We start from the raw sequence: 72,089 nt of genomic DNA, 5'->3' as shown, positions 1-72,089 counted from the left end.
ATGCAGGAAAGTATAAGAGTGTAATAGGTGGGAACTTCATATATAATGATGTCCAATATTCACATCTACTAGGGGGTAAATAACATCTGCTTTCAAAGGATTAATATACAGTACAATAAGTATCTGTCAGGCATGTATGTTCAACTGTCACTACAGTCTTTGTTGACACTCCACTTAGATTACAAGGTCTAACCAAGTGAGTATTAGGCAAAAATCAGTCAAGCAAGAGACAGCGGTTCCCCAGTAAATCAGTGTGCTGAGAAATAAATCTGCTGTTCAGTTTTGCACACATAGTCCACAGTTTGAATCCAGAGAGTGGTACTAAGATGTGTGAATATTTACATATAAGTAATCCTGACTATGTGTGCAAATAGTCAGGCAGTATTAACAGATAACTTCTCCACAGGTTTTACAGGTAAAGAAATGATTGTAGTAGCTGTATGATGGGTATACTAATAAACTTTGTGTCCAAATGTTCCAGTGTCTAACCCCATGCCTTCAAAAGACAGCAGGATAGATGCATAGACCATGCACTCTACCCAATACATGCCTCTCAAGTGTCATGCTCTCACAGCTAGTGATCACTGTTGTCAATAACCTTGGACACAGATATAAATCCAGTTGAAGTATGCCAGTAGCACATTCACACATCAGTACAGGCTACACCTTGTTAGTCGTATATGTAACTCTGACATGTACAAGTTCCCTCCAGTCATGTACCCAAAGTTCTCACACTTTGCCCCATACCATTCCAGCCTGACAGTTTGACAGTTATGCATGTGCTACAGAAGCTATGGGCTACAGTTAGATGTAAAGTGATGGCAGACCTGTAGGGTATTGAGAAGTACTGTAGTGAAAAATAGAAGCCTATACAGTTGTCAATGGACTTTTTTTCTGTACCCCCACCCCTTATGTGCATCAATAATCATTATCCATGTACTACAGGTATGTTGTTCTCAAAATCTAATGTTGGACTTGTATTCTATTATTGTTCAAATATTTAATTGTCTACATATTAACATACCTTGTTCAAATACTATTGTTGGTGGCCTGTTGCCACACATTTAACTGGCATGCTGTTAAAATTCTGACTGTTATTCCATTTATGCATGTGTTCTGTTTGCTACACAATTGTGTGAATTCCACTCTTCTGGGTTAATTGGAACACCCAAGCATTCTGTTATAACTAATCTTGAAATGTTTTGTTCATGACTAACCAATACATTCTGTAAAATTTCACCACCCTAGCATGTTTGGGAAGGCTGATCCTGACAGAACCACCTGTGCTGTCTCATCTGGCAATAACACTGGGCTCCAGCACATCTGGGACCCAACCTGAAACTGCCCTCTCTACTGGTTCTGCACCACCCTCAGGTGGAACTGCCTCAGGGGATGGGCCCAGTCACCTGCAGAAGGTTCCAGGGTATGGTGTGCCGTGTCATCCTCTCAGAGTTGGATGTACACTTGTGCCAAATCAAGGACAGACTGCTCCTTTTGTCCAGTCCCCAGCACAGCCAACTTCAGGGCCATGAAGAACTGATGGTGGCTGCCCATGGGTGGGGATCTCAGTCCCACTGTATCCATTTGGGGGTTCATGGGCCTCTGATTCCCAATCACCCTCCCTATCCAAGGTGTTTACCCCCCTCATGTGTCATATACCATGACTGTCTGCTGTCTTGTGTGTCTTGTCTGTCTGCAAATGCAACCTATCCTACCCGACCTACCTCTCCAAACATACCTACAGTCCTTCCCCTACATCTCACTTTCACCTTAAATAAAAGGGCATCTGTCCCACAAAAAAATCATTGCCCCATATATTTCGTCCCTGTGTACAGTGATGTAAATCAATCTACTCTTAAATTACTCTACAAATATATGTTGCCAACACCTCTCCCTGTAGGGTGTGAGGCTGTAAATTTCAAATTGTCCACATCATTCACAGCTGTTTCTGCAGAAGAAATGTAGAGCTATGGTCCTTTTTTTACACCCATCCTGCACATCTGTAGCTGCTTTTCCTAGTGTTTTACCTGCTGCTTGCCCCCATTTCACCACTTTCCTATTACCTCTTTTCTTTGCTTTTTTTTAAAAATTATCACAGATTTAAGTGGGAATAAGCAGTGCTAAGCAAAGGCAGGCATGACTAAGTTATTTTGTCATTGGTTAGTGTCATGCAAATCTACTTACAATTGTTTAAAACTGCTTAAATCACTATATTTCAATCAGCCTTTGTTCTGCCCAGCAGCAACATCATCAGCACTGGCAGGTCTCAAATCCAGGACCCTGTGTACTACAGTCAGAGAAACATATCACTATGCCATATGAGCTATGGGAATTTGTAATGCTTTTACAAACATATCATGCATTAAAGTCATTTAACATAAGCGAAAAAATACATATATTTGGCAAGTCTTAAACCCAGGACCATGTGCACTCCCGTTAAAATAGCTACCACTACTCCTCATGAGCTGAGAGAATTAGTAATGCTTCAGTAAGTATATCATGTAGGTTGGTCACCCAACATTAGGGAAAAATCTGTGGAATTAATAATGTCATAGGTATATGTATATATATATATATATATATATATATATATATATATATATATATATATATATATGTAATCTGGACAAAGCCTGATAAAGTGGGGGGCAAAGGCCAACAATTAGAGACATATTTTAAATATAGATTTTATGAGCTTAGAAAGTTGGTATAGTATCACGGTTTGTTTTAACATATATTTTCTGATAGATTTCAAGTTTGAAACACAACTGATTGTCATTATTTAGTGACGTCAGTGCTCACATCATCCCAGTGATTTGTTAGGAATCCACAACAGTTATGGGGAACAGAACAAAAATATGGGCCACACATCTGGACAGTTTATGAAAATCTGGACAGTTGAAAGGTATGAGTGCAGTCATGTAACATAAGGGAGAAAACACTGAGAGCTGCCAACCACTTCACCCAGCAACTTCTGAACTACAGTCAGACCAATACAACACTACAGCAAATCAGCTCTGTGGAACTGCTCATACATTTGTACATATATCATGGACTACAGGGATAACTGTATGGGAAAACAGACATTGGTGAGAAATTGTCTACCCACAACCATTTGCACCACAGTCACAGCAACATACCAGTATGCCATCTGACCTCTAGAGTATAACAAGTGATTGAACAAACATATCCTGATTGCCAGTCACACACTACTTCTATATATACTGCCCCAAGTCACAGTGTACTTGGAATCCTGAGGTGTTAAGGGACATGTCTCAGCCTGCCCCTACAAAAATATACAGCTGATAGACCACCAGCAACTGTAGCAGCATGCACAGTCAGATAGAAAAAGATCTATGACACTCATATTTGCCTCTCTCCCTACTCAGCCCAACAAACATTTACATATTACACTGCTATACAAACTTGACAGTCTGTTAAAAATGGCCAGACATACATAACTCTCAACTGTACACATTTCCAAGGAATGTCCTGGGTTTGGGACCGTAGTTATGGCCTTTTCCTCATAAAATTTCTGGGAATCTGCTAGATCCCTGGGTTGATATCAGGAATGAAGTCACTAAATAATAATATAACATATCTCTGAACCTTTTAGTGCAAGACATCTGGACAAAGCTTGACATACTTCGGGAAGAGAGGGCCAGAAATAGGGACATATTTTAAATAATGGTGTTATAAACTGAAAGAGTTACTGAAGTGACAGGGTTTGTTTTAACATAAATTTTCTGAAGAATATGAAGTCTGAAACACAAATGGATGTCATTATTTAGTGACTTCAATCCTCAGATTATCCTAGTGATTTACCAAAAAACAATGATTGTCTGAGGAACAGACCAAACATAACAGGCAAACCTCTGGACATTCTGCAGGAATCTGTACAGTTGAGAGGTATGATATATATATATATATATATATATATATATATATATATATATATATATATATATATATATATAGATAGATAGATATTTATCAGTGTCCCACTTCAAATCATGCAGAAAATGCATGTCCAGACAAACGCTGTTAATCTAGCAATTTTCTAACTGTACAACAGCAATACTTACAATCTGTCCCTAATTCTGGAACTTTCTCCCCCAATTTGTTGGGCTTTCTCCACATTTCTTGTTCTAAGAGGTATTTCCACCTACCCTCTGTGATGGTGTAGCTCCCACAGCTGCATAATGTCCTCCTCACAGGCAAGGAAAAGGGGTAAGGCCCACATGACATACTTACTTATAGCACTGTGTTGCCATGCTATTGGCTAATGGAAAGACAACCAGCTGTTTTGAATGCAATTAGCAAGTGGGAGACACCAGATGGTGCACAGGCCATCACCTGCTCATGAGCATTATCTACAAATGGCAAGGTACTGCCTATGCAAAACAAATCTGATCCTTTCTATACAAAGTCAGAGTGGGACTACAGAAACCTACATGTCTGCATTACTCAGAAACAGAAAACTGCAGCACCATAACAGGAATGTCAAACAAGCATGCAATGGAATGCAGAAGGGGGAGGCAATCATGGGAAATAGGAAGTCAAACAATAGTTCTCAACAAGACTTGCTGGACTGACATTTTGCTGTCCAGCACCTACGGCCATCCCAGCTGGCTCTCTCTACAGTGACATGGAGCATATCCTGGACCCCTGAGTCACCCCAGCAAAGGTCAGCTCACATATGCCTACTACTGGAGTGTCTGTTGGACAATACTGACACTGCCAGACCAGCTACCTGGGATGTTGTAAATATTCATATGTCACTTGTGAATGCTACTATGATACATATGCTTGTCTTACAGATGAAAGAGACATATATAGGGTATGTGCATAGTAAACAACTGGTGCAGACGGGTGTGTTAAACTGTATGTTATATACTGAGCTCATACCTTTCAACTCTTTGGAGTTTTGCAGACTGACCACAGTTGCCTCATATTTGTAGTAATTTTCTCATACAGTTGTGTTTTGTCTGCCAAATCACTGGCAAATCAGTAAAGACTGAAGTCATAACATAATAGGATACATTTGAATGTCAGATGTCATATCCTTCAGAGTATTCCTCTGAATGCAAAACCTACTTTGCTAACAACTGTCTAAGTGTATTACAGCAATATTTATAAAGTGCCACTATTTTTGGGCCTTTGCCTCCCCATTTATGTGTGACTCTGTCCAGATATCTTGCTCTAACAGGTTGAGAGGAATGACTGAGCTGCAAGAGTGTAAACACAGTGTGCCATACTGACAACGAACAGAAATGTATATCAAGTATTACCTGTGCACATGTATGTAGTAACAGTAGTAGCTGGAAACCTCAAACATACAGACATGAGTTAAAAAATGTCAGGTAAATATGCTGTACTTGCTTTACAAAAGTGTAATCTGAGTTTCAGTGCATGAAGCAGACATGACTGTCTACAGCTACAGGTTTTTGTATTGCCTTGAAACAGAAATAATTACTAGTTTGATTATAATTACTAGGTTGAAATTGGAAAAGTGTTTAACTGTGTCATGACATTGTGTCCACACCTACACCAAACATCTGTATGGGCACCTTCATAGATGTATGGACTCAGCAATATCTGACTGGACAAAATCATCTCCCCCAAGGTAGATTAACCCTCTGTAGTGGACAGCAGCAATACACAAACCCCATAATGGATGGAAATATTGGCTGTATGGGGCCAAGAAGGAGCAGGTGCCAAATTGGAAGCAATCTCACCTTTGTCTGAATAAGCAAATAATGTCACAGGTGAATTACTCTAAGTCTAACTTTGAGTTCAGACTGGACACATCCACCAAGGCCTTATACACAATCTCAGAGGCAACATCTAAGTCTGCTCTGTACTGGTGGTCAATAACACCACATACACATACACCATAGATATAGCCAACCTGCTGCAGACAGGTTAAGTGAAACCTCATCCCCTGTCCTCCAATCAGTAAAGGAGGACATGCACAGCACCTGCTTCCCTCCCCTCATCATCAGGGAGTAGATCCATAATGCCCTCTCAAGGGCAACAAACTGAAGTCTCCATGGGACCTGATAACATCCCTGGCTATATCCTACATGAACTCAGGAATGAGTTCTCAACTCCATCACACACTGTAGTCAACCAAAGCCTGAGCACTAGTGTTATTCCATCTGCACAGAGGACAGCCACTGTCACCCTCTACACAAAGGTGGGGCATCCACTGACCCAGCCAATCATATGCACATCAGCCTAACTATCTTTGTCTGCAAGACCATGGAAGGCATGATCAAGGACTTTATAAACAGGGACATCAGCAATCTCAAAATGCCTGAGCCAACACAGTTTGGTATTGTCAAAGGGAGATCAGGCCTGTTAAACCTGGTCGACTGCTTTGAAGTGGTTAGCAAACACATGGAAGAGGGGAAGATGGTGCACACTGCCTACCTTCACCTAGCCAAAGCCTCTGACAATAATCCCCAGTCGGACATAATACATACGCCTACACAGCTAGGCATGGACCTGTATGTTACCAGATGGGTAGCTAACTGGCTCAATGATTACACCCACTCAGTCAAAGTAGTGCAAGCCACCCCTAGTAGTAGATGCTTAAAGAGGGGTGTACCCCAAGGATCTGTTTGGGGGCCTCTACTGTTTGGGATATACTGTTCAGAGGTACAAGACAAAACCAGTGGTTTATGGCTGGCCAGGTTTACAGATGACTGCAAGCTGGCCACTGTCTTACATCCCCCTAGTGATGTGAGCATCCTCCAGGAGCTCTTACCCAAATTAATGACTGGTGCCAGAAGCATTGCCTCAAACTGAATGTCAGGAAATGCATCATTATCCCTGTTGTGGTAGATGTCATCTACACTAGTTATGAAAGTTATAACAATATACTGAGCATGCAATTTGGTGTGAGGCAACTTGTGCACCAAGGTTGATAGCAACGTGACAGTTCCCCACCGTATTGGCACCATTGTACAGAAGTCTGTCTACATGCCCCCACTTCAAAAATAAGGGTATGTCATCCAGGAACCAGGAGGCCATAACATCCCTGTACACCCCCCTTAGCAGACCCATTACTGAGTACAATGGCAAATTTGGCATGTACCTTGCCAACCACATGCAGTAGTTGCAGATACCACAGATGTTCCTGACCAGCAAAATCCAGGGTCTGCAACACATACCCTATACAGATAGGCTGAAAGCCCTGTTGGTCTACTCAGTGTCATACAAACTGATCATAGGTGACGTGTGTCTGGCTAACAAGGCCATTCCCAAATTAGCCTTGCTGGAGTGTATGCATATCTGTAAGACAAACCTTGCTCTTGCAACCTGCATGCAAGGCCCTCACATGTTCTGTGACATGAATAGTACTTGTTGGCAGGATAGACTTGTGTCTCAAACAATACACTGTCTGTAAAATACACTCCATCTCCATGTCTAGCAGAGAGCTTCTCTAGCCTACTTTCAGAAGAAGCTGGATGACTGCATGGAAAATACAAAAGACACCCCTGGGATCCCACCTATGTCCCAGCTGGACAGGGGAAACAGATGCTGACTTTGAAGGGCCATGGGCAAACATCTGGGCTAGGCTTATGAGGACATCTGGGCCAATAGCCTAATATCATCCTATGAACCTATGCACCTAGTACTTTACACATTTCCTGCATGTATTGCAGACTGTCCTGCAATATTGTCATACGCGAATCCCTGTTAGTCTGAACTGTGTAGTTACTCCATTGATAGAGTATTTTCTTGTTCCTTTATTAGTTATTGTCACATAACTTAACACCTTATCATTGTGTCAGGTCTGTATGGTAGTAACTCAGCTCTTAGAGTACTTGTATATTCACATGGTGACACTGTATAGCTCACTCCAATAGCCTTGGTCTTGGTCACACTTACCATTTTACTAATAAACTCATCACACAGTAGGATTTTCACCCTTTGTTGAGGACCTTACAGTAGCTGTTTAAGAGATGGATTGTGGCAGTCAGAACTACCTTAAAGTATAGGCTGAAGGGCTCATAGGTAGCAAAGTTGTGCCAGACTTTAACAGGAGTGTGTGTGTGTGTGTGTGTGTGTGTGTGTGTGTGTGTGTGTGTGTGTGTGTGTGTGTGTGTGTGTGTGTGTGTGTGTATGTGTCTGTGTGTGTGTGATTCAAATTTCCAGTAGCAAAGTGTGTGTGTCAGCTACTTAGCAAAGGACCCAAAGTACTGGTTGGACAAAGAGGGAGAAGATGCTTTGGCTTGACCACTCTGCTGTGATGTTAACCTCATAGGTGTGCCAGAGTGGAGTGTTATTGGGGCTGTGGAAGGAGAGACCGAGAAATGAACCCCACACTGACCATGACCTCTGTGTGCTCTGAAGGGTAATTGTACTTTAATGTGTGTGTACTTGTCATCCTGCCATTGTGTACATCCTTCACTGGTGGTAGTTGTGAGTATTTACTCTGATTGGGCCAGTGCATTAGTGACACACTGACAGTATGTACCGGTGGATACAGATGGCATATCACATCATGTACTGTCACTTGAGACCCTCACAGTCTGACAATGTCATACAGGGCTACTTCACAGATTGTCCAGGTCTCCTTGACCATTCCTGACATACTCTGCCTAGTTAAGTGTGCACTCCACACTTGTATCTGATTGCCTCACACCTATGGCTAGCATACCTGGTGACCCCTGCAGCAGGACAGCAAGTTATAGGTAGTAGTGGTGGGTTGATGCTGGCACTCGGTCAGCAGCAGTGTATACATGCTGAGCATACAATGTAAGGGAATGGATACAATACCGGATACCCAGTTACCATCACTGTGCCCCCAGGGGTGTGGCATGCCACATGCATATTCCCCAAACTATGTGTAAAAATGTCATGTATTGTTCAACTGGTGTGCAGAAATACACATTTGTCTGGTTGGGGGGGTCTACATCTCTCAGGCACATGTACGCATTCCACAAACATCTGGCTGCTGAAGATGTCAGACACCTATGAGGAGGTCACCCTTCAACACACATGCACTGATCTCAGTTATTGTGTAGCTCAGATGTTCCTGGAATGTCCATGTGCACTTGTAGGAGCACTGACCTATTTGTGGTATGTAGGCTTGAATACATGGTACTGTAACACTGCCCATAGGGGACAACCAGCAGTCAATGGCACTGATGTGTGTGGACACATAACAACACAGTCTGTCACAGCAGACAGGCCACTTATAGCATTCCACGTACCATACCAGGTTACTAGGCTGTGGGCTCCAAGCAGCCATATCCCTAGGCTACATGTTAGCCTATGTGTATGCAAGGCAGCAGCTAATGTCCCCATCCAACAGGGACACAGGAGGTATCGCAAGGGTGTATGTAATGTTAACCATCTAGTTGACCATGTTATGCCTGAAAAGGTGTAGGTAGCTAATTTGCCTGATGTGGACAGGGTGCCCATTCCCCACAGGGTGAATGTGTGTGACACACATCCAAGCTGCCAACAAGGCCAGTCCATGTCACTCAATAGGTGGAGGCTGTGTGTGTGTGCGTGTGTGTGCGTGCGTGTGTGTGTGTGTGTGTGTGTGTGTGTGTGTGTGTGTGTGTGTGTGTGTGTGTGTGTGTGTGTGTGTGTGTGTGTGTGTGTTAACAGAGTGAAGCATGACCTGCACTCATGCAGCACTCCCAGCAATGTGGAGTATGTGATTTTCTGGCATGCCAGAGTGAGGTAACTCTTGAGGGGTATGTATGACACTAGGGAGAGGGTTGGCCTCATAGCCTATAGGTGTATGGTAGATGTCAGATGGGCTAGAATGACCTGGTAGGAAACTTTTATGTTGTCCCCAGCTGCTGCATGTGCCATCTGATATGAATTATGAATGGAGGATTATGCACACTAATGGTCCTCGGTGGGAAAATGAAACATGAGGATCAGGAGTGCAATGCATGCTTTAATGCCAGTATGGTGGGACTGCCCACACACATACTGTGTTGATAGATGGCAAGGGGTATGATGTGGGTGTTAGCGGTGTATATAGTGCTAGCAAATATGGATGTTCAGGATCTGTACATAATGGTGTCTAATGTATGACATCCTGTGATGTCCCGAAAGCGGCAGAACCATTTTCAGATGCCGAGACTGCAGCAATCATAGATGTCATAATATTGCACCACACAGTCATGTTTGGGAGGTGGAGACAGAAGCTGCAACAGTGGTCTGCCTGTGGTGAGACCTAGTGGCCACTGTGAACAATCTGGGCCAGCATGGCCAAACCTATACACAGGTCAGGCACTGGACAACTGACTTAATCCACCAAGCCCAGCAAAGAGCTGCAGCTGTGGCCAGGGACTGGATAGCCATAGGTGGAGGTCTTGCTTCGTAACCCCCACTTACACCAACAGTGGAGTTCCTCACCAACTTTGGGGCAGCTACCACACCCCAGGAAACCATACAATCCTATGCCATGGATGTGGGTGGCACACAGTCAACAGGTGAGGAACGTCCTGGTAAGGCCCCAGTGGACATCACTTCAATACTGTATCATTCATACTGGCATCCTTGGAGTATCTGGATGCATATGTCAGGTCAAACTTCATTTGTGGGTGGGGTTTTGTAATGCACACAAGTGCACATCTATTGTGAATGACAGCAAATTGTGCCGTATCAGACCTTATGCTGAACATGTTTAGAAATGCATCATGTATCCAGTGCCGATGCCACATGTGAGTGTGCTGACAACACCTCTCCCCCACAACTACAGAGGTCCCTCTGGTCTGGCTGGAGAACAGCTGCCTGAAGCTAGTAAGTATGGAAATGTCTTGTTTTGGCTCACCAATACCCTAGGCATGTTAAGGGCATGCATTGTTCCATGCACACAACTGCTACTGTTAACCATATTGCAAAATGTGCATGTTCACTAGGGGAGGGGTTAACTGCAGTGCATCATAGTGGTCATCACAAGAGCCTCTTTGCAGGAGCTGTAAAATATTGGCACGTACGTTTCTGTAGGTGTTGCCACTGTGCTATACAGGGGTACATCAATATTGTGTACATGGGTGCAGTGTATGTTAGGTGAAGTTCCATCAAATACTACCACTCCTCACATATCAAAGAAGCAACATTAAGTGGACATAGTTGCACTGCATGTTGTTGAGGAATTGTACAGAGTGTGTGTGTGTTATGGTTTGATTGTGTGTTGTGCATGTCATCATTCAGAAGTTGTGTGGTCTGTATAATGCCTTTATGCCACTGCAACCTTACCGGTGTGTGTGCATATGCTTGTGTGTGTATGTGTGTGTGTGTGTGTGTGTGTGTGTGTGTGTGTGTGTGTGTGTGTGTGTGTGTGTGTGTGTGTGTTTGTGTATCAGCAAACATTCTAGTTCAGGTATTAATTTACGTATGTTGTCTTCCCCTCACAGGTTAACATGGGGGTTGGGGTCTCTCGCCCTCACAACCTGTTGGTGTCTTAACAGGCTCTGATGATGTTGGTGATAATAGTGAGGCACAGGTGGGGTTGTCAGGGGCTGAATCTGTGGCATTGGTTGGCATCCCACTTTCACCCACAATGTCCCCACACACAGTCAGTATGCCCCACATACCCAGTCCCCAGTAGCCACAGATAATGGACAGTTGGAGGATGGTGGCATGGAACAGGCTAGTGTGGTGACTATGGCATGTGTGAGTGTAGACACTAGCCATAGCCAGAGAACAGGTGAGGTCCCACACAGTCAGATGGATAAGGGTGCTCGAAGGAGGACTGCTGGCCATCAAGCCCCTGTCACAACAGGTGTCATCAGATGCATGTTTCAGTCTGTCATGGAGGCACAGGAATGTTCTGAATGCAACATCAGGCAGTTGCTGAGGGTCACGAATGCAACACTTCCTGCCATGCATGACAACCTCCACGGCCTTGGTGATGACGCAAGGTATTATGCTGATGTCATGGATAGATAGTGGGGTGAGACATTGTCTTTATTCGACTGTGCAATGTCTGTTCTAGAGCATGTGGTGGGAGTAGGGCTTCAGCCATGTTGATGTAGGTCAGCAACAAGATAAGCTTATAGTCCATGTCGCCATGCACTTTCCCACTCCCGTAGTGGCAGTACCACCAGTGCTACCAAAGGGAGGGTGCTGTCCACACCACAATGAAGCAGGCCATGGGCACATGGTCCTGGCTGGTCTCATCAGGGACACAGACAGCAGGCAGCATCGGGGAGTAGTACTGCAGCTGGCCTTGGAAATGGTGGTGCCAGTGAGCCTCCTGACAGAACCAGTTCCCGTGTCCATGGCCGGAGATGGTGAACTCTACATCCTACCATGTATCGTTCACGGCTCTGCAACATACTCCTATGTAGGGCAACCACATGGCTTTATTGTGTGCATACAAACAATCACACATCTCTATCACATGCAAGTCACCACCAGACACAACCAGCTCCGCTGCACAGCCCAGTTGAACACCATTCTTCCAGATACACACACACACATGATGTCAACTGTATGGCCCAGACTAGGCCTTTGGCAAACCCACACCACACTCTGTGTATGTGATGATACCTCTGCCACATCCTTGTTATCCATGCCATCGATGCAGGGACATGCTAATATGGGTCTGATGCACAGGGTGAATATACTACAGTGTAGTAATGTAATGCTGTGTAAGGTGCTGTCTGCTGGCAATTGTTATGGGTACACGTCGAAGTGTATGTACCTTTTTAGCCATGATGCAATATTGCTGTTAGTACTGCTGACTGACTGTAGTCTCACATACTGTATTCTGTTTGTGTTTCAGGTGTCTGTGTATCTGCAGGCTGTGGGCCTGCTGACATTACCAACGTTGAGTCTGGAGGAGTGGAAACACAGTGACCTTTTAATAGCTAAGGTACAGCTGTATATGTACATGTTTACTAGGTGTGTATGCATGCAACAGTGTATGAGGGACAATGGGGCAGACAGTGTGACCTTGCATTCATACCCCTTGACACTGCCAGCTAACCTTCATACATGTCAGCTGGGTCTTCTGTAGTACCACAAGCTCATACATACAGAGGAGGTTACTTGAGTACTGGCACTAGGTCCCTCACAAGCCTAGCCATTACTTTAACCCCAACAGGTTCACCTATCAGTACCTGTTGCCCCTGCCATTTCTTTCCCATCCACTCAACCTTGATGTAGTTGAGGAGGATATGCATGGTACTGTGTTTGACGGGTTTGGGGAGTGCATTCCTGACACAGGTCAGCCTGTGTTAGCCTAACCTGATAATCACCAGTATGTGTGTCTGCTATCTCATATGCGAGTCTGGCCTCTTGTGCTGGTAGTGCAAAGAGATTCATAGTCTTGCACATGGGGTGGCTATTGAAGGCCTGAGCACAACCTCTACCTGCCCAGTTTTACAAACTATAGTGTTAGATTCATAACACAAACACCACAGTGGTGATGTAGTGTTGCAGTGTCTGGCACTACTATTCAAGTGGGTGACAATTGCAGGGGCTGTAAGGATTGCCAGTAGTGGGTTCAGGGGCCCTTAACATGGCAGAGCCATCTGAAACACACACACACACTGCTGCATGTTGACATGCATTGAAACACACATGCACAGAGAGTTGACACTTCTCATATTAGATGACCTATCTATTTATGTACAATACACAGTGATATGACTATTCATAGGTTCATAGGTGTGTACTAAGCTAATGGCCCTGGGGCCTTTACAAGAATAGCCCATAGATGTGCCCTGGTATTGTGCCGCCCATCATTAGTTCCCAGTGCCTCTATCAAGTACAGCCACTCGAGTGATCCCTGGGGTGAACTTTCTATTTCCCATTCACTCATCAAGATTTCTCTTGAAGTGGGCTAGTGAGGTGCTCTGCTTGACATGTATAGGCAGTCTATTCCAGAGCATGGGCAATCTCTAGGGTTATGAACCTGTCCGTCCAGCATGTTATGTTGATTGTGGTAATGAGGTTGAGGTCTCTGAAGCATGTGGGGTTGAGGGATTGGGGTTTCTTTAGATGTTTTCTAACAGAGCTGGGGCAGACATGGCTTTGTAAGTCAAGCAGAGATCACCTCTTAGTAGACAATATGAGACAGAGAATAGCTGGATATTTTGAGTCTGTCCATGTAAGACATGTTTTTAAGGTCTAGGATCCTCTTTGTGAGGTACCCCTGTGGCCTCTTCAGCTGTAGCAGGTGTCTAGTGAGGTACATGCCAAATGGGGCACTATACTCTATGGTTGGTCTAATGAGGGAAGAGTAGAAAGAAATGATGACCTCCTTCATCCTGGATGCAACACCCCTGGTAATAAGATGTGGCACACAGAAGGACTTTCTGACCATAGTGGCAATATAATGGCCAAAGGAGAGGTTGCTGTCAACCTGTGTTCCCAGATCTCTTATAACACCTTCAGTGTTCAGTGGGCTCCCATCAACATGGTAATTAGTAGGAACTGAGTTTCTCCCAAAGGGGATAACAACGCATTTTTGGCATTAAGCTTAAGGACATGGTTTTGACACCAGTCATTGGTCTCAGTGAGGCCTTTCTGTAAGATATCTGCATCACTTTGTGAGTTAATAATGGCTCTGAGTTTGCAGTCATCTACATATCTGGTCAGCCAAAGTCCTTCCATGTTGGCCTGGAATTCTGAGAAGTAGATGCCAAACAGGACAGGACCCAGGACCAATCCCTGTGGGACTCCACTCATGACTAGTCAGAAGTCTTACTTGGAGTCCGCTACATTCACACTGTGTGTTCTATCTGTGAGCCAATTTGCAACCCGCCTAACGATATAGAGGTTGATGCCTAGTTTGGTGAGTTTATCAATAATTCCTCAGTGAGGAATGGTATCAAAAGCCTTGGTCAGATGGAAGTAGGCTGTATGAACTGCCTTACCTCCTTCCACCGCTCTGGTGACTGACTCAAAGAAGTCAACCAGGTTGATCAGGCATGATCTACCTTTCACAAAAGCAAACTGCACAGGATCTAGAGCTTGGAGATTCCCTATATACTTGTTAATTAGGTCCATGATGATGCGCTCCATAGCCTTACATAACAGAATAGTCAGGCTAATGGGGAGATAATTTCCAGGGTCTGTAGTCACTCCTCCTTTATGGAGAGGTATGACTGTAGCAGTGCACCATTTGGTAGGGACAAAGCATGCAGTGAGGCTGTAAGTGAACAGAGCACACAGATGTGGTGCCAGTTCACTTTGCAATTCATGTAAAACACAGCCAGGGATGATGTAGACCACAGTGCCTTTGTGTTAGAAACTGTGAAACTGTGCTTGTAAGTTTTATGACATTTGCAGGGGCTGAAACTAGGTTGGCAATGGGGGACTTAACAGGGTGGAAGAGGCACACAAAATGGTATAACCATTGCATACACACAGTAAAGACAGCCACAGGGGATATGCATACAGAAACACATACACAGTTTCCAACAGACAGATTAGTAATTATATGTATCCACTTGTATGTACTATTGTGCTACTGACACATTACATGCACCACAGAGATTATATGCCTGGGACATAACTTACTACCTCTTACAACAAGTAATCTTGGGAATGCCTTCATGGATGGTGTGATAAACCACCCCAAATAGTGACTGGTCTCATATATTGTTCTTACAAACCTGGACAAGTGATAGAAGTAACAGACTTTGTATCAGCATGATGTTCCATACAGGTACACATGTGATGCTAACATGTCTGTCACTACAGTAACTGTGACATATTTGGCAATAATTTGTCATAAATGACCATTGTTAGGGGACACAGACAGCATATAGGTTGGAAACATCTGGAAATTCCATATACACCTGTACAGATGACTGGTATGGGCTGTATAGTTCAACATGGTACATGTAAGGCAGATACAATTCACTGGTTCTTTAAAGTAATGCCATGGGGAGTGGGTCAGCAAGCCTTAAAATGGCATAACCAACACACACAGGATATATTATTTACCTAGAAACACACACACAGGAGCATAGTTGTTAGTATGGAGATTAGAACCCCCTACCTATTAAATTATTTGTATTATAGTATTACACAGTTATTGCACATGCCACAGAGCTTATATATATATATATATATATATATATATATATATATATATATATATATATATATATATATATATATATATATATATATAGGGCTGAAGAGTTTATACAGGTACTTCTAAGCTGAATGACATTAGCAGCCCTTGTGAAGTAGGACAATGGGAAGTGTACTGGGTAGAACGCACCTCAAAATGGTATAACCCACAACCCCACAGAGGATATGGTTCACACACACACACACACACACACACACACACACACACACACACACACACACACACACACACACACATACACACAGTATTACAGTTGTCCGTATTGAGTTTAGAGCCCCTACCTATTTAGTTATTTGTACTACAATGTTATGCAGTTATCACATATGCCACAGAGTTAATAGGGCTGAGGGTTGTCCAAAGGTACTTCTAAGGTGAATGACATCAGCAGCTCTTGTAAAGTAGGGCAATAAGAAGTGTACCAGGTGGGAAACACATCAAAATACTCTAAGCTACAAACAAACACATTTACAAACACTTATATACACATACATTAGCCAGAACTGAAATTAGAACCTCTAACTACTTAGTTATTTGTACTACACTGTTACACAATTATTGTATGCACCATGGAGCTGAAAGGGTGAAGGTATGTCCAAAGGTTCTTCTAAGGTGAATGACATCAGCAACCCTTGTAAAGTAGGCCAATGGGAAGTGTACTTGGTGGGAAAGGCCACAAAACACTTTAACCTACAGACACATTAGCCAGAACTGAGATTAGAATCCCTACCTATCTAGTTATTTGTACTAGAGTGTTATGCAGTTATTGCACATGCCATGGAGCTTACAGGGCAGAGGGCTATCCAAAGGTACTTCTAAGGTGAATGACATCAGCAGCTCTTGCAATGTAGGGCATTGGGAAATGTACTTGGTGGGAAGGCCTCAAAGTACTTTAACCTGCAAACAGACATACTTACAAACACATATACAACCACACACATTTGCTGGAACTGAGATCAGAACCCCTGCCTATTTAGTTATTTGTATTATAATGTTATGTAGTTATTGCACATCCCACAGATCTTAGAGAGCTGAGGGCTGTACTGTGAATAACATCTGTAGCCCCTGTTAAGTAGGGCAATGGGAAGTGTACTGGGTGGGAATGACCTAAAAATCTTTAACCTACAAACACACACTTACATTTGCCAGGACTGAGATTAGAACCACTTACCTATCTAATTATTTGTACTATAGTACATGCGCCACAGAACTTATATGGCTGAAAATTGTCCAAAGCTACTTCTAAGGTAAATAACATCAACAGATCTTGTACAGTAGGACCTTTGGATGTGTATTGAGGGGGAGAGGCCTCATAATACTTTAACCTACAAACACACATGCACACAAAGGCGGGTGATGTGATATCACAACCCCCCCACCTTAGTACTATTACACAATGGGGCTCACCTTCATGCTGGTACATGCAATCGGTTACAACTGGTATGCAACTGTCTGCAGCAGGACATCACTCTATGCCTTTCAGGGTATCGCTGTCTATGACTTACTCTCTGAGTGTGTCTCCCTGTGTCTCTCTCTCTCTCTCTCTCTTTCACTGTCTCTTCTCCATGTCTGTGTGTGTGTGTATGCTTAAAATATTGTTATATGTTGCCCATATATACGTCTGTGTATCACAAGAAACAGATACAGATATCACATATGGGCTACCTACAGCTAGCTGAGGGTAATCCTGTCTGATGGGTGTGGGTAGAGACAGTTAAGATGTACATAGCTGTCTGTTTGCAAAGACATATATGCACAATACAGTTATATATTCCAAAGTGGGTTTAGACATGGGCTGTAATTCTCCTAGTGTATGACCATGCCTAGTATGACCTTCTATAGTAGAGTGGGACTCCATTTTAGAGATAGTTGTACTCTGTTCCAGGGTTTTGTGTGGTATAGCCATACTTGTCAACCTGTTAGTGAAAGAAATCTGGAGATAGCCTGCCAAAACGGGGGGACAATGGCCCACATATATGGAGATACTGTAAAATTTGCTATTATAAATGTAAAAAAGTTGCTAGAGTAACAGTTTTTGTTTTAGCAGACATCTTCTGACATAGATGATGTCTGACACAGAAATCTATTGTGTCAGTACTTACTGACAGATATCATCAGATCCTCACATTGATTTACCTGAGAAATACCAGATGTATGATGCACAGACCAAAAATTTGAGCCAAACTATAAACATTCTTGCCCAATCCGACTGGTTGAGAGATGTGGCTACAGCTGATTGGCTGATGAAGCTGTGTAAACATTCCAACACCTCAGTGATATACTGGCTGGGGATCTCCTCCTTGTGTGTTATTCTTCTTAACTGAAAAGCCATATCCTTGTGTAGGAACAGAGTGCATTCTACTGAGCAGAGATGTCCATTATATGGGTGGTATATTCCATATAGCACTGTGACTTCCAGCTATGTCAGTGGCAGAGCAGTACAGAGTAATGTGGTGAACCACTGACAGACATTTATTTATAGGTTGATAGGTTTTATATGAGGTTACCAGGCTATAGGGCCTGAATCCCTTTTAACCCTCGCAGATGAGAGTGTAGCCCATGTTAAGGCATGTCAGCACCCAGAGCCCCTGTTCAGTAGGGACACAGGTGGAATCACAGGACTGTATTTTCTTTTTCCCATGCACTTATACAGGGAGTACTTCACAAGGAGTATTGAGGCACTTGGCTTTATGTGGACAGGGAGTGTAGTTCACAGATGGGGGGTCTGTGGGACACGTATCTGTCACACCAAGCCCTATTGATATCACAGACCTGGTTGATTGTGCCCCTACAGGTTGTTTGAGTGGGCCATGCCTTCCACATGTGCAACAGTCCCATCAAGGCAGCATCTGGATTGCTTTGTATGCCAGACAGAGGTTACTTCTGTGGAGTCTGTAGGGAACTGAGTAGAGGGACAGTACTGTAATGTAGGTGTTTGGGGTCCTGGAATCTCCTGGTGAGGAACCTCTGTGGTCTTTCTAGCTGTGGCATGTGTTTTGTAAGGTACATTCTGAAGGTGGCATTGTACAGAATAATTGGCCTTATAAGCTTAGAATACATGGATCTTATGATGCCTTTGTCCCTGGATGATACCCTTACTTTTGAGTTGGCCCATCTATGAAGCTTTCTGTACAACAGAAGCAACATGGCACACAGACTTCAGGTTGCTATCCACCTGGGTGGCCAAATGCCTCAGTACTGATTGTGTATGCAGGACATTGTTGTTGATGTGATAATATATGGGGAAGTCAGTCTCCCTCACAGGGATGGTGAGGCATCTGTAGACATTCAGCTTGAGTCCATGTTTCTGGCAGCAGTCATTTGTTTTGGTGAGACCCTGTTGTAGGACAGCCTCATCACTTTGGGTATTGATAACAGTTTCCAGCTTGCAGTCATCTGCCAACTTGGTCAGCAATAGGCCAGTGTTTTTGGCCTGCACCTCAGGGAAGTATACCCCATATACCAGAGCCCCCCAGACTGATACCTGTGGTATGCCACTCATCACGGGTTTACTGCTTGAGTTGGCTACCCCTATTATGATCATGTGGATTCTATCAATTAACCAGTTTGCTGCCCATCTGGTAACATATGGATTGCTGCCTAGTTGACAGATTTCAAGTGCTATGGCCAAGTTGGGAGTAGCATTGAAGGCTTTGGCCAAGTCAAGGTGACTGGAGTGCACCATCTTTCTCATCCATGCCTTTGTTGGCTGTCTCAGGGAAGTCATCCAGAGTTCACTGACATACCTCCCCTTGAGAAAGGAAGGCTGTGTGAGGTCAAGTATTTGGAGTTTGCCAATGTCCCTGTTAATGAGGTCCATGATGATCCATTGCATGGCCTTGCAGATAAGGCTAGTTAGGCTGATCAGTCTTTAATTTCCCATATTGGTGAATACTCCACCTTAACATACAGGGATGGCAGTGGCTGTCTGCCACTCAGCTGTGACAAAGGCAGTACTCAGGCTTTGGTTGTGTAGGGTGTATATTGATGCTGCCAGTTCATGCCTGGATACTTGTAGGTTGCAGCCTGGGTTATATTCAGATCATGGAGGCTGTCTTCTTGGCTTTGAGAGGGCAGTGATGCCCTGTTCCCTAGTGATAAGGGTTGGATGGTCAGGTACTGGGGATGTCCTGATTTCCTGATTGGGGGGCAAAGGAGAGACATTTTCACTGAATCTGTCAGCCAGTAGATTGGCTATATCTACAGCATTTGTGTATGTGGTGTCCTTGACCACATAGTTCTGCACAGATCTGAGAGCTTCCTTTGGGAATGCATACATATTTGAGGAAGGTCTTATGATTGTCTGTCTTAGATGTGGGCAATTTGGACTTGGAGATGCCTTTAGAGGATGTCAGTGGTGCTCTTGTTTGTTTGTTCAGGTTAAAAGGTGATTACTTTCAATTGTGCACCTGCTCCTTCTCAGTCTTTGACAGCAATGGCAACCTTTTGTTACATAGTTCTTTTATTGTAGATGTTTGCAGACTGGTTTACTCTCCCTTGTGGATGATGATGTTGTCCTGTCAGGTATTCCTGATTCCATGCATCAGTGTGTATATATATGCTGGTATAGTACTTTTGTGTACATTTGGACATTGGTGCCTGCTCCTCCAGTGGGGTAGGGGGCTGTTCAGCTGTTTATATCATCCCTCTGGTGCTTGTGATCAGCTTGGGTGACATTTTCATTTTACCATGGCAAGAGGGGGGGTCAGGAAAGATGATATCGAACGTGACCACTTTTTTGCCAGATTTTCCCAGGGAGGATGATACCATAGGGGTTCTGCAGTGGTTGATCATATTGGTTACTGCAAACTCCAACATATGTATCACATTTTGTGGTGGTATCAAGTAGCTGTCTTACAGATTTAGCATTGATAAGATGGGAGAATCTCTGTGCATTTCTGCTCTGACATGGATGGTTTTCCAATCAGTGGTTGGGTAATATAAGTCAGCCAGGATCAGGGTAATGGGTTGGATTTTGATAGATTTGTAGAGTGCCAGATATGTGGGGTGGGTATCCTGATTTAGATATGTTGGCTTGTAGCTACCTATAATTTGCATAGGGGTCTTGTCATTGGTTGACTGCACTTGAGAGTCTTGTGTGTGTCAGACCATTTGACTAGCATGGAGATGTGTGTCTGTCTAATATATCTTTATACTCCACCTTCTTTGCCTTTTCTGCTCACATTTTGGGGTCTGGCTGTGTGATAGGATGAGTGATCAGGTAAGGATGGGTTGCTCTCCGCAGCTGTGACCCAGGTTTCTGTGAGTGCACAAATGTCACCATCTGCCAGGGTTACAAATGTTTGCAATTAGTGCATTTTTATGTTTAGACTCCTAGCATTTAGCTGCATGGCCTTTACTTTGCATTTTGTTGAGTGCTTTATGTTGGTAGTATTGACCCCATGACTTTCACTAAAAAGGCACTATCGGGGAGGCAATGGCCTTTGCCAGAGGCCTGAAGGCCAAGTGAGACAGATGCAAGCTATCTCTAGCAAAGCAGTGTGGTCTATTGGTCATATGTTCTCAGGCTGCCAGGCAGTGGATCTCTGTGGGATGACACCAGTATGTAAGCCAATTTTTACTGACAATCATTTTCTGTTTGTAATGAGCCATCATTTCAGGTGACAGTAAGAAGGCTAGGGACATACCTGCTTGGGACACATATTCAGCATGCTGAATCATGTTTGTCTTCCTATAGTCCAGGGAGGTACATCTGACGTCATTCACACCGCCATGCACTAGCCAGAGTGATGACAGTACCTGTCGTGGAGTTACCTGAGTGCATGTGTGATATGGTGGATTCTGGCACCTGACAGACAAGAAAGCATGACTTTCTCCTTATCCATCCCGGTGAGAGGCACATCTAAATGTCTTACAATGGAGTATCCTATGAGTAATATGTTGGATTTATGGTATGGCCTTAGTGGTTGCGAGACACTGGTGTGTGAGCTATGCATGTTCTGTGGTGTGTACGTTTGTGGAGATATCAAGTTTTTTTTTTGTTTTTTTTGCCTATGAGTTGTCCTTTGTGTTTTTGTTTTGTTGAGGACCTCCACTTATGTGGGTTTGTGTTGTGTAGTTGTGGGTGATGTTTACTGACTCCATACCCTGCAGGGTACCTATGTTACTGCACAATTTGTTCTGGTGTGCACATTTTCTATTTGTCTGGCCAGTGGTTCCCTTTCCCCTTATGTGTGTCTCTATCCTTCTGTAGTCTGGTCACAGTTTTTGCCCGCAGTTGTTACTGTTCTGTATTTGCATTTCTGGTGTGTGCGGGGTAAATGTCATAACATCACTCACAGGGTTATGGGCTTCACAACTCTGAGTGTACCTATTTAGTAGGTTGTCCATCATTGCACCACTACATCTGTTGTGGCCCTCTGATGGTTTGTGTTGCTATGTTATTATGAGGTTACATGTTGGCCCTTGCTGTTAACCTGTCACAGACTGACAACAGGCCGATATATGACAGTCAGTCACAGGCCCATATGTGGGGACAGGGTGTTAATAATGCTCTGCTAAACATAGACAGTTGGGAGACCGATTTGGTATTTGCTTGCTTTTTCTTATGGGTATGATGTCTGCTTCTCCACTGTCTGCCATTGATGTTTTGACATGAACCTTTCTTATTTTGCAAATAGTTTGACAGGCAAATGCAATGTTAGGACAAGCAGAACAGATATATGTGGCATACCTGTGGTCCTTTTTTGACAGCCTGTCATTCCAGGGGTATGGATGATGGCCAATGACTTGTCAGTGCTGACACAGTAAAGTGGTAGCATTTGTAACCTGGCAGTATGGTACCTTTCAGGTACATTCTGTCCTACTAGGCACCATACCTCGCAACCTCTTAGAGCCAGAAATCTGGAGAAAGCCGTAAATAATTGCGGGACAAAGGTCCAAAAATAGGGACAGGTTTTAAATATTGCCCTTACAAACTTAGATAACTGCTATAATAACAGGTTTTGCATTAACATGCCCTTTTCTAAAATACATGAAGTCTGAAACCAAAATCTGTTCATTATTTTCTGACTTTAGTGTTTAGCGACTTGCCAGAAAACCACAATTTTCATAAAAAAACAAAATTATGATGCAAAACTCTGGGCATTCTGAAACAATCTGTACAGTTGAGAGGTATGCCAGGTACCGTGTTGGTTACTCTGAGCTGTGTACTGTCCATATGAGTGGCCCCCTGTCCCTGACTTATCCTTCTTTCCTGCAATAATGGATATTGACTTCTGGACAGTGTGTACAGGTCCTACTGTAGGTGTAGCGGACATGCAAAATAGTTGGCACAGACTGTCTTGGAACATGGACCCTGTTAACCACAGTATTGTACCTAGGCCACTAAAACGTACAGCCAAGAGTAAGTGCTGCCCACTTCCAGACAGTATTAACCATGCATAGCTCATTGACCGCTGCATATTTTGGATGTGCAACAAGTTATCAAGTTGGTTGGAACAGCCCTGAGAATATGTGCTATGCTGCTATTTCCCTACAAACATACATGTTACTGCATTTCTATGGGAACATGGTGTGTTGGGCATACTTGTCCACTTTATACATTTGTACAGACTGTACGGATATTGGCTTTAGTTTTTGTTTCATTTAGTATAGTGTTGTGCCTGTCTTAGAGAATACTGGCATATCACTAAAGACCACAGGTTAGACTCTAATGGCAGACATTTGAGTTTCAGACTTCCTAACCTTCAGAGACTTCATGCAACTGAAAGACCTGCTGTGATATCACTGTGTAAGTCTGTAGGAGGACTATTCCATCATTGTCTGCCTTTACCAGACATTTTTTAATAGTTTTCTATGGTTGACTTGCTGGGAGAGGCTGAGGGGTGAGTATGGGACCCCAACATTGACATCCCTGCATGTGGCCTATGACCCCCATTTTATTTGTCCTCCACATACACTGCAGTGAGTTTTGACTTACTGCATATTCTGTGGAAGCCAGTATTGGGCAGACATTTCCTGTTGTCCCACATAACTGTCAGTTGTCTGTTGCTATCTCGGTAGGCCACCCCATTCCCTTGCATACATGCAGCAATACCTGAGATATGCTACAAAAACATACTACTCAATTCCTTTATTGTTAAGAAGAGTGACTTACATTGTGCCTGCGGCAGTTGTGAGGATGGTGCCTGAGGGGTGACTCTGTCAGATGCATGCAGTACACAGCCTATACATGGTAAGGTATAGGTAGTGTGATGTGTGTGGCATCCATTTTTGTCTGTGTGAGTCAGAGAGAGGTGTCAATCCCTGGGTCCTTAGGGTGTCAGTGTATGTGCTATGCATTGCCTCTTTGCCAAGTCCAGGGCATACTGGGCATGCCTACATCTGTCTACAGTGGCAGGCTTAGGGGGTTCCTCCTCCAAGTCCCCCTGTGCCTGTGGAGACTTTGGCAATGGTGGTGGGCTGTGTGCTCCTCCCTGTAATGTTCCTGCCACAACTGTTTCCACAGGATCACATTGTGCAGCATGGAAAATACTATGAACATGTGCGTACCTGTGGCTAGAGAGTACTGCAAGGCTCTACCAGATATGTCAAGGCAGCTGAACCATGACTTGAGCATCCCAAACATATGCCCTATAATGTTCCTTGTTTGTGCATGTGCCTCATTATGGCATTCTTCAGTGGGTGTGTGTACATTTCTGATGGGTGTCATCATCCACATTTCCAGTCCAAAGCCAGCATCCCCCACAAGATGGCCATATGGGATGCCCCCCCAGCAAATGCCTGGTACAGTTGTGAGACATGCCAGATATGGGAGGCGTGATAGCTGCCAGGGCTTCAAGCACACACATTCATGATAATGCCCTGGCATTGCACACTAACTGGCAGTTGATGGAGTGATAGCCCTTGCAGTTGACATACACTCTACTGTCTTCACCGGGAGGTGTTTTGATGTGCACATGAGTACAGTTTATGACATCTAGTACCTCTGGGTAGTCTGCTACATGGTGGAAGAAATGCATATTGCTGGTCCTCTCCTCAGGGATGCTGGAGAAATAAAGGTGTTCACTAGCATGTGGTCACATGGCATCCAGGAACTGGTGGAGTACCCTGGATGCAGATGCCTGTAAGACCCCCATGATGTCCCCAGTAGGTCTTATGAAAGTACCTACAGTTAGTATTCTTAAGGCTACACATACCTTGGTTTCAACTCGGATGGGTTCCCCTTTGTTGGATCTGGATCTGAGGTGAGGCCAGCAGAGCTCAGTCAGTTGCTGAAGTATGTCCCTGTCCACCCTGTAGCACTCTCATATCTCCAGATCAGGTAGCCCCTGGAAGGTTACCCTGGGTCTGAACTCTCTTCTCCTCCTCAGTCTGGGCCAGTTGTCAGTATTATCCTCATCACCACCCTCAGTCTGTAGCACATACAGATGTAGCAAAGCAGCAGCAGCCCCAATCATTTTTTAGTTAAAATTCCCAAGTGTATACACCAATGGTGCAGAATTTGTTGGAAAAAAACAGACTGAAAGGTGTTTGCTTATTTTATACTGGTGTGCTGCAGATGCTGCCTGTGTGATTGGCTGACTATGATACATTCCATCTGCCAGCTATATTACTGAGGGGTTTGAATGGGCCACTGTGAGTGGCATAGTCCATATTAGTGATTTGTAGTTCATTTCCTTTATTCTGCTATTTTCCTTTTTTTCTTCTTTCTATTTACGCTGTGTTTAAACCCTCTTGCATGCCACACAAACTGTTTTAGCTAGTGTAAACATTGCTGAGAAGAAAAGGCCCTCCCCTGGACATGAACATGCTCATCATATCTTGAACCAGCTATGCACAACTAAGCAGCCTCAGACACACTCCCATGCTTAACTGTGCTTAACTGAGTGCAAACAGGAGCAGCAGAGCTCCAATGTGCTTCCACCAAGCATGACACACTCCCTTTTCATGTCAGCTGCTTCTTCTGCTTACACCACTGCATTATAGTTCCTACACAGTTAGGTACCCGTGGACATGGTCTCCCATTTTGCTATTCAATAAATTTAGCTCATTTACATACCCCTACTGGCTTACGCCCTACTTACACCACTACACTGCAGCCTATGTCCTTAGCAACCACTGTTACCTGTTATTGTTATGAGTCTACATACTGCCCACTATAATGGCAAAATTCCTATTTCACATTTAATTGAATTTTTACTGATATTTATTTTATTTTCTACATGATCTCATTTGTGCGCTGCTGAGCTCTGCTTAAACAGCTGAAATTGGCCCCCAAAAAACCTTTTCATTTTTGCAATTTTTAAACATTTTGGCATGCCAATGGCCATGGTTTTGGCCTTAGGCATGCCTACTAAACATGATGCATGCTTTACTTTGAGCTGTCATGCCCCGATTTTGATTTTTGCAAAAATGTACAAGGTTACTAACCGAATACATTTCTGCCGCAGACACAGCTCCAACACGGATGCTTGCTGGATCACAAATTAACCTCAGTTGCATGGTTTTCACCAGTAAATGAAGTGATTTGCATTATTCCATTGCGTCCGTATCAGAATAGTGCTGAGAGGCTGGTGCATGCCCCCAGCCTTATTTAGTGGATCACACAGGCTCTGAATTTTATGTTTGAGCTGTGCCACTTTGCTTACATGGAGATTAGCTCTGTGTAAGCTTTATTAAATCCCGGGGTACATTATCATCATCATCATTACTGTCAGCAACAGTAATACCCATTCTACTGCTGACTTTTTCCTAATTTATTGGTACAGTTAAACTGATTGTTTCCTATTCTAACTCTGTAAAATAAATCATTACAATACATTAATAATATGGAGACAGCATATTATACAGCATGCTTACAGAGGGTGGTTGGTGGGACACTTACATAAAGTCTTGCTTCATTTTCATTAGTTGCTGATGTACAAGGCTGACTTAATAATAATGAATTGTGATTTCATTACAGCACTGTTTGTCAACATTCAATGTTAAACATTTACAAAGTGTATACTTTAAACCAACCTTCAGGAGTGAATGAATACATATGCGGCTGCAAACTTTAGTTGGATGGAACATTGTCCATACCACCTCTAATAATTCCCATTGTATATCTTTGGTACCATAGTCATCCCCATGGTTGGACAAAGGGAATTCATCATTGGCTGTTAACTTAATAAGATTCAGAGCCTCCCCCTCAGTAGTGGCCCTAGAAATGGCATTCTGCCTGACCTTGCTTCAAGCATGTCCTATCATATCATTTACCCTTTTCTTTCACTGTTCCAGAGATATGTTTCTGCATCCACTTGCATTGATTTCAACAACTACTTAGCTCTCAGCTTGTCAGAGCCTCTTGTTACCAACCAGCAGTTTTCCATATATCCTAAGTGCTGTCATGAGTACACAGTTTTCCTCATAGCTAAAATTTTCATGTCTGTGTCTGGATCCCTTTTTCTTCATCTGTACTATACAGGAAAAAACAAACACAAACAAAAAATGCTACTGCCAGACACTTGCCACAGCCCTGTCTGCATGGCATCAGTATTTAAAGTGTAATCAACTGGCTTGTTATTCCTGCCACCAGCACAACTACACATAAGCAATCTAACATAACTGTGATTTCAAACAGCATAACTTCAAAATTTTCCATACAAAAATGCAGCAGTGTCTGCTACTGATAGGTATTCTTCCCTTACTGTCATTTTTCTTACTTTTGGATGTCTGAGGTATTCTGTGTAATTTGCTACCTATTTTGACTACTCATAAATCAATATGGTGCAGCTCAGCCTTGCAGCATAAATTCTGGCCAACTTTACCCCTCTCCCCCCTCAACCTTCCCTCAGGAAATATCATCAAATATAACTCCCCCTACTACCACTAAGGAACAGGTCCTTAATGTTCTCTCTAAGACCAAGAACACTGCATCAATAGGCCCAGACAATGGCTGGGATACAATAAAGCCAAATCTCTGTGCCAGAATAGTGTAGCAGCTATTGCACGCAATATGGCTGTTGAGCAATCCAGTAAACAAGGGGGGAGGCATGCATGAGCCTGCCAGCACTATTCTGACATGAACACCGATAAATAATGCTAATTACCTCATTTGCTGGTGAAAACCATGCAAATGAGGTGAATTAGTGATTCAGTAAGCAGGCAGGCATCCGTGGCAGAGCAGTGTCCTCTGCAGAAATGTATTTGGTTACTAACTGTGTACATTTCTGCAAAAATCAAAACAGGGGCATGACAGCTCAAAATAAAGCATATATTATGACTATTAGGCATGCCAATGGCCAAAAATATGGCCATTGTTATGGAAATCAGTTTAAAAATATTAAAAAAAATCAAAGTTTATTTTTTTGTTGTCAATTTCAGCCGTTTAAGCATAGCACAGTGAAGCACAAATGAGATTGTGCAGAAAATTAAAAAAAAATGTAAAAAGACAATTTTATGTGAAATATGAATTTTGCCATTATAGTGGGTAGCATGCAGAACCAAAACAATAGCAGGTAACACTGGTAACTAAGGAGATAGGCTCCAGTGTAGTGGTGTAACAAGGGACTAATGCAGTGGGGTATGCAAATGAGCTACATTTATTGAATAGCAAAATGGGAGACCATGTCTGCCTGCACCTAACTGTGTAGGAGCTATAATGCTGTAGTGTAAGCAGGCAAGCAGCTGACATGAAAAGTCATGCTTGGTGTAAGCACATTGGAGCTCTACTGCCTCTATTTCTGCTCAGCTAAACATAGCTAACCAAAGGGGTGTGTCTGAGCTTGTTCAAGAAATGTTGAGCATATTTGCATCCCTGGAAAGGTCCTTTCTGCTCAATACTGTTTACTATATCTACAGGGGATTGCAGAGCATGCTGCGGGGCTTAAACACAATGGAAGTAAAAAAAAAAAATCAACAGGTACTAGCAGAAGTGTTTATATTTTAGAAGCAGGTTTGTGCAGCATGCCACGGGGCTTAGAAGGGGTGGAAATGGGAAGAACAAAAAAATGGGAAATAGAATAAAGGCCCTCAAGTAGAAATAATATATCTGGCAGGTGGAAAGTATCATAGTCAGCCAATCACAGAGGCAGCATCTGCAGCACCCCAGTATAAACTATGCAAACACCATTCAGTCTGTTTTTTCTCACAAACTCTGCACCATTGGTGTACACACTCGGGGGAATTTTAACTAACAAAATGTTAGGGGCTGCTCTCACTTTGATAGATCAGTATGTGCTAGAGGCTGAGGCAGTGAGGAGGATAATGCTGACAACCATCCCAGACTGAGGAGGAGGAGAAGAACGTTCATACCCAGGGTAACCTACCAGGGGCTACATGATCTGGAAATGTGAGAGAGCTTCAGGGTGGACAGGGACTTACTTCAGCAAATCAGTAAACTGTGCTGGCCTCACATCAGACCCAGAGCCAACAGAGGGGAACTCATCCCAGTTGAAACCACGGTAGGTGTAGCCTTAAGAATACAAGCTACAGGTACCTTCCAAAAATCTACTGGAGACATCATGGGTGTCTCACATTCATCTGCTTCCAGGGTACTCCACCAATTCCTGGACGTCATGCGAACACATGCTGGTGAGCACATATATTTCCCCAGTACCCGTGAGGAGAGGACCAGCAATATGCCTCTCTTCCACCATGTAGCAGACTACCCAGAAGTAATAGGTTGCATAGACTTGACACACATCCACATCAAGGCACCACCCTGTGAAGAGGGTAGAGTCTAGGTCAACTGCAATGGCTATCACTGCATCAACAGCCAGGTCATGTGCAATCCCCAGGGCATTATCATGAATGTGTGTTGGCAGCCCTGGTAGTTATCACACCTCCCACATCTGGCATGCCTCACAGCTGTATCAAGGGGGACATCCTGTATGACCATCTGGTGGGGGATGCTGGCTATGCACTGGAGCCATGGAAGACGGCACCCATCAGAAATGCACACACACACACACACGCACAGACACACACACACACACACACACACACACACACACACACACACACACACACACACACTGAAGAATGACATAATGAGGCACACGCACAAACTAGGAACATTACAGAGCATGTGTTTGGGGGTGCTCAAGTCACAGTTCCACTGTCTTGACATATCTGGTGGAACCCTGCAGTACTCTCCAGCCCCATGTGCACATATGTTTATAGTATGTGCAATGCTACACAATATGATCCTGCAGAAACAGCTGCAACAGGAACATCACAGGGGAGGGCCACACAGCCCCCCATCATTGCCAAGGACCCCACAGGCACAGGGGGACTTTTAAGGAGGAACTCCCTGACCCTGCTCCTGTAGGCAGATGGAGGAGTGCCCAGTATACCCAGGCCTTGGCAAAGAGGCAAAGCATAGCACACACACTGACACTGTAGGGACCTTGGGACTGACACCTCTCCCTGACTCACACACACAGTAAAATGGATGCCACACACATCACACTACCTGCATCTTATCATGTTATGAGTGTGTACTTCATACATCTGACAGAGCCAGCCCTCAAACACAGTCCTCACAACTGCCACAGGCATAAGGTAAGTCAGTCTTCTTAACAATAAATGAATGGAGTAATATGTAGTGGTAGCATAGCTATGTTAATGCTGGATGCATACAAGGGAATGGGGTGGCCTACCGGGATAGCAGCAGACAACTGATAGCTATGTGAGACAGCAGGAAATGTCTGCCCCATACTGGCTTCCCCCAAGAATGCAGTAGTCCCCGAGGGGACAAATCTCACTGCAGTATATGTGGGGGGCTAACAAACTGGGGAGTCATAGGTCACATGCATGGATGTCAATGGTGGGGTCCCATACTCACCCTTCAGCCTCACCCAACAAGTCAGCCATAGAAAACCATAAACAAATGTCAGGCAAAGGCCCACAAATGGGGGCAATTATGAAATATGCCCATACAGACTTACACAGTGATATCACAGTAGGTCTTGCAGTTGCAGTAAGGGTCTCAAGGGTAAGAAGTCTGAAACCCAAATGCCTGCCATTACAATCTAACCTATGGTCTTTAGTGATATTCCTGTTGTCTCCAAGACAGTCACAATACTATGCTAAATGGAATAAAAATGTAAAGGGAACATCAGCACAGTCTTTGCAAATGTGGACAATTGACAGGTGTGCCCCCCCCCCTCACACACACACACACACACACACACACACACACACACACACACACACACACACACACACACACACATGTTCTCATAGAAATGTAGTAACAGTAATGTTTGTAGGGTATTAGCAGTAGACTACACATTCCCAGGGATATCCCAATCAAGCTGACAACCTTTTTCATGTCCACAATATGCAGGAGTCAGTGAACTATGTATATGTGTGGTCAATACTGTCAGTATGTGACTTGCACTTACTCCTGGCTGTCATGTCTTAGTGGCCTCGGTACAGTACTATAGTTGACAGGGTCCATGTTCCAAGAACTGCAGTGCCAACTATTCTGCATGTCAAATGCAGGAATTGTACACACTGTCCAGATTTCATTATCTGTTACTGCAGGAAAGCTGGACAGGTCAGGGAAAGGGGGCCACACATATGGACAGTACACAGCTCAGAGTAACCTACTCAGTGCCTAGCATGCCCCTCAACTCTACAGACTTTTTGCAGAATGTCCAGAGGTGTGGATCATATTTATGGTCTCTTTATTATGAAATTGTGGTTTTCTGGCAAATCAGTGGCAAATCACAAAAGACTAAAGTCAGAAATGAATGAAAGATTATAGTTGCAGACTTTATATCCTTTAGGAAAATGCATGCTAATGCAAAACCTGTTATTATATCACCTCTCTAGGTTTGTAAGGCCAATAGTTAACAATTGTCCGTATATGTATGTCTTTGTCCCCAAATTACTTATGGCTTTGTCCAGATGTCTAGCTCTAAAAAGTTGGGAGATATGGTGCCTAGTAGGACAGCAGGTAAATGAAGGTCAATGTACTGCCAAGTTATAAAGGGCTGCCAACGTACTGTGTCAGGCACAACAGCATGTCACTGGCTAACATCCATACCCCTGGAATGACAGGTTGTCACAGAAGGAGCACAAATATGTCTTGTATATCTGTTCTGCTTGTCCTAACATTGCATTTGCCTGCCAACTATTCATAAAACAAAAAAGGGTCATGTCAAAACAGTAATAGCAGACAGTGGGAAGCAGATGTCATATCCATAAGAGAAAACAAGCAAATACCAAACTGGTCTTCCAACTGTCTATGTTTGGCAGAACAGTATTAACACCCTGTCCCCATCTGTGTAACTTAGTCTGAATATTATATATGGGCCTGTCCCAGATGTCAGTCTGTGATGATTTGACAGCTAGGCCAGCATGTAGCCTCATAATAACATATAGCAACACAAATCGTCTGAGGACCACAGCAAATGTAGTAGTGCAATGATGGACAACCTGCTATATAGGTACACTCGGAGGTGTGAAATCCACAACCTTGTGTGTGATGTTACTGCATTAACCTCTCTCACATCAGAATTACAAATACATAACAGCAGTCACTGTGGGCAAGGCCTGTGACTGGACTACAGAAGTATAAAGGGACACACATAAGGGGAAGGGAAACCACGGTCCAGACAAATGGAAAATGTGCACACCAGAACAAACTGTGCAGTAACATGGTGCCATGCAGTGTAGTGTATGGAGTCAGTAAACATCACCTGCAAATACACAACACACACCCATGTAAGTGGATGTCCACTACAAAACAAAAACCCCAGCAAAGGGCACCTCAGAGGCAAAAACACATGAGAACTCCACAAACTTACACACCACAGACTATGTAGAGTCCACGCAGCAGGGTCTTGCAAACACTGCAGCCTTACTCAAAACCCCAAACACCTACCCTACACAGATAGACTAACAGCACTGTCCCACCACCCCATTCCATACAGTCTCTGCTGAGGTGACCCCTGTCTGGCATACAAAACGATCCAGACCACTCTTTATGGGACTTTTGCACATCTGGAAGTCAAGGCCCACTCGATCAACCTGTAGGCGCAGTATCAACCTGATCTGGGATATCAGTAGGGCTCATTGGTGTGACAGATATGTGTCCCACACACTTCCCCTTCTGTAGATTACACTCCCTGTCCACATCAAGCCAAGTGCCTCAATACCGCTAGTGATGTACTCACTGTAAAAGTGCATGGGAAACACAAAATACCATCCTGGGATTCTATCTGTGTCCCTGCTGGACAGGGGCTCTGTGTGCTAACATGTCTTAACATGAGCTACACTCTTATCTGCATGAATTATAAGGGCTTCAGGGCCAATACCCTACTAATGTCATATCAACTTATCAACCTATACACAACTGTTTGTCAGTGGTTCACCACATTACTCTGTACTGCTCTGCCACTGACATGCCTGGAAGTTACAGTGGTATGTGGAATATACTACACATATAATGGACATTTCTGTACAGTAGAATATAGTCTGTACCGACACCCATACCTCTCAACCTCTGACAACAAGACATCAGGACAAGGTCATAAATAAATTTGGGACAAAGGCCCAATGATAGGCACGTGTTGTAAATACTGCTCTTACAAACTGAGAAAGTTGGTAGAATAATGGGGTTTGCATTAGCAGGAATTGTCTGAAGGTTATGAAGTCTGAAACACTAATGTCTGTCATTATTTTGTAATGTCAGTCTCTAATTATTTGCAACTAACTTGCCATAAAAACACAAGTTTATGTAGACTGGATGAAACTTATAGACAAACATCTGGACAATATGTCAAAAACTGTACAGTTGAAAGGTATGGCTATACCAGGATATGGCTTTTCAGGTAAGAAGAATACCACACAGGCAGGAGTTTCCCAGCCAGTATATCACAAAGTTGCTGGACTGTTTACACAGCTTCATCAGTCAATCGGCTGTAGTGACACCTCACAACTGGCTGTTTTGGGCAAGAATGTCTATAGCTGGGCTCATAATATTGGTCCGTGCATCATACATCTTGCATTCCTCTGATAAAGCACTCTGATGATCTGAGGATGTCTGTCAGTAGGTAATGACACAATACATTCCAGTGACAGACAGCAGATATGTCAGAAAATGTCTGCTAAAACAAATTCTGTACCTCTAGCAACTTCCTGTTTACTTTTGAGAGGTATGGCTGTAGCACACAAAACCCCAGACTGGACTATAACTATCTCTGGAATGGAGTCCCACTCTTACTATAGAAGGTCATATTGGGTATGCTCCTACACTTAGAGAATCACAGCCCATGTCAGAACCCACATCTGACTATATAACTGTATTGTGCATAAATTTCTTGGCATGCAGATGGCTATGTACACCTTAACTGTTCCTACACACACCCATCAGACAGAATTACCCTCAGCTAGCTGTAGGTGGCCCATATATGATATATCTGTATCTGCTGCATGTGATACACAGACATTTGATGGTGCAGTGGTGCAATGGTAGTGTTGTCACCTTACATCAAGAGGTTCTCCGGTTCGATTCTCGGCTGGGATGCCTTCTGTGTGGAGTCTGCATGTCTTGCCTGCATTCATGTGGGTTTCCTCCCACATTATAAAGACATGCTTCTAAAGTGTTTCTCCCTGGGCTTCTGCTGAAAATTGGCTTTGTTCCAAAGTCAGACTTTCCTGGATAACAAATGCTAAATAAAAAAAAAAATAATAATAAAAAATATATATATATATATATATATATATATATATATATATATATATATATATGTGTGTGTGTGTGTGTGTGTGTGTGTGTGTGTGTGTGTGTGTGTGTGTGTGGGCAACATTGAACAATATGTCAAGCATGCATACACATACACATTGGGAAGAGAGAGAAACAAGCAGTGATAGAGAGAGACTCACAGGGGGACACACAGAGAGTGAATCATGCACAGGGATGTCCTGAATGGCATAAGTGATGTCCTGCTACAGACCGTGACATACCGGTCATAACCAGTGTCATGTGCCAGCATGAAGGTGAACTCCATTGTGTAATAGTACTGAGGTGGGGGTTGTAATATCACATCACTTGCCTTTCCGTTTGTGTGTGTGTATGTGTCTATCTGTAGGTTTAAGTATTAAGAGGCCATTCCCACTTAGTACACTTTCCATTGCCTTACTTTACAAGATCTGCTGATGTCATTCTACTTAGAAGTACCTTTAGATACTTGTCAGCTCTATAAGCTCATCCTGACCAGTGTGTGTGTGTGTGTGTGTGTGTGTGTGTGTGTGTGTGTGTGTGTGTGTGTGTGTGTGTGTGTGTACACTTCCCAGTGCCCTACTTTAGCAGTCCTGCTGATGTCATTCTCCTTAGAAGTACATTTGGACAGCCATCAACCCTATAAGCTCTGTGGTGTATGCAATAGCTACGTAGCAGGATTATAAAAATAACTAGCTAGGCAGAGGTTCTATTCTCAGTTCTGGCAAATGTGTGTGTGTATAAGTATTTGTAAATGTGTATGTTTATAGGAAAAAGTATTTTGAGGACTCTCCCACCCATAACACATCCCAGTGCCCTTCCTTAGCAGTCCTGCTGATGTTATTTACCTTAGAAGTAGCTATGGACACTTATCAGCCCTATAAGCTGTATGGTGCATGCGATAACTGTGTAACACTATAGTACAAATAACTCGATAGGCAGGGGTTCTCTTCTTAGTTCTGGCAAATGTGTGTGTAAGTTTCTGTTTAAGTGTGTGTGTTTGTAGGATGAAGTGTTTTGCTGACCTTCCCATCCACATCATCTCCCAGTGCCCTATTTTACAAGGGTTGTTGATGTCATTCACCTTAGAAGTACTCTTGGACAACCCTCAGCCTTGTAAGTTCTACAGCACATGTAGTAACCCAATAACAGTATAGTACAAATAACTAGGTAGGTAGGGGTTCTAATCTCAGTCCTAGCAAGTGTGTGTGTGTTTGTGTGTGTGTGTGTGTATATCTGTAGGATGCAGTATTTTTGAGGCCTTTCTCTCCCAGTACACTTAGCAGCCCTTGTAAGGTATGGCAATGGGGTTATAATCCTTAGAAGTACCTCAGGACACTCTTCAACTCTATAACCTCCATGGTGCATGTGATAACTGCATAACACTGTATTACCAGCAACTAGATAGGGAGGGGTTCTAAACTCCTTGCTGGCAACTGTGATAGTGTGTGTGTGTGTGTGTCTGTGTGTGTGTGTGTGTGTGTGTGTGTGTGTGTGTGTGTGTGTGTGTGTGTGTGTGTGTGTGTGAATAGTATTCTCTGCATGTGTCTTTAGCTGAGGCCATATCCTCCGGGGGTGTGGGTTTTACCATTTTTAGGTGTGTTCCACCCAGTACACTTCACAGTACCCTCTTTACAAGGGCTGTTGATGTCATCCACCATAGACGTACCTGCATATACTCCTCCGCCCTATAAGCTCTGTGGTGTGTACAATAATTCTGCACTACTACAGTACAATTAATTAGGTAGGCAGGGGTTCTAATGCTAATGCTGGCAACTATAGTACTGTGCGTGTTTGTGTGTGAAACATATCCCCTGTGTGTGTGTTGGTTATACCATTTTATGGCCTGTTGAATCCCTCCTCATGGCATTACTTTAAAGAGTCAGTTAATGGCATCTACCATACATGCATCATGTTAAACTGTACAGGCCATACCAGCCATCTGTACATATGTATATGGAATATCCAGATGTTTGCAACCAATGTTTTGTCTGTGTCCCCTACCAATGGGCATTTAAGAGACACATTTCCAAATATGTCACAGTTACTGTAGTGACAGACATGGCAGCAGCAGACCTCATACCTGTCTGACACATAACGCTGATAAACAGTCTGTTACTCTATCACTGTATCACATCACCTTGAAGCAGTCTACCTGTGTTATGGCCACCAACATACCTCCCACCTACTCAAAGACAGACATCAGGTGAATGCCATATGTGAATCTGGGGCAAACAGTAAACGTTGGGCATACCTGGCACATATTCTTGTGATACACATGAGATGGATAGCGGAACAGATCATGCAATTGAATGCACTTACCAAAGGGTATGTGTTGTTACATGGCAATAGCTGTCATTAATCTACAATGTCAGTCTGTCATGATTTTACCAAATGTTGGCCATAAAATCACATGTTCATGACCAATGTAAAGAAATCATGTGTCAGAGATCAGGACAATCTGCATACATATGTAGAGGTCAGAGGTATGGCCACCATCTGTACCCATACCTCCCAAGCTGTTGGCTCAAGGAATGTTTACAAAGTCATATATAATGGGATAAAAAGCCACATAATAGGGACACCTGTCAAATATTGCTCCTACAAACATATAATGGTGATAGCATAAGAGGGTTTCCATTAGCATAGATGGTCTGAATGGTATAAAGTGTGCAACTGATAATGTCTGCCATTATTTTATTACTTCAGCCCACAATGATTTGGCAATGATCTGCCAGAAAGACACAGGTGTATGTGAAAATGGGCTACTGATATGTGACATGCATCAGGACAGTCTGTGTAAACTGTACAGCTGAGAGGTATGTCTGAACCACCCTGCAGGTTGCAGTCCATGTTTGGGATGGTGTAACCTGTGATGACAACTGAAACAGTTAAAAGAGGTCCCAGAACAGTAGGACAAGAAAAATGTCATACAGTTGTGTACTGATTGCATAGAGAAGTGATTGCACATCAGAAGCACCTTAATGTCATGAGAAATACTATAAGCAAAGGGAATGTCATACAAAGACGGTGTCATACGAGCATATCAGAGGACATCCTGTGTGCTGCACTTGGTGTGGGCATGATAGGTGCTGCCAACTGTCACATTACTACAACTTGTGTCTCACACTCCACAACTGATAATATCACACACACATTGCGTGTTGCCTATGTGTGTGCAATATGTAGACATGGGAAAGCCCTGTGACTACTGTGTACCCACAAGATAGGTGAATCTGTTGGGGTTGCAGTCATGGCTAGGCTTGTGAGGGACCTACTGCCAATACTCCAGTAACCTCCTCTGTATGTATGAGCCTGTGGTACTACAGAACACTGAGGTGACATATATGAAGGCTAGCTGGCTGTGAAAAGGGGTATGTATGCAAGGTCACTCTGTCTGCCAATAGTGTCCCTCACATACTGTTGCATGCATACACACCTGGTAAACATGTACATATACAGCTGTACCTTGGCTATGAAACAGTCTATCCCCTGGATACATTACACTCCATGCAGGAATAGTGCTATTCTTGCACAGAGCGATCATGCTCATGTAGAACAGCAGAGCACCTTGCATATTAATGAAGGCACGCTGCTGTATTCTCCACAAGGACATGATCTGTATATGAGAGAAGGGGGCATATCCGAGCATTGCTTGCACAGTACATATGCCCCATGCACTCTAGAATTGCCGTATGGCAATCTCAAAGCAAGTAACAGTGTCCATGGACAGTGTCATAATAACATAACAGTGTCCGTGGACAATATACAGTAAAAACAAACAAAAGCAAAGCCCCCCACAATGGTCCAGCACAGATAATGTCCAGAATGGTATGCCAGTGTACATGCTAGCATGCCAAATAAGTAAGCATGTTCCTGAGAGGAACATTTAAACCAATCCCCCCATGTATGATGTAGTTGTCCAGATGTTCTGCGCTAACATGCAAAAAGCAATGTGCATATCCCTACAGTAAATAAAAATAAAACATGTTTATTTTATTTTTTCCATCCCCAATAAAGTTTAACCATAGCTGAGTGGCTGTACGTGCCACGCAGCTGTATATAGCATAGCTGAAACACCCAAAGAAGCTACATAGAAACATACAGACAAAATAGTCAAAGTGAAATAGCTTAGTGGTTAGAGCATTCACCTAGCATGCAGTCATTCATGGTTCCAGCCCCAATACAGTCCATTCATTTTTATATGTGAAAACAGCAGTAAAAGTATCTTTTTTTATAAATAGGTAGTGAATAATATGTATTTGTTAACCAGGGTAGTGTAGCAGGTCCAAATGTGAGTTGCCAGTGTAGTACAGATGTGAACCCCCATATGAACACAAGTGTCCCATACAGTATAGCCACAAAAGAATATAATGAAATGAAAGCACATAGCGGGATGTTAAGCAAGGGAAATATACATATCATAAGATGTCATTGAGAAGAAATGAACTGCACAATCATAATAGTCCATGAAATGAAAGCTGAACAATGCAAAATTGTGCTCAGCTATGCTTAGCCTGAGTAAGCATTGCTTGAATTTGTGTGCTTAGCAATAATCAGCATAGCTAAGCAGATTTGCACAGTGGTAAACAGTGCTTAGCATCTACCCCTTTAAGCAATGACTATCTATGCTATGTGGGTTTGCCCGTCAATTAGCTTAGCTCAGCATATTCAAAACCATCCAATCATGGCAAAGTGGGGGAAATCAGCCCTATTTAAACCTTGCAGATGGGAATACATCCCATAACCAGTTGTAGCTCATCACTGCAGGCACTATGGCAGGTGGTGAAGGTGTGCACTTTCTGGTGCAGCACTGGGGCATTCAGGAGACCAGGGTCATGGTTGGACTCCTAGTATAAAACCATGAAGGGAGATGTCTGTAAGACCAGTACCAGGGATCCCAATAAAAAGCGGAGGCCTGGGACCGTCTCACACATGACCTCACCAGTGACACTGGCATCCCTCAGAGTAGTGAGCAGGTCCAGCACCAGTTTGCTGACTTGAAGCATTGGAAGACGGAGCTCATGGACAGGTGGATCAAGGATGCATGGGCAAGGAATGTCCCAGCTATGTGTAAGTATCAGTATCAATAAGTGTTTTCCAAAGTCCAGCCTGTGTATGTGATGGATAGGTATGCATAAACGTTTCTCTATCTCCTGTACAGCTCCAGATGAGTGGGCAATGAACATGGATGTCTATGCCAGCAGGCTGCTAAGGCTGTGTCATGAGGCTGGTGAGTACAAAGCTAGTTTGTAGTATTCATGGCAAACAAATAGAAAGGAGTAGAATGCCATCTGTCAGTATTTAAAAATGTGTATGGTTTGTACTAAATAAATGAGACATTTGCAGAGTAATAGTGATGTACAGGATATATATATATATATATATATATATATATATATATATATATATATATATATATATATATATATATATATATATATATATATATATATATATATATATATATATATATATATATATATATATATATATATATATATATATATATATATATATCAATAAAAGTGTCAGTACCTGTCAATAAAATTCAAAACCCTGGACTGGTCGTGTTTGGTATGTGGTGGTATGAATCGAAATGTGTCCAGTTTCTGCACAGCAACTATAACTCTGAAAGCATTAAATAATCAAGGCTCATCTGACAAATATTGTGGAGTTGTAAAACAGGAGATTAACTATATGAAATGTTCCATGCACCAAGATCTGAAACCTGGATAGTACTGTTGTGTTAACCAGTGTTTTCCAGACTGTGCTATGGCAAAGGATCATTATAAAGTATAAGAACTATCTGCCATGCATGAAGGTCAGAATTACAAGGTCAGATCATACAACCAATAGAGTATTAGACAGACAACAGTCAAATAAGAGACAGCAGTTTCTCAATAGCGCATTCTGATGAAACACAAACGTTGTTTTATTTTATGCACAAACAGGAACAGTTTGAATTCCAGGAGTTTTAGTAAGTTGTATGCATATTTTCACCTAGGAATATGTGAATATGTGTAGAAACAGGCAGTGTTAACAGAAATTTCCTCCACATGTCTGCCAGGTAAGAAAAGGTATATCTTAGCTGTAAGAAGGCTGTAATTATACACTGTGTACAGCACCCACTGTCCAAGCCCAAGGCTGCAAATGTCAGCAAGATAAGTACATACACAAAGTAATGTCCTCTAAGAAATGTCCCACAAGTGTCACACTGTTACAGCTATTGGTCACTGCCACCAACACCCAGGGTGACCGATAGAAATCAAGGTGGAGTATAGCAGTAGTACACACACACACACACACACACACACACACACACACACACACACACACACACACACACACACACACACACACTATGTGTGCACATATGTAACCTTGACTATGTGAGTATGGGTAGAAGCAGTCAGGTAGTGTTAACAGTAATTTCCTCGACAGGTCTGCCAAGTAAGAAAAGGTATAAATTAGCTGTAAGAAGGCTGCAGTTATACACTGTGTACAACACCCACGGTCCAAGCCCAAGGCTGCAAGTGACAGCAAGATAAGTACATACACAAAGTAGTGCCCTCCATGAAATGTCCCTCAAGTGTCACACTGTCACAACTATTGGTCACTGCTGCCAACACCCAGGGTGATCAATAGAAATCAAGGTGGAGAATGGCAGTAGCACACACATACACAGTATGAGTGCACATATGTAACTTTAACCATGTGAATATGGGTAGAAACAGTCAGGTAGTGTTAACAGTAATTTCCTCCACATGTCTGCCAGGTAAGAGAAGGTATACATTAGCTGTAAGAAGGCTGTAATTATACAATGTGTACAAACGTACCACTGCCCAACCCAAGGCCATAGATCAATGTAAAGTGAGGTAATACCTGACAGTAATGATTAAAGCAATGATCATTAAAGTTGTGAGCAATTGAAGCCTATACAGTTGTTAACTGACATCTCTCTCTCTCTCCCCCACCCTATCTGCACCAATAATCTAAACACATAAATCACTGGGTATGCTTTTCACCAAACCTACTGTTGGGACATGTGCCTTATTGTTCTACAAATATTTAAACATCTGGCTATTAATGTTCTCTATTCAAATACTATCATTGGTGGCCTGTTGCCATCAAACAATATAACCTGCATGCCATTATAATGCCCACTGTGGTTCCATATATGCATGTTATGCAACTGTTCCAAATCTATTGTTTTGGTGTAATGGGAATACCTATGCATGCTGCCATAACTAATCCTGAAATGTTTTTTTCATGACTAACCAACATATGTTATCAAACTGCAACACCATAGCATGTCTGAAAAGAGTCTATAAAATCCAAGGTTTAATGCAGTAAAAACACACCAAAAAGAGAGACTGCAGCCCTTGTACATGCGGAGAGACAAGCAAGCATTGACAATCCGACGACACCGGATGATTTTCAGATACACAAAGTGAACGATACACGCAAGAAGTTACCATCCGTTGATCCCCTTGTGATTTCTGCTGAAGATGAAGTTTTTGGCATGGGTGAAGGATATCCTTCTTTTCCGTTGCCCTTCAAGCCTTTCAAGAGGCGGACTTGGTCTCCACAAGGCAGGGCAGTAAAGAGAAAGAGCACAGAGGAGGTGTTTCATCAAACGAAGAAAGTAGTGAAATAAACTTTCAGGATTTAGTAATCAACATTTCTAGATATGTGTTAAATTCACATGAACTTTCTGTTTTAAACAAAGGTTTGGGTTTTATACCCTCTAGCTGTAATGATCTCACAGACATTATTATTGATATCAAGCTTTTTACTAGGAACTTAGGCTTGAAGTTGCTTTATGGACAAGATACCAATAATATTGGGGGTAGTGACCCTAACGTTTTTAAGAAGCCTTCCACATTTATGCCACAACAACATCCTTTATTAGAAGCATTTGAGCAAGCCTGTGAAAGTGAGATTTTTGATTTATATAACAACAAACACATTAAACCAGATTTTTTTAACACCACGATAGAAGAAAGAGAAGCAATAGCCAGCTTAAGAAGCAATGATTCAATTGTTATTCGACAAGCTGATAATGAGGTGCAGTGGTTATTATGGATAGGTCAATGTACTGTGATAAGATGGAATCCATGTTATCGGACAGAGATACATATCTCCCTCTACACAATTATGATCTTAATAATTTGATTAGAAGTGTACATGGATATCTATACGAACTATTAATAACTAATGTCATTGACAATGATCTTTATAAGTATCTTTTAGTTGATAACCCTTTGGTTCCTTCCTTTAGAGGTCTTCCAAAGATCCACAAAGAATGTCTAGATCCTCCACTGAGACCAATCGTATCTAGTAGAGGATGGCTAACCGAGCCTTTATCTATATTTCTGGATAAGATGTTCAAACCAATAGTCACAGGTGTAGATCAAATTCTAAGGGATACAACACATTTTTTAGAAAACCTCTCTGCTTTTGTAAATTCTTCTCTTTTTTGCAGTGATGACCTTTTAGTCACACGATGTCAAATCTTTGTTTACCTCAATACCGAATGACATAGGCATGGATTACATCAGGTTATTTTTAGTCAAGAACAAGATATCAAGTGATAATATATGCAGATGGATGTCTCTTCTTGAACTTATATTAGAGAACAATGTGTTGCTTTATGACAAACACTATTATCTACAAACTAAAGGGGTGGCAATGGGCACCCCATGTGCCAACGCCTATGCTAACCTGGTGTTGGCACATTGGGAAGACACCTTTGTGCTCAATAATAACACTGATTTCAGGAACCATCTAAAGTATTATAATAGATTTGTAGATGATGTTTTTATTGTGTGGGGAAGCACAGCCGAACAGCTAATGGATTTTGTGACATATCTTAATGGCACTACAGATTTTCTCTATTTTGAATGTTCTCATTCTTCAAGTGCTATTGAATTTTTAGATGTCAAAGTTGTCATGGTTTCAAATGGTTTTGACACAGAATTATATAGAAAACCTTGCTGGAAAAATAATCTTTTGCATCGCAACAGCATGCATCCTAAGCATATTCATAAAAATATAGTGAAAAAACAAATTATGAGAGTGTCTAGACTGACAACCAATGATAAGGCATATGAACATCATAAAGTACAACTGACCAAGAATTTTATATCTAGAGGTTATAACACGTCTGAAGTATGTAATGATATTACTGAAGGGGACAGACTTAGATCAGGCTCTGGTGCCCCGTTGATGAGAAGACCTGATGTTGATCTAGTATCCATCAAAAACTGTGACACTGTCCATGTCAATAGGATAGTAATGCCATATACCAACAGGAATAACCATGTTACAAGAGTCCTTAACAACAATTGGAAACTCTTGTTGATGGATGATAGAATTAAGAATCTTGTAGATGATAGACCCCGTATAGCATACAGGAATATGCAGTCACTTAATAGACTTCTATGCTATGATAGGGAACATGAGAGCACTAGACAATCTGATAGACATGGTACTTTTCCATGCCGTTCTTGTAATCAGTGCAGATATATATCTGACTCTGGAAATTTTACACATCCTGCAACCAGACGTGTTTATGTTTTCAGGCATTATGCAGACTGTAAATCTGTCAATGCTATATATGTTGCTGAGTGTCAACATTGTCAACAATTTTACGTTGGCAAGACCAATAGATCCCTACGAGAGCGTATAAGGGAGCATGTTTATGCCATTGAGAGAAGTAACATTACTAATGCTCTGGCGCGACATGTTGTTGAACATGGACCCTCACATACTTTCAGATTTAAGGTCTTAGAATTGGTTATGAAAAATGGTAGATTGGGCAATATCAAGAATTTTACTGAAGAGAAGGAAGGTAAATGGATTTTGAAACTTCAAGCCCATAGATATGGGCTCAACGACAGGGTTACTCTCAAACCTTTTTTAGCTAGCAGACCATTGAGGCATTAATTCTTTGGTGATTAGTTATTATTAGTTAGTCTAACAACAGTTTATTTTTTGTTCATTATACATATTTGTATATTTTCTTAGGTTACTATATGTTTATTTTTGATGTCTCCTTATTTTACAAGTGTTTTCAACATGTGTTTTAAGGTTTTATTAATCTTTGAATTAACTCACAGTAATGGTGTTCCATTTTATAGCTGCTTTTTGATTTGTTGTTTCTGATTCAGTAATGATGTCATCTCCTGTATTTAAGTATACCTGATCTGACTGCCCTATTGATGTCTGATGAAGCGTTGATTCAAACGTGAAAGTGCTTACCTCACTGCAGTCTCTCTTTTTGGTTTGTTTTTACTGCATTAAACCTTGGATTTTATGGACTCTTTTCAAGTGTTTTGATTACGCAGCGCATGGTGCATCCCTCTGTTATCCTTTTGTGTTTGTGTCTTTTTGAACTGAGGGTGCTTAACCTTGCAGGTATTGGTTTATTTTTCGACCATAGCATGTCTGGTGCTTACCCCCGACATGTGTCATATATTGCCACTGTCTGCTGTCTTGTTTGTCTTGTCTGTCTTCCAACCCAATCTACCTCCCCAAATATACCTACTATCCTTCCCCAAAATCTCCCTCTCAACTTATAAAAAAAAAAAAAAATGGCAATCTGTTCCCACAAAAAAAATGTTGCCCCATACATAGCTGTCCATTTCACACACTTGTCCACTGGACACATGTAATTTGGTCTAAGTGGCTTAACACATTACTGTTGTCCTCACGTCTCTCTCATGGGTTTGAGTGTACCAAATTCACCTCCAAGTTCTGTACTTATGCACAGCCATTGCTGTATCAGAAATGGACATCTATGGACCATCCCTACACCTGTTCTGCACATCCCTAGCTGTCTGTCACACTGCTTTTCCCTGTACGTGTCCCCTTTTCACCACTTTTCTATCACCCTTTTATATATGGATGAAGGGATATATATATATATATATATATATATATATATATATATATATATGGGTCCCCTACTATTTACCGAAACGCCGATTCGCCGACAAAGAAATCGCCGACACCAAACGACCGACAATGCAGTTGACCGACACGCTGGAATCCCGACAGCCGGAAGACCGACAAGGGGAATGTGTAAGCGCGACCTGGTAAGTATGCGATAGTGAGGGATTTAGGAGTAGGGAGCGGACAGGTAAGTGTGCAATAGTGAGGGATGTAGGGTTGGTGTGTGATAGGTGAGTGTGTGTAGTGTCGGAGCTTGGGGTTAGCGGTCACTCAGTGAGTTAGCGTTAGGGTGCAGGCAGGTCCAGTGTGTGGTAGTGTCGGAGCTTGGGGTTAGGGGTGGGTAAGTGAGTTAGGGTTAGGGTGCAGGTAGGGAGAGTGTGCGGTAGTGTCGGAGCTTGGGGTTAGGGGTGGGTAAGTGAGTTAGGGTTAGGGTGCAGGTAGGGAGAGTGTGCGGTAGTGTCGGACCTTAGGGTTAGGGTTTGGGTTAGGGCTAGTGGATATGTCCTGTAGTGTACTGTGTCGTTTACGTGTAGTGTGTCGGTGTTATGGTGTTCGGTGTTATGGTGTTCGGTGTTTTGCGTTGTCGGTACGTTTTGTTGTCGGTCGTTTGGTGTCGGTGATTTCTTTGTCGCGAATCGTTTCGGTAAATAGTAGGGGACCCATATATATATATATATATATATATATATATATATATATATATATATATATATATATATATATATATATATATATATATATATATATATATATATATATAGATATATATGGTGAAGGGATATAGATATATATATAACATACAATGCAGCCATACCTCAGAACCATACATATCAACCTCTTAGTGCAGGACTAATGTGCAAAGGCTGTACAAAGGGTTTGAAATGGGCCACTAATGTACAAAAGGCTGTACAAAGGGTGGGAAATGGGCCACATTTAGGGACATAATCAGAATATTGTTGTCATAACTGAACAGTTGTACAGCAACAGGGTGTGTATCAACAGTACCTTCAGAAGGATATAAGGATGGGAACTGACATGTATGTCATTATTCACTGACATAAATCCTTGGATCATAACAGTGATTTCCCAGACAAATACAAATAAACTGTGGAACAGAACTAAAGTATGGGCCAAACACCAGGGCATTCTGCAAACAGCCTGGCAGTGGAGAGGTATGCTCAGAACTCTTTGGTGCAATTAATCTGGACCAAGCCAGACAATGTGGGGGGACAAAGGCATGACAATAGAGACATATCCAAATGATGCGAGTAGATAAGCTGAGAAAGTTGTACTAACACTGGTACTGCTAACATATATTGACAGAAATATCATGTCTAGGACTCAAGTACTCCTTATTATGTAGTGACTCCAATCCTCACATCATCCCACTGATCTGTCAGGAATACACAACAGTGATGGGGACCAGACCAAAGGTATTGGCCACACAACTGTACATCCTACGAATATATGGACATAACAGAACAGTAGGGAAACTGCACTGAGCTTCAAAGCACTCTCCACAATACAGGCAGATTGACATAACACTACCCAAGTCCAGCTCTGGGGCTCTACACATGCATTTGCAAAGATAACATGTACTACAGGGATTATTAGTATCTACTAATGGCATTCCCCAGTGTCCCCGACCAGAGAAGCATGCACAGTCAGAAAGGGTCCATGACACTCACATGTACCCCCCACCTTACACAACCCATAGAACATATACACACTATACCTTTACACAAACCTGACAGTCTATAAGCAATGGCCAAAGAAACACAGACACAAACAAATAACATCAAAGATTAGGTACCCTACAGCTGTCTGAGTGCAAACTGAAGACATCCACCAAGGCTCGAGTACTAAAACAGGCAATCACATTTTACATGGAAAAACAGTGTTAAAAGTACTATTTTAATAGTAAAAGGTGAGGTAAATTATTTTTGTCACCACAGTGATGTAGCTGGTGCACAATGGAAGTGTGAGTGCATATAACCTGTGAAGCCACCCATGTATACATGTGTCCCATACAGTATAGTCTCATCCCTTGCTACTGTAATGACAGCAAATATAAGCATGTTATGAAAATGGAATTATATACACTTGCCCAGCAACAACATAAATAGCCCTTGTAGGTCTTGAACCCAGAAACCTGTACACGATAGTCACAGCACTTAATCATTAAGCCATTTGAGCTGCAGAATTTTATGATATTTCTTCAAACATATCATACAGTACAGTCAGTTTACCATAGGGAATGAACACTGTGGAATCAGTAATGATCCAAATGATACATATATATATATATATATATATATATATATATATATATATATATATATATATAGAGAGAGAGAGAGAGAGAGATGCATTATTTGTCAATAACATGCAGCACTGTCAGACACCAGAACACCTCAGTACAAGTCTGGGCAAAGCCAGATGAAGTAGAGGGACAAGTCTATGGACATAGAAACACATTGGTAATGATACAAAGACACCCATGCCACTGACATCTGCTGCTCCCCTACACAGTACATCTAATAAGTACACAGTACACTGGTAGAAAATCAGGATACGCTATACACAATGGCCAGACATACACTAAACCTTCTGCAATATAACTGAAATGACTGAAGATAGTAAAATGAAAATCAACCAGCCAGTAATCCACACAAATATTTTAATGTGTTTTGCCTTCAAGTATTACATTACAAAACATACTTGCCTTAAATACAAGAAGCAATTAACACATACTTATTTAATTAAACAGCCTCCAGTTACACTCCTCAGTTAATCCCCTAGGGGGATAAAGTATCAAATGTTACAATGTAGATTGATTCTTTACATAACAATGGTTCTGTTATAAGTGTTCTATCAAACTGAGAAACAGACCTTTTCCAAAAAAGTATCTTGTAGCCCACTACCGTCCCTATGGTGAAATGTATGAAAATTTATAGCTATAGACCTTTTGTCCTTCTAATTAGTAATATTGCTCACATATTCTAACAGTCTAATATTAAAATATGTCTTACTATGCTGCACACCAACCTCTTGACTGTACAGGGTCCAAATGTCCAGCCTTTGCACTCATGTGTATGCCCCCTACCCCACAACATGTGTGAGATTCCACAACATCACTGGGCTGATAGCAGGAATGACTGTACTAAATAATGATAGACCATACCACTCAACCTCTCACTGCATGACATTTGGACAAAGCCTGGCATATAAGAGGAGGACAGAGGCCCAAACACAGGGTCATATTTGAAATATTGCTGTTATACATTGAGAAAGTTGCTGGTGTTACAGGGTTGGTTGCAACATATCTTTTCTGAAGGATATGAAGTCAGAAACACAAGTGGATGTTGCCATTTACTGATAGCAATCAGCAGAATATGCCACTGATTTGCCAAGGACAACACCTGTCTGGGTAACAGACCAAACATAGCACGCAAACCTCTTGCCATTATGTGGATAGCCCTACAGTTGAGAGCTATGCAGACACATAACCTTGTCAGACTGAAATCTATGCAGAACTAGCATGTACACACAAACTCTGTAAAACCAACAGTATTCAAACCATATAACAGCAACACTCGCATTCTGTCCCTAAGCCTGAAACTTTCTCCACCATTTAGTTGGCCTAGCTCTACAAGTCTTGTTGTAAGAGTTTTTCCACCTGCTGTCTGTAACACTCACACACCTCCAGGATGTCTTCCTCACAGGCAAGGTAAAGGAACAACACCCACATGAAGTACTCAATTATAGGAGTGTGTTGCCATGTCATTGGCTATTGGAAGAACTACAAAGCTGATTTGCATGCATTTAGCAAGTGGGGAACACAGGCCATCACCTGGTCAAGAGCATTACCTAAGAAAGGCAAGCTACCACCTATTCAAACCAGCTGTCTACCAGTAGTCAACACTGAACAAACAAAAAGAACTGGATCAACTTTGTAATATAACCCACTGCACTGTAAAAAAAGGTATGTGAAACAAGTAAGCATGTAATTTAATGAAGTATGTGTTTTCTGATAATGGAAATAGGAGTTTGAAAGAATTATGTCTCAACAAGACTTGCTGTAGAATGTCCTGCTGAACAGCACCTATGGCCATATCATCTGTCTCTCTCTGCTGTGACATAGAACACAGCTCAGGACCCTGACTCACCCCAGGAAAGGACAGCTCACATGTGATAACCACTGGAGTGTCTGTCAAACACAACTGACTGTGCCACTGCTAGGCCAGCTACAGGGATATTGTACATATCCATATGCTACCTGTGAATATGAGTATGATACACATGTTTGTTGTGTAAATCTAAGAGAACTATATAGAGCATGTGCATATTAAAGTGCTGTTGCAGAAGTGTGTGTGTTGAACTGCATGTGATATAGTGAATTCATACCATTCAACTGTACAGTGTTCTGCTGGACAGCAAGCACATTTGTGCCTGATATCTGTAGTCACATACACATGCAGTTGTGCTATGTCAGCCAAACCATTGGCAAGTCTGTAAGCAATGATATTGTAACATAATACCCTAGTTATGACTGTTGGACATCATCCTTAGTTATCACTGTGATGTCAAAGCCTACTGTGCAATCAACTTAATTTTGTATGTTGCAGCTATATTAATGCAGTGTTAATGCTGATGTGCATTTGCCACCCATGTATGTGTGCCATTGTCCAGAAGTCCTGCTATAACAGGTTGAGAGGTATGACTGAGCAGCAAGACTGTATTACAGTGTGCCATACTAACATAGAACAGAAATGTATACCAGGTATCACCTGGATGCATGTATGTATGTGTATGTTCAGCTGGAAGGTACAAAACAAATAACATGGGTTGCAAGCAGCCAGATAAATAGGTTGTGCATGTTGTACATGTGTGCAATATCAGTTTCAGTGCATACAACAGACATAAATGTATACAGGTGCTGCTTGTTGCATTGCCCTGACACTGGCATGGGTATTAGAATAGGCATGATTATCAGGTTGTAATCAGAGAAGTGTCTAATTGTGTCATGACCCTCTATCCATGCCTACCACTAACAGCTATATGAACACCTATATACACTGTATATCAAAAGTGTACATACCCCTGTTAAAATGCAAGGTTTGTGTGCTGTTTGAAAATGAGACCACAGATAATCATTTCAAAATGTTTCCCACCTTGACAGTGACCCATAACCCGTACAATTCTATTTGAAAACAAAGAAATCTGGTAAGGGAGACAATGTAAACATAACGTATGTACTATATGCTGGTTGCATGCATGTGCACACACGTAGAGTAATACCTTGCTGATGCACCTCTTGCTGTAATCACAGCATTCTGTCTTCTAGGCTACACACAAGCCATCAATTAATGATACTCTGATTACCCAAAAATAATGTTCAGCTATCCTACTAGGATTTATTTGACATTTACCCAGTTGTCTGCTAAAGCAAAAGCCATGTTTTGCAGAGAGCTTACAAAGCATCAAAGGGATCTCAGTGTGGAAAGTCATCAGTCAGGAGAAGAGTAGAAAAAACAGTCCACAACACTGGATATACCATGGAATACAGTACAGTCATCAAACAGTGGATAACATATGGGATAACAGTGATGCTGATAACAGCTGGACGTCCATCCAAAAGGGATGAAATGACAAGACAACTGGCAAAGGAGGCTGACCAGGAACCTACAGCAGCACTGAATGAGCTGCAGAAATGTCTGGCAAGTCCTAGGTGTGTACCACATGTGTCAACAATCTTCTATATTCCCTATATGCCTCACCTATGGACTGGGGTAGCAAGATGGAAGCCTTTTCATACACAGAAAAAACACCCAGGGCTGGGCAAACATTCCCAAGCACTACATCAAGTTTCTCAAAAGCATGTTGGAAAATGTGTCATGGTCTGATGGGGCCAAAATTGAACCTTTGGCCCACAATTCCAAAAGGTATGTCTGGCCCAAAACAACAATTTGCATCACAAAAGGAACACCATCCCCCTAGTGAAGCATGGTGGTGGCAGTATCATGCTTTGGGGTTGCTTTTTGTAAGCTGGAACTGGGTCTTTAGTTAAGGTGGAGGGAATTATGAACAGTCCTAAATAACAATCATTTTTTGTCCTAAAACCTATAGTCATCTGCTAGAAAGCTGAAGACAAATAGGGATTTTACCTGTCAACATGACAACGACCTCAAGCATTCATCCCAATCAACAAAGGAATGGTGTCACGATGTAAATTACAGTTTGGGCATGTGCATGCCAGTGCCCAGACCTACATCCAAGAGTACATCTGTGTGTTGACCTGAATAGAGCTGTGCTCAAGAGATGCCCTCACAAATTGACACACGTGTAGCACTGTGGCAAGGAAGGTGGGCAACTACTGCCAAGTAAAGATGTGTCATGTTAGACTCCAACCCAAGATGAATGAATGCTGTAATCATCTCAACAGGTGCTTACACAATGTATCAGTTTAACGGTGTGCACAGTCATTCAATCAGCTTATTGTACTGATTTTTATTTGCATATGTTTTCACAGAACAGTGTTATGTTTTCAATTGAATTGTACAGGCTATAGGTCACATTAAAGGTAGGAATTGTTTTGAAATGAGTTACTGTGGTGTCATGTTTCAATTGCACAAATACCAGGCATTATAACAAGGGTGTATACAATTTAGATCCACTGTAGCTGTATGGAATCAGCAGTACCTGACCTGTAAAACCAGCCTCCACCAAGCTAGAGTAATCCCCTTTGGTGGATAGCAACAGTACACAAATCACATAATATGCTGCTATATTGGCTGTACAGGGAAACAGATGCAGGCAACAACTTGGAAGCAAGTCCACCTCTATCTGCACAAGCGTGTAAGTTCAAAGGTGAATCCCTGTAAGGCTAACTATGACTACAAAATCAGACATATCCACACCGCCAAGACCAATCACAAGGGTGTCTCCACATATGTTGTCAGTCTCAGAGGCAACAACACAATTCACCCTGTACTGGTGGTAAAGCACACCTCATATACACATGCCATGGCTACAGGCAACCTGCAACAGACAGATTAGGTGGGAGTATCACCACCCTGTCCCCCCATTTGTATAGCGGGATATGCACATCAACCACACCCCTCCCCTCATCAATGGTGAGCATGTACATATTGCCTACTGGTGAAAACAACAGCAAGTCTCCATGGGGCCTGATAACATCCCTGTCTGCCTCCTACATGAACTCAGGGCTGTGCTCACAGCTCCATCCCACACTATAATCAAACACAGCATTGCCACCATCCATACCCCATCCACATGGAAGATGGCCACTGTCATCCCTCTACACAGAAATGAATGGGGAATAGAGGATTATAATATTAACTATCCATCATTGGGGGGAATATGACACATCAGGGCCAGGAGTGCAATGCAAGTTGATATTGTTCTAATAGATTAGAGGGTTAGGGTGTAGTTATGAATAGTGGTGGCTGATATCCACTGTTGATGTGCAGTTTGACAACTGTATGAGGTCCTGTGACATGTTCTTCTGTTTATGCCTTCCAGGTGCAATGCAAAGGCCAAGACTACCTGCCTTCACTGAGGCAGAAACAACAATCATCACTGAAGCTGTTACCAAACAGCATGCAATACTATTCAGCAAAAAACCACAAGATCTGCAGGAGAGGACCACCTTGTGAAATGCTCTTGTCCACAGGGTAAATGATGTTGGCCTGCATGACCAAACATACGACCAGATCCGGCATCACACTACCAACCTCATATGTCATGCCCGGTGAAGGGCTGCTGTCATAGCGAGGGACTGCCTAGCCACAGGTGGAGGCCCAGCCATCTAGGCCCCACTGACACCCATCAAGGAACTCCTCGCCATCCTTCAGGCACCCACCCAAAGCATCCCACAGGAAGCTGAAGAAAGTATTGTGGAGGTGGGTTGCACCCACACAATGGACGTGGAGTATGCAGGTAAGGCCCCCAGTGCACATTACTAGAATACTATTGCATATCTAGTTGTATCTGTATAGTATCTACATGCATATGTCAGACAAGATAGTAGATGTAGATGGTGTTTAGTAATGCACAGAAGTGCTTATCTATGGTGATGGACAGCATATTTTGTAGTATTGGGGTCTGTACTGTTAATGTGCAAAAATGCTGCTTCCTTCCTGTACCAAGGCCATATGAGAGTTTGCTGACAGTACTAATTTTCCACAACTATTTAGGTTCCTTGGGTCTACACGTGGGACAGCAGCCTGTAGCTGGTGAATATGGAATTGTTTTGTTGTGATTTGCCAATACCCCGTGCATGTTAAGACCATGCTATTTGTCATGCTCACAAATATCTCACCTCGCCATAATGCATGATGTGCATGTTCACTTTTGTTGGTGTTAACTGCAGTGCATCACAGTGGTCACCATGGGGGCACATCTAAAGGGCATGTAACATTCCTGTAGCATACCTCACAACCTTTTACTGCAAGATGTCTGGACAGAGACTAACAAAATGGGGAGACAAATGGGCTACAGTAGGGACATGTATGCAATATTTATCTTATACAGTGGCTACAACAGTGTACACTCCTCTATTAAGATGCCAAGTGTTTCTGATATATATATATATATATATATATATATATATATATATATATACAATGACATACCAAAGTATTACATTCCACACCTTTTCCAACCTGTAATGTGACCATAACATGAACAATTAACTTGTAAAACAAACACATATGTTAGTGCACCATATACGGGGTATAGAAACCTTACAATATGCTGGATGCATATGTGTGCACATCCTCAAAATAACATATTGTGGAGGCAGCATGTGATGTACTGACATCATTCACTCTACTTTGGTACACACCTGCCATCAAGTACAGGGACTCAATGTAACACCGACTAACAGTCTGCTGTCCAAGCAGTATGTTCATGACATAAGGGTCTGCTGTCCAAGCAGTATGTTCATGACATTTGCTCAGTTGCCTGCAACAGACGCAGCCATGGTTTGCTCACATCTTACAAAGCGTCAAAGGGACCTCATATCTGAAAGGTATTAGTCAGGAGTAGGGTACAACAACATTACCAGATCATTCCAATTACCATAGAACACAGTGCAGACAGTCATCTACAGGTGAACTGAGTATGGGACAACAGTGCTGTTGAAAATAGCCAGATGTCCCTCCAAAACAGATGACAAGACATGTTGACAACCAGTCAGAGAGGATTCCAGGAGACATGCAGCAACACTGAGGGATTTGCAGGAATTTCTGGCAAGTACTGCTCATGTACTACATGTGGCAACAATTGCCTGGATTCTGCATAAGTGTGGCCTATAGGGTAGGGTAAGTAGACAAAGACATTTACCCACACCAAACACTATCCAGAGCTGTGTACAGGTAGCAAAACATAACATGAAGTCTCCCAAAGGCAAGTGTTGTAATGTGTAATGGTGTTATGAGACCAAGGTTCAAACCTACAGACAGTATTCCTAAAGCTACGTGTGGTGCACAAGCAACACCTCACTTCACCTGCGGACCACCATCTACACGTTGAAGCTTGATGGTGGCAGTGTCCAGCTTTAGGTTTGCTGTTCATTAGCTGGAACTAGGCCTGTAGACATGGTGGAGGGAATTCTGAACAGTTTCAAATAACACTCACGTGTGGGCCAAAGCTGTCAAGCATCTGCAATATGGCTGAGGATGTAGAGGGGTTTCAGCTTCCAACACAACAATGAACTGAAGCATACATCCAAAGCTAGCTAAGAATTGCTCTATCTGAACACAATCAAGGTTATGAATTGGGCCACACAAAGCCCAGACCCAACACCAATAGTAAAACCCCAGTGTGACCTCCAAGGGTTTTAAACACGAGCTGGCCTTGCAATCTGACAGAGTTGGGGGACCTTTGTAGGGAAGACTGCCCAAATGATGCCAAGTCAAGATGTGCCATGCTAATATACCCCTTCCCATGAAGAGGGCCTGCTGTAGTTCAATTAACAGGTGCTTCAACAAAGCATTGTTTAAGGGTGTTCATACTTATGCAACCACCATATTGTATGCATCTCATTCAGTATCTTAACAACTAACACATTTGTTTGTTTCTTGATTGGATTGCACATGTCATATGTCACACATAAGGTGTGTAATGTTTTCAAATGCAGCAATGTGGTCTCATTTTATATCATACAAGAGGCTGGTGGCAAGCTTATATCCATGTTAAGCTTAGAAGGTGGTTGGTGTAACTGGATTTGATTGCACATACATTCACTGCTGCTGCTGAGATGTTACACATCAAATGTATGTCATTAAGTAGTGACATCAGTCCTCATATCATCCCAGTTATGTGTCAGACAAACACATATGGGGTTGTGAGGAACAGAGCAAACATAAGTGCCAAACATCTACACATTCAGCAATGATTTGTACAGTTGTGAGGTATGGTCTACAGTAAATGCCAGTGTGCTATACGGGTGCACAGAAATAATGTGTACATGGGTGCAGTGTGTGCTAGGGGAATGGACATCACCTACTAACATGACTCATGCATCCCAGAGATGTATATTATTAGAAACAAGGATTAAGAATGGCTGCAATGCATGATGTTGAGGGCCACGTGTCATGGTGTCATGGATGTCAACTGTTGGGTAATGTGAGGTATATGTAGTATCTTTGTGCCACCTCACCTGTAACTGTGTGTGTGTGTGTGTGTGTGTGTGTGTGTGTGTGTGTGTGTGTGTGTGTGTGTGTGTGTGTGTGTGTAAGTAAACCATACTGTACAGGAATTAAATTAAATATATTATCTTCCCCTCACAGGTGGCGATGGGGGTTGGGGTTCCTCCCTCATGGAAACTGATGTTAGTGTCTCTGTCGACTCTGACAATGATGATAGCCATAGTGAGGCATAGGTGGGGTTGTCAGGGGCTGAATCTGTGTCATTGGTTGGCATCCTACTTTTGTCCTTCCCATCCCCACACACAGTCACAATGCCCACACATACCCCATCACCAGTGGCCATAGATGAGGGACAGTTGGTGGGTGGTGGCATGGGACAGGAAAGTGTGGTGACTATGGCATGTGTGTCTGTAGACACCAGCCATAGCTGGATAACAGGTGAGTTCCCACACAGGCGGACAGACAAGAGTCCTCGTAGGAGGACTGCTGCCCATCATGACCCTGCTACAAGTACCACAGCAGGTGTCACCAGACGCATGTTTTAGACTGTCATTGAGGCATAGGCATGTATGGAACATCACACTAGACAGACTCACAGGTTCCAGATGGCAAATCTTCCTACTATACATGACAACATCTGTGGTCTTGTGGATGCCCACCATTATTATGCTGAGGTCATGGATAGATGGTTGGGTGAGATGGTGGCAGTCCTCGACTGTGTGATTTCTGTTTTGGAGCATGTGGCAGGAGTTGGTCGTCGGCCACATGGACGTAGTACAGCACCATGAACAGCTGAAGGTCTATGTGGCCATGCAACATCTCAATCACGCTCCTGTAGTGGCAGTACCAGCAGCACAACTGCAGGGGGTTGCTTTCCACACCACAACACAGCAGGCAATTGGCTTGTGCTCCTGGCCAATCCCAGCAGGGATGCAGATCCATCAGATAACAGTCATCATCAGGCAGTAGCACTGCATCTGACCTTGTGCCAGGTGGTGCCAGTGGAACCCCTGGCAGGCCCAGTGCCATGTCTGTGGCTGGACACAGTGAACAGTGCACCCTGCCATGTACAGTCCGCAGCTGTCCAACATACCCATGTATAGGGCAGCAACATGGCAAAACTGTGTGCATCCATACACACACACATCACCATCACAACTAGGGCATATCCATACTTACACACACCACTTCTGCACGGTCCATTTAATACACAAACCCCTAACCCGCACACATGATGGCAACCAATTGGCTCAACCTAGGCCTCTGGCAAACCCACACCACACCCTGTGCATATGATGATACTTGTGCCACATCCCTGTTATCCATATCATCGATGCAGGGACATGCTAATATAGTTCTGATGCACAGGGTGAATTTAGTACAGTTTAGCAATGTAATGCTGTGTAAAGTGTTATCAGCCAGCATGTTTAATGGTTACAAGTCAGAGTGTGTAACTGTCCAGCCATGATGCATTATTGCTGTCATTAACACTGACTGAAAGTGGTCTCTATAATGTATTCTGTTTGTGTTCTAGGTGTCAGTGTGTCAGGAGGATGTAGCCCTGCAGTCCTTTTCTACAAGTGGTATGGCAGTGTGGTAACACATTGACTGTGTCATATCCAGGGTACATCTGTTCATAGTTAATAGGTCTGTATAACAGTTATTCCATGTGCCACATGGCTGATAGGGATGAGGGGTGTATACAGGTAAGTGCATGGTGGCTGATGTCAGCAGCTCTTGTACAGTGGACAATGGTAAGCGTATTGGGTGGCACACACCAAAGGTTTGTGAATATCACACACACAGAGGGTATTGTGTTGATGCAACACACAGAGAATACTGTTCACATACACGCACCCCCCCCCACACACACACACACACACACACACACACACACACACTCACGATTGCCAGTGCTGGGTTTGAAACCTCCCACCCATCTAGTTATTTGTGGTACAGTGTTAGGTAGCTATCACAGGGGGCACAGAGCTCATAGTGTGTTGTGTTTCTGAAATACATGTATAGTGATTAACATCACATGCTCCTGTAAGGTATGCAATGGGTGGTGTAGTTGGTGTGACAGTTTTCATACTACTGTCACGCACGAATGTACACACTCCCAAATGCTACTCTACACACCAATGCACACACACACACACACACACACACACACACACACACACACACACACACACACACACACACACACACACACACACACTTGCCAGTACTGACATTAGCAGACCAACCTATCTTGTTATTCGTACCATACTATTCCATACTGTTGCACAGGGCTTATAGGGCTTAAGAGTGTCTACAGATACCACCATGGTTAATGTGAACAGCGGACCTCATACAGTAGACTTAGGAATGTGTACTGTGTGTACCATGGCATAAATATTAATCCATGCCCATCCATTGGATGTCATTTGCACACAAACACACACACACACACAAAATAATCTTCTCTCACACACATTTGCCAGGACTTGGAGTAGAACCCCTACCTATCTATTTATTGTTATTACACTGTTATGAATTTATCGCATGCACCACAGAGGTTATAGAGTGCCAGTTGTGCAAAGCTACTTCTAAGGTGAGGGACGTCACCAGGCCTTGCAATTTTTGGCAATGGGGATGTACTGGGTCAAAGAGGCCACAAAATACTGTAATCTACACATATACACACTTGCACACAATAATACACACGCACACACACACACACACACACGCACACACACGCACACACACACACACACACACACACACACACACACACACACACACACACACACACACTTGCCAGGACTCATATTAGAACCCCTAGCTGTGTGGTTATTGGTATTATAGTGTTATGCAGTTCACGCACACACCACAGAGCATATAAGTTATGGAGTGTCTCAAGTAACCTCTTTAGTGAATAACATCTACAGCACTTGTAAGTTATGGCACTGGTAGTTGTACTGGGTGAGACAGGCCACCAACTATTTTCAACCACATGTTTACACACTCACAAACACTTCCAAACCCACTAATGCGCGTGCACACACACACACACACACACACACACGCACACACGCACACACACACACACACACACACTTGACTGTACTGAGATCCATGGTTTCAGAGAGTCATAGGTGTGTACGTGGCAAATGGCCATGGAAGCTTTACAAGGGTAGCCATGGGAATACACTGGCATCATGTCACCTGATGATACTCCCCAGAGTGACTACTGGGTATAGTCACTGGAGTGATCCGCAGGGTCAGTATTCTATTCCCCATCTACTCTTCCTGATTTCTCCTGAAGAAGGCCAGTGATGTGCTTGGATTGACATGCATTTGGCATCTATTCCATGGCATGGCCAATCTCTGGGTTTTGAACCTGTCCCTCCAGCATGTCTTATTAATTGTGAGGATGGGGTTGAGGTATATGGGGCATGTTGTGTGGACAGATTGGTATCCTCAGATGTACCATTCCTGACAGGATTGGGTCAGACATGGCTATGTATGTCAGGCAGATTAGCACCTAAGTAGCCAATATGAGACAGAGATTTACTGCAGTTGTTGGAGTCTGTGTAGTAGCTAAGATCCTCTTTGTGAGGTACATTTGCAGCCTCTCCTGTTGTTGCTGGTGTCCAATGGGGTACATGGCAAATTGTTCATAGTACACATTGATTGGTCTACTGAAGGGTGCATGCAGGGAAACATTGGCCTTTTACTTCCTAGGTCCAAACCCTGAGTCAGGAGAAGTGACACATGAAAGGACATTCAGAAGACAATGGCACTGTGGTGGTCACCATACAGCTCACTGTCAACCTGTGTTCCCAGTTCCGTTATACCAACATCAGTGTTTAGTGGACTACCATCAATGTATTACTTTATGAGAATCATGTCGTACCCAAAGGAGATGGTGGCACATCATCTGGCACTGAGCTTATGTCCAGGCTTCTGACAACAGTCATAGGTCTCAGAGATGCCTTTGTGAAAGATGTCAACCTCATGTGGGGGGGGTAATAATAGCACCTATCTTGTAGTCATCTGAAAACATTTTTAGCCAGGGCACCTTTGTATTGAGCTGGTCCTCAGAGGTGTGGATCCCAAACATGAGGGAACCCAGGTCAACCTGTGGGACTCCACTCGTGACCATTCAGCAGTCTGACAAGGAGTCCGCTGCTTTCACACTGTGAGTTCTATATGTGAGCCGGTTTGCAGGCCACCTACTGATGTAGGTGTGGCTGCCTACCTGACTGTGTTTGTGTATGATTCCTGAGTGGGGAACAATATCCAAAGATTAGATAGGCAGCCTATCTTTTTATCTATTCCATGCTGTCACATAGTTATTGCATATGGCACAATGCTTATAGGGCTGCAGAGTGTCTACAGGTCTCTCTACAGTGGATGGCAACTGTGGGCCTTATAATGTGGACACTGGGGCATGTACTGGGTGGGCAACAGCAAAAAGTAGTAAAACCCACCCCAAATGCTATGGTTCTTACACAAACACAACCCCACAGACAGGATACTGTTCAAACACACACACACACACACACACACATGCACACACACACACACACGCACACACACACACACACACACACACACACACACACACACACACACACACTTGGACGGACTGAAATTAAACCCCCCTACCTATCTATTTATTGCTACTACAGTGTTACACATTTATTGCATTTGCCACAGAGTGTATAGGGTGATAGTTGTCCAAATGTACTTCTAAGGTGAGGAACATCACCAGCCCTTGTAAAGTATGGCAATGGGTGATGTACTGAGTGAAAGTGGCCACAAAATACTTTCAACTACACATATACACACTTACATACACACATTTGCCAGAACTAGGATTAGAGCTCCTACCTAACTAGTTATTTGTACTATAGTATTATGCATTTATCACACATGCCACAGAGCTTATGGGTCTGAGGCCTGATGAAAGGCACTTCTAAGGTGACTGATATCTGAGGAACTGGTAAAGTAGGGAAAGAGGAAGTGTACTGGGTTTGAATGGACCCAAAAGCTTTTACTTGTAAACACACACATGCTTTTACATTTACCAGGACTAAAATTAGAGCTCCTACCTAAATACCTAACTAGTTATTTGTACTATAGTGTTAAGCAGTTATCACACACTCACACACACACACACACACACACACACACACACACACACACACACACACACACGCACACATGCGCTTTTACATTTGCCAGGACTGAGATTAGCTATTAGACTGAAATTAGAACTCCTACCTAAATACCTAAATAGTTATTTGTATTATAGTGTTGCACAGTTATTGCGCACTCCACAGAGCTTATGGGGCTGAGGTCTGATGAAAGGCACTTCTAAGTTGACTGATATCTTCAAGACTGCTAAAGTAGGGAAAGGGGAAGTGTATTGGGTTTGAATGGACCCCAAAGTTTTCACTTGTAAACACACACACACACACACACACACACACACACACACACACACACACACACACACACACACACACACACACACACACAGCCACACACACACGCAGTTTTACATTTGCCAGGACTGAGATTAGAACTCCTACCTAACTAGTTATTTGTTCAGCTTATAGGGCTGAGGCCTGTTGAAAGTGACCTCTATGGAGACAGACATCCTCAGGACTGCTAAGGTGGGGCAGTGGGAAGTGCAGTGGGTTGTGAAGGCCTGTTCTAGATCCTATTGAGGTGCATGAGCATGCCCAGTGTGACCTTCTATAGTACCAATATGGCTTCATTCTAGTGATTGTTGTACTCCAGTCTGGTTTATTTTGTGTTACAGTCATACCTCTCAACCTGTTGGTGCAGGATATCTGGAGACAGGCTATCAAAATGTGGGTCAATGGGACATACAGTGATTGTGGATATTTATCTCAGTAATGTATGTGTTGCTAGGGTTACAGGGCTTGTTTTAGAAGACATCTGACATATATGACATTTGACACTGTCATGTATTGTTTCAGTACCTCCTTACATACCTCCTCAGATCATTATGTCATTTACCAGAGGAATACAGGATGGATGATGCACACACCAGGATTATGGGCCAAATGATATGCATTGTTGTACAATCCAGACTGTTGAGAGGTGTGCCTACAAGCAATTGACTGCTGGTGCTGTGGAAATGGTCCACCAACTTGGTGATATATTACAATGGTGGAATATCTGTGCATTTTTGTTCTTGCCCGGTCTGATTTTCAGCCCACAGTTGTGTAATATAAGTCAGACAGGATCAGGGTGTCAGGCAGACTCTGGATAGATTTGTAGGGGATAAGATATGTGAGTTGTGTGTCCTGGGTCAGATATTTCTGCCTAAAGCTACCAGTACTTTGCATTGGGGTCTTCTCAATGGTTGACTGCACTTGGAGGGTCTTGTGTTTGTCAGAATGTTTGACCAGCCTGGAGGTGTGTGTTTGTCTCACATATATATATATATATATATATATATATATATATATATATATATATATATATATATATATCCCACTTCATTTTGCTTGGCTGGCCGCAGTTCGAGTTCAGGATGTTGCATATGATGAGTGATCAGGGACGGGTGTGTTACTCCCCATGGCTGTGGGCTTGGGTTCTGCAGATGCAGACATGTCACCATCTAGGGTTAGGACAGCCTGCAATGAGTGCATTCCCTTGTTTAGACTCCTAGACCTGTCTGTCGACTGGACAGATTATCACATAATGTCCACATCCATGGTTCATATATCTTGTTGGTTACCCAAGCAAGTTCTTGACCTGTTTGTAAGTTTCTGTGAGGCAATTTTTTGCTTGGGCTAAAGGAAAGTCTCTCTGTTGATCAGTGGCAGTGAAAAACATTGAGCAGCCTGCCTGCCCCTGTGGGAGTGGTTACTGACTTGAAACTGTAGTTTTATTGGCCATTTTGGGTCAATTCCAAAACTCTTTCATCTTCCTCTCTTAAAACCCTCTTTTGTGTGGTTTTGCGCGTTTTTGAGCATAGCGCAACAACGGGCAGCACCGCCTAATTGGGTTTAAACTATTCCTGGCTCCACAAAGTCTGTTCTTCACTTTTTCCCTTAGAACTGCTCTATCTCTCAATTTAAACACCATATTCTCATTCTAAGGCCCTTCACTGGTCCAATTAAGTAATCCTACAAGTTAGCACTATTATACCATAAGCACTACTTACACTTATACTCTCTACAATTACCCTGTCCTCTATTGGTCCATCTTAAATTCAGTTTCTCTGTTACTCTAGCATGTCCAAAGGTCAGTCAATGGTTTCCTCTCCAGTCCAGCTGGTGAATCTGGGAATTTTGAGGCAATGTTACATCTGTCTCATGTACACGGACAACCCTCTCCTCCTCCAAACAGGTTCAAATATATGTGAGAGATGCAACTATTTAGCCAAACTGGAGGCTGAGCTCTCTCATCTCAAAACTGGTGTAACCAGTCAGGAGGAGAAGGTAACCTCACACAACACAATTCCAGTATCACATAGTCCCACCACATCAGCGAACCAAACAGATAAATACACAAAAACATACTCGGAGGCTCTAAATCAAAATCTACCTAAGCAACAGAGACCTCCAAAGCAGACATCCAAGCAAACGCTACCTCAAAACAAAACACACACAACACATAACCCACAAAGTCAGTGTGCCAAGCAGCCACAGCCCTTAGGGCTGAATAACACAACTGATACTCTTGTTATAGGTGACTCTATTGTCAGACACACTGATGTCCCGCTCACCAGGCTGAATAAAGAGAAGGTCACGGTGAGCTGCCTGTCGGGTGCTAGGATCCGACACATAACACAAGCACTCAGGTCACTCCAAAGCAAATACAAATATGACTCAGTCATTGTACATGCTGGTGTGAATGACCCGAGACGTACCTCTCTGGACTACATGAAAAGAGACATAGAAGAGCTCTCTGATCATGTAGCCCAGGCTGGTATGACCCTGACCTTGAGCAGCATCTTACCCTCACCTAGAATGATGCCACAGTACAAAGACAAAATGATCGATTTTAACAATTGGCTAAAATTTTGGTGTCATTCAAAGGGGATCCAGTGTCTGTCAGCCTGGGATGACATGCTCAACAAGCCACGTTGCTTCGCTAGGGACGGCTTGCACCTGTTACCACTGGGCTTTTGGATATTGGCAAAGGCGCTTGCCACCCCCATAGTGCCTTTTTTAGGCAAGGCTCAAAAGTCAAACCCACCCCCATAGACAGCACAAGGAACAAGAAACTAAGGGTAATGCTGCTAAACGCCAGAAGTCTTAACCTCAAGATGCATGCACTCGAAGCTCTCCTCAGTATGGAAAACATTGATATCTGTGCAGTGACAGAAACCTGGATCAAGGCTCCAGAGAGCACCCCAGCACTACCAGGCTATACCTCGTATCATGCTTTTCGTCCCCAAAACCCAGACCGAACCACAAAAGGAGGGGGAGTTTCCATATTTATCAAGGATATCCACACCTCCAGGTTAGTGGCATTGCACAAAGTATCGGAGACCATCCATGTGCAACTAACAGTGGGCAAGACTGCTTTTCAGTTTATAGCATCCTACAGACCACCCTCTCAAAGTCAGGAATCCCATTCGGCTTTCCTGAAAACATTGGAGAACATGAAGATCTCTCTGAACACCATTATACTGGGCGACTTCAACTACCCAAACATTGACTGGGAGCACAACTCAAGCCCCAGCACCTTAGCCCAAAGATTCCTGGAAATTATAAACTCAAATGCTATGGAACAATTAGTCACCACTCCCACAAGAGGGGACAACATACTAGACCTGATCATTACCAACATGGGGACTCTATGCTCCACACCAGAAGTATATCCCTCATTGGTAAGATCAGACCATAAATTAATTTCACTGGATGTCCACATCCCGACCCCACCCCCAGCCCAGAAAACCACAGTGAAAAACTTCTCAAAAGTGAACCTCTCACTTCTCAAAACCGAAGTGGAATCCTTCAAGGCCCCAGGGCCAGTGGAAACTACAGCCCAAACTGCAGAATCCTATATAAATGCATTCTACGGACATCTCCAGGAATGCATGGATCATGCTATCCCAAACAAAACCAAGACCCAATCATCCAAAGGCAGGCGTCCAGTCTGGTGGACCCCTGCCATAAATAAACTGTACAACAGAAGGAGGAAGCTACTACATGATAGAGCAAAATCCCTAATAGGGAAGGCATCTCTGATCAGTCCTAGCAAAAAATTACGATCCCTCATAAAATCCTCCAAGGCCAGCTTCGAGAGAAAAATTGCACAGGACACCAAATACAATCATAAGGCTTTTTTCAGTTATGTTAGAAACCTGGGATGCAACTCCCAGACTTGTTCTGAGTTGATTCTAAATGACAAAAAATACACTGAACCCACAGACATCGCCAATATCCTGGCAGACAGGTTCAGTGCAAACATCTCCACCCCCTCCCCCCCAAAAGAGCAAGTATCTATCCCGGCAGAGGGCTGCTTCCCAAACATCTCAGATGCTCAGGTGAAGGCTGCCCTCTCCAAAGCAAAAAACACTGCTTCCATGGGACCAGATGGTGTCCCAGGTTGCGTCCTACATGAACTCCAAGAGGAACTAATCCCTCAAATAAAACAGCTATACAATCTCAGCCTCACTACAGGATATGTGCCCACAGAATGGCGTACAGCAACAGTGGTCCCACTCCACAAAGGTGGAGCCTCTACGGACCCTGGAAACTATCACCCCATAAGCCTGACTAGCTTAGTCTGCAAGGCTATGGAGAGGATCATTATGGAGCTCATAAACAAAGACATTGGGGACCTACAGACACTAGATCCTACCCAGTTCGGCTTTGTCAAGGGCAGATCCTGCCTTTTGAACCTGGTTGACTTCTTTGAAACAGTCACCAAAGCCATAGATGAAGGGAAGGTAGTCCACACAGCCTATCTGGAACTTGCAAAGGCATTTGACACAATACCGCACTCGGGCATCATAGATAAGCTATCCAGCTTAAATATAAACCCCTATGTCACAAGATGGGTCACAAACTGGCTCAAAGACAGAACCCACAGGGTGAGAGTTGCTGGAGTCATGTCAGACTTGAAACCGGTCACAAGTGGCATCCCACAGGGTTCTGTCCTGGGACCACTCTTGTTCAGTATATACTTTTCCGAGGTACAGGCAAACGTGGGAGGACTATGGCTCACCAAGTTCGCAGACGACTGCAAACTGGGTGCCATAATCAACTCTCCAGCTGACACAAACATCCTTCAAAAAGGTCTCACAGAGACAGATAACTGGTGCCAGTGCCATGGTTTAAAGCTAAATGCCAAAAAATGTATAGTCATACCCTTTGGCAAAAACAATGTGCCCACAAATTACCACATAGGCGAAAACCCATTAAGTACAGAGAAAGTTATTAGGGACCTGGGGACCCAAGTTGATAGCAATCTATCCTTTGAAAACCACATTGCCAAAGTGGTTAGAAATACCTTCTACATAGCCCACCTCATCACGAAGAGTTTCACATCTAGATCAAGAGAGGTAATCGTGCCCCTTTATTCATCCCTCATCAGGCCCATCATAGAATACAATGCCCCTTTTGGGATGTACCTTACCTGACACCTGCAGCAATTAGAAAGACCCCAAAAGTATCTCACCAAGAGGATCAAGGGTCTCAAACAGATGCCATATGCTGCTCGGTTAAAAAAACTCCAGCTCTACTCAGTTGCATACCGCCTACTTCAATGCGATCTATGCCTGACATACAAAGCTATGTCAAATCCAGAATTAATGGACATGCTCCACCTTAGTAAATCTAAATCCCTTAGAGCCACACGCTTGAGGGACTTGAACCTCAGCACAGAAATAAATAGAACTTGCTGGAGGGACAGGTTCATAACCCAGAGGTTCCCTTCGCTCTGGAATAGAATTCCAGTTCATGTGAGGAAGAGCACCTCACTGAATCTCTTCAAGAAGAATCTCGATAAGTGGATGGGGGATTGTAGGTTTGTCCCAGGGATTACTCCCGTGTCACTATTAGACAGAGGCACAATAAACTAAACCTTAAAAAGGGCACAGTATACTCAAATCAAGGGGTGGCGTAAGCCATACAGAATCGGGCTAGTCTTATAATTGCCCCAGGGCAGATAGCCTAGTATGAACCTATGAACCTATGAACCTAAGTGTGGTTTTCAAGGACAAGTGTTTTGCAAGTCACTCAGGGTTGAAGTCAGATATTACTGACAGTTGGCATTGCAGCTTCAGACTTCGTACCCATCAGACGTTCCATGATACTACAATCATGCCATCAAATTTATAACATTATTAGAGCAGTATTTCAAAGGTGTCCTTCTCTTTGGACCTTTTTCACCCCGTCATTCATGGTTTTGTCCAGATTTCTGGCTCTCTGACACTGGCAGGTTTTCTATTAGAAGTTAGCAACATGGCCTTTCTTTGCATTTTGCAGGCTGAGTTATGTTGGTGTTATCGACCTCATGACACTCCCTACCAGGGCACTGTGGGTGAGGCATAGGTATTTGCCAGAGGCCTGTAGGCCAGGTGTGACAGATGCAGGCCATCTGTAGCAAGGCAGTGCATTCTGATGATCACATGTTCTCAGGCTGCCAGCAGTAGATAACCCTGGGATGGTACCAGTGAGTTGACAGTGGGTGTTACTGACAATTGCTTTCTGTTTGTCTTGAGACATCACTCTAGTTGATGGCTGGATGCTGCTTAAGGCTAGGGACATGTCACTGCATTTCTATGGGACTGTGGGGGGCACATCTGTACACAATACACATTTGCAGAGACTATGCTGATATTTGCTTAACATTTTGGTCCCATTTAGCATAGTGGTGTGCCCTATCTTTGAGACTACAGGCATAACAGTATCAACCACAGGTGAGATTGTTCTGGCATAAACATTTGTAATTTCAGACTTCTAAACTTTCAAAAACATACTGCCACTGCCAGACCTGCTGTGATATCACTGTGTAAACATCTGTACATGGGGATTTCATGGATGTTGCCATGTGAGGGCATTTGCCAGACATTTCTGTATGGTTTTCTACAGCTGATCCGCTGGGTGTGGCTGGTGGTGGGTATGGAACTCCACTTTGACATCCATACATGTGACCTTTGACCCCCTAGTTATTTGGCTCACCACTTATACTGCAGTGGTATATGTCATCTAGGGTGGTACTGCATGGTGTGAGTAGGCCAGTACTTGGGATACACTTCCTGCTGTCACACAGAGCTGTCAGTTGTCTGCTGCTATCCAAGTTAGCCACCCCATTCCCTTGCATGCTTGATCAATACCATAGATATGCTATCAAAACATTCCACTCCATTCATTTATTTTGATAAGGACACTGGCTTACCTTGTGCCTGAGGCTGTTGTGAGGATGCTGCTTGAGGACAGACTATGTCAGATGCATGCAGTACACTGCCTATACATGGTAAGGTATAGGTGGTGTGATGTTTGGCATCCATTTTACTGTGTGTGCAAGTCAGAGAGAGAGAGAGAGAGAGAGAGAGAGAGAGAGAGAGATCAGTCCCTGGGGCCCTACAGTATCAGTGTATGTGCTATGCATTACCTCTTTGCCAAGGCCAGGGCATACTGGGCATGCCTCCATTTGCCTACAGGGGCAGGCTCAGGTTGTTCCTCCTCCAAGTCTCTCTCTGCCTGTGGAGACATTGTTAATGGTGGGGGCCTGTGTGGCCCTTCCTCATTTTGTTCCTGATGCAGCTGTTTCTGTAGGATCATATTGTGTAGCATGGCACATACTATGAACATGTATGCACATGTGACTGGAGAGTACTGCAAGGCTCCACCAGATATGTCAAGGCAGTGGAGCTGTGACTTGAGCATCCCAAACACATGCTCTATAATGAGCCTGGTTTGTGAGTGTGCCTCATTATGATGTTTTTGTGTGGGTGTGTGTGCATTTCTGATGGGTGTCATCATCCACGGCTCCATTGAGTAGCCAGCATTTCCCACCAGATGGCCATATGAGATGTCCCCACTGGCAAACAACCAGTACAGCTGTGTAGAACACCAGATGTTGGAGTCGTGATAGCTTCCAGGGCTGTCAGCACACACGTTCATGATAATGCCCTGGGGATCGTACACAACCTGGCAGTTGGAGTGGAACCCATTGTGGTTTAGGTAGACCCTACCCTGGTCACTGGGTGGTGCTTTGATGTGGATGTACATGTAGTCTGTGGCACCCAGTACCTCGGGGTATTCTGCTACATGACAGAAGAGACGCATATTCTGGTTCTCTCCTCATGGGTGCTGGGAAGTAAATGTGCTCAGCAGCATGTGGTCTCGTGAGATCCATGAACTGGTGGAGTATCCTGGACACAGATGCCTCTGAGACCTCACTGATATCTCCAGTTGGTCTTTGGAAATTACCTGAGTCTGTAGCTAATATTCTTAAGGCTACACATACTTTGGTATCCACTGGGATGGGTTTCCCTCTGTTGGTTCTGGCTCTGATGCGAGGCTGGCACAGCTCAACAAGTTGCTGAAGAATGTCCCTGTCCACCCTGTAGCGGTCTACTATCTCCAGATCATGTAGTCCCTGGTAGATTATTCTGGGTCTGAACACTCCCTCCTCCTCAGTCTGAGTTGGTTGTCAGCATTTTCCTTCTCACCACTCTCAGTCTCTAGCACATACTCATAGATCAGAGCAAGAGCAACCCTTAACATGGTTTGTTAGATTTTACAGTTTAAAATTCCCCCTAATGTGTACACCAGTGGTGTAGAGTTTTTGAGAAAAAAAAAAACAGACTGAAAGGTGTTAGCATAGTTTATAGTAGTGTGCTGGCTGCTGCCTGTGTAATTGGCTGATTCTGATAGATTACACCTGCCATCTATGCTAGTTCTCCTTGATTGCCTTCCCCTTCTCATTTCTGCCCTTTTTAAGTCCTGATGTGCACCACGCATACCAGGTGCTCAATTGTAAACAGTTCTGCTATTTCTGTTGTTATTTTTCTTGATATTTGGCCTGGTGCATGCAGTGCACACCCGTTTAGCTAAAGTAAACAGTTTTAAGCAGAACTGTCCCTCCCTAGACATGAACAGGCTCTGTATTTCATGGAACCTCAGACACATACCCTTCCTTAGCTGTGCTTAGCTAAGGGCAAACACGGGCCACTAATTTCCAATGTGCTTACAGCAAGCACGACACACCCTCTTTTCATGTTAGCTGCTCCTCCTGTCTACAAGGTGGTGTTGGAGCACCTACACGGTTAGGTACAGTCTGGCACTTAGAAGAAATTTGTGATTCAGTATAACTCCTCTCATTTGCATACACCACTGCCTTACTCCATAGTTACTACACTTACACTGGGCCTTTCCAACAGCAACCGCTATTCCCTGGTATTGTTTCATTCTGCATGCTATTGGCTGTAATGGCAAAATGCAGATTTCTGCAAAAAATGATTTTTTCCATTTTTTTTTTTTTCGGCACAATCCTGTTTGGGTTCCGCTCCCCTATGCTTAAACAGATGACATCGGCCAAAAAAAAGTCTTATTATAAAAAATTTAAAACATTTTTCAGGCCAATGGCCATATATTTGGCCATTGGCATGTCTACTAAATATAATACATGCTTTCTTTTCAGCTGTCATGCTTCCATTTTTTCATTTGCAGAAATGTATTCAGCTAGTAACTGAATACATTTTTGCAGGTTACACTATTCCTGCACAAACACCCGCCTGCTTGCTGAATCACTAATTTACCTCATTTACATGGTTTTCACCAGCAAATGAGGTAATTAGCATAAGGTAGTGGTGTCCATGCAGGAATAGTGTAGGAGTGCTCGTGCACATCCCAGGAGCCCCTTGCTGAATCACTCAGCGGCCATATTCCATGCAGCAGCTGCTGCACTATTCCTGCACTCCATGTCGGATTTAATGAATCCCGGCTGAGGTTTTTTCCATTCTGCCACAGCCTGCAGACACACAGACACCTGGAACACAAACAGAATACAGCATGTCAGACTACACTGAGTCAGTGGTACTAACACCAATACTGTGTCATGGCTAAAAATCTACATACACTTTCATGTATACCTATAACAAATGCAATCAGATGGCACCTTACAAAGCATTAGATAGCTACACTGTACTATGTTCACCCTGTACATCAAACCCATATTAGTATGTCCCTGCATCAATGGTATGGATGACAGGGATGTGGCACAGGTATCATCATATGCACAGGTTGTGGTGTGGGTATGCCAGAGGCCTAGTCTGGGCCATATGGTTGACGTCATGTGTGTGTATTTGGAGGGATGTTCCATAATGGGCTGTGCAAAAGTGCTGTGTGTATCTGGTGGTGAACTGCCTGTTATAGAGATACGTGTGTGTGTTTGTATGCACACAGTCAAGCCATGTGGCTGTCCTACACAGGGATATGTTGGGGCAGCTGTGGACTGTACATGGCAGAGTGTACAGTTCACTGTCTCTGGCCACAGACATGGGAACTGGTCCTGCCAGAGGCCTCACTGGCACCACCAGACCCAAGACCAGATGCAGTACTACTCCCCGATGGTGACTGCTGTCTGCTGGATCCGTGTCCTTCACGGGACCATCTAGGACCACGTGCCCATGCCCTGCTCTGTTGTGATGTGGACAGCACCCCCACTTTTATAGTGCTGGTGG

Source organism: Protopterus annectens, chromosome 4.part0 (assembly GCF_019279795.1).
Source record: "Protopterus annectens isolate FY-2018-M chromosome 4.part0, PAN1.0, whole genome shotgun sequence".
NCBI classification, from domain to species: Eukaryota; Metazoa; Chordata; order Ceratodontiformes; family Protopteridae; genus Protopterus; species Protopterus annectens.
Note: the sequence above shows the minus strand (reverse complement) of the source record.